This window comes from Hyperoodon ampullatus, assembly GCF_949752795.1.
Source record: "Hyperoodon ampullatus genome assembly, chromosome: 8".
Taxonomy (NCBI): domain Eukaryota; kingdom Metazoa; phylum Chordata; class Mammalia; order Artiodactyla; family Ziphiidae; genus Hyperoodon; species Hyperoodon ampullatus.
The window spans coordinates 13088711-13160799 of NC_136921.1; positions in this window are offsets into that span (position 1 = coordinate 13088711).

A 72089-nucleotide genomic window follows, 5' to 3' on the forward strand; every position below is an offset into this window, starting at 1 on the left:
TCAATATACACAAATCAATCGACGTGATACAGCATATTAGCAAATTGAAGGAGAAACACCATATGATCATCTCAATAGATGCAGAGAAAGCTTTTGACAAAATTCAACACCCATTTATGATAAAAACCCTGCAGAAAGTAGGCATAGAGGGAACTTTCCTCAACATAATAAAGGCCATATATGACAAACCCACAGCCAACATCGTCCTCAATGGTGAAAAACTGAAAGCATTTCCACTAAGATCAGGAACAAGACAAGGTTGCCAACTCTCACCACTCTTATTCAACATAGTTTTGGAAGTTTTAGCCACAGCAATCAGAGAAGAAAAGGAAATAAAAGGAATCCAAATCAGAAAAGAAGAAGTAAAGCTGTCATTGTTTGCAGATGACATGATACTATACATTGAGAATCCTAAAGATGCTACCAGAAAACTACTAGAGCTAAACAAAGAATCTGGTAAAGTAGCAGGATACAAAATTATTGCACAGAAATCTCTGGCATTCCTATATACTAATGATGAAAAATCTGAAAGTGAAATCAAGAAAACACTCCCATTTACCATTGCAACAAAAAGAATAAAATATCTAGGAATAAATGTACCTAAGGAGACAAAAGACCTGTATGAAGAAAATTATAAGACACTGATGAAAGAAATTAAAGATGATACAAATAGATGGAGAGATGTACCATGTTCCTGGATTGGAAGAATCAATATTGTGAAAATGACTCTACTACCCAAAGCAATCTACAGATTCAATGGAATCCCTATCAAACTACCACTGGCATTTTTCACAGAACTGGAATAACAAATTTCAAAATTTGTTTGGAAAACCAAAAGACTGCGAATAGCCAAAGCAATCTTGAGAACGAAGAACGGAGCTGCAGGAATCAGCCTCCCTGACTTCAAACTATACTACAATGCTCCAGTAATCAAGACAGTGTGGTACTGGCACAAAAACAGAAAGATAGATCAATGGAACAGGATAGAAAGCCCTGAGATAAACCCATGCACATATGGTCAACTTATCTGTGATAAAGGAGGCAGGAATGTACAGTGGAGAAAGGACAGCCTCTTCAATAAGTGGTGCTGGGAAAACTGGAAAGCGACATGTAAAAGTATGAGATTGGATCACTTCCTAACACCATACACAAAAATAATCTCAAAATGGATTAAAGACCTAAATATAAGGCCAGAAACCTTCGAACTCTTAGAGGAAATCATAGGCAGGACATTCTATGACATAAATCACAGCAAGATCCTTTTGGACCCACGTCCTAGAGAAATGGAAATAAAAACAAAAATAAACAAATGGGACCTAATGAAACTTAAAGGCTTTTACAGAGCAAAGGACACCATAAACAAGACCAAAAGCCAACACTCAGAATGGTAGAAAATATTTGCAAATGAAGCAACTGACAAAGGATTAATCTCCAAAATTTATAAACAGCTCATGCAGCTCAATAGCAAAAATACAAACAACCCAATCCAAAAATGGGCAGAAGATCTAAATAGACATTTCTCCAAAGAAGATATACAGACTGCCCACAAACACATGAAAGAATGCCCAACATCATTAATCATTAGAGAAATACAAATCAAAACTACAATGAGATACCATCTCACACCAGTCAGAATGGCCATCATCAAAAAATCTAGAAATAATAAATGCTGGAGAGGGTGTGGAGAAAAGGGAACACTACTGCACTGCTGGTGGGAATATGAATTGGTACAGCCTCTATGGAGAACAGTATGGAGGTTCCTTAAAAAAACTACAAATAGAACTACCATATGACCCAGCAATCCCACTACTATGCATATACCCTGAGAAAACCATAATTCAAAAAGAGACATGTACCAAAATGTTCATTGCAGCTCTATTCACAATAGCCCAAAGATGGAAACAACCTAAGTGTCCATCATCGGATGAATGGATAAAGAAGATGTGGCACATATATACAGTGGAATATTACTCAGCCATAAAAAGAAACGAAATTGAGCTATTTGTAATGAGGTGGATAGACCTAGAATCTGTCATACAGAGTGAAGTAAGTCAGAAAGAGAAAGACAAATACCGTGTGCTAACACATATATATGGAATTTAAGAAAAAAAATGTCACGAAGAACCTAGGGGTAAAACAGGAATAAAGACACAGACTTACTTGAGAATGGACTTGAGGATATGGGGAGGGGGAAGTGTAAGCTGTGACAAAGCGAGAGAGAGGCATGGACATATCTACACTACCAAACGTAAGGTAGATAGGTAGTGGGAAGCAGCCACATAGTACAGGGAGGTCAGCTCGGTGCTTTGTGACTGCCTAGAGGGGTGGGATAGAGAGGGTGGGAGGGAGGGAGATGCAAGAGGGAGGGGTTGTGGGAACAGGTGTATGTGTATGACTGATTCACTTTGTTATAAAGCAGAAGCTAATAAAAAAATTATAATGGTAATGATAAAAAAAAAATTAAATTAAATTAAAAAAAAGAACATTTTGACATCATCCCAGATATCCTGAATAACAATCTTGGAAACTGGGCTCTGGAATTTATATTTTGGAGTACTTGCCAGAGTGATTCTGTAGCTCACTGTGTAGCAGTGTGAACTAGATTCTCGCATTTATCCTGAGAATGTAGACTTTTTGGTTTCTCTCTGCCATAATGGTCTCCTAAGTTATTTTCTATATCTTTCTTGCTCCTTATATTAATTTATTCTCATTTTTATCAGATTTAGTCATACCACCGCTACCTGAAAAATCAACATATGAATATCCACACTCTTTCTCATGAATTGTGTGACCATGATTTGACCTCAACCTACCTTTACTGAGCCATCATCCATTCTGACCTCCTTTTCCTCTGATTTCTCAGCCCCAACTTACAGCTTAAGACCTTCATTCTATTTTCCTGTTGGAGAAACTGTCATATTTTTTCTCACTGACTAAAATACCCTTTTCTTTATATGGCTTCTTGCTCTTTAAAATCAATTCTGCAGTGGTCTGAATTTCTGAATTTCTAAAAAGCTGTCAGGTCATGCCAGTGTTGCTGGTCTCTGGACCATGCTTTCTGAGTATAATGATACTAGGGTGTTTCACAACTTGTTCATGTGAGTATGATGTCACCCTAGATGGTGCCAAGATGCAGGGTATAAAATTATACTGTGAGGCAGGGCCAGCATCTTTGAAAAATGTGAAACAATGACAAGGACATCATTAGTTGGTATGAAGGAAGAAAAGTAGAAGATAAAATATCCAGTTATTATGAGTTTCAAAGGAATACAGAAGAAAAGTTTTGGCAGTGAGGATGGAGTAGAATGTTAATCCATCTGAATTAACACGTTCTGGCTGGATGAAGGAAAATAAGTGGTTGTTGGTAGAGAATAAAAGCCACATCTAAGAGTTGGGTTAGGTTTTAGTTAAACCAAGGAAAAAGGCAAAATTTTCTGTGGGGAGTCTCGAGGATATTGAGAAGTTTGTGGAGGGAAGGTAGCAGCAATGGTAGCTGAGTTGTGGAAGGAGAAGCATACAACAGAATGTTGATGAAGGTATGGAAGAAGATAGAGAATTTAGAGGTCTACCTCTCAGGAAGTCACCTGGCAAGGCCAGTAGTGGATGCTGTGGTGTGTCTCCCAGATGCACTCCACCCCTCAGGACCTAGGCTCTTATCACTTCACCTGCTGGGGATTTTGGAGGCTGACTTCTCTCAGTTGAGTGCTCTTTCCCTCAGTTGACGAGAGCTCCTTGCCCTAGGTCATGCTTCTTCCCTGGGAGCAGTGGCTGGTTGATACACATGTATGTGTGTGTGGGGGTGGTGGTGGAGGGAACTGAATTACAAGCACCATATTCCTCCCCCAAATTTTCCTAAAACTGATTTATTCCCTTTACTAAGAAAGATAATTTAATACTACTAATATCTGATAAACTTCTGTTCCTCATATCAAGTGATCTATCTCAGATGAATAGGCTCCACTGCGAGGTAAATGTTAAGAAACCTCAAATTAATTGTAGACAATAAGAAAATCAATGTAAGCCCCAAAATAAATATGGCCTTTTTTACAATAGTTTCACTGTATGGGTTCTTAAAATTTTTTTTTAAATTTACTTAAACAACTATCTTTTACAAATATATTGCACATATTTAATAAAATATATGTAACATACATGTTGTATATTGTATACACATGTGTATTTATTACATATATATCTATCTCCCAGTCTAAAAGTTGCCACACATATACATATGGATGGTTCATATCTGATTTTACATTGGATATTTTTGCAATGTTTTTTGGGCAATAGCATATATTTTTTTTTACTGTAGGCATTCTTCAGACATATTGCAGGTTCAATTCCAGACCACCACAATAAAGCAAATATCACAATTAAGTGAGTCACATTATTTTTTGGTTTCCCAGTGAATGTAAATGTCTACACTATTCTGTAATCTATTAAGTGTGTAATACAACCATATCTATAAAAAATAATGTATAAACCTTAATTAAATATACTTTATTGCTTAAAAATGCTAACCATCATCTGAGCCTTCAGCAAGTCACAATCTTTATGCTAGTGGAGGGTCTTGCCTCAATGTTGATGGATGCTGACTAATAAAGGTGGTGATTGATGAAGGTTGGGGGGCCATGGCAATTTCTTAAAATAAGGGGACAAAGAAGTTTGCTGCATTGATTGACTCTTCCTTTTATGAATGATTTCTCTGTAACATGCAGTGCTATTTGTAACATTTTGTCCACAGTAGAACTTTTCAAAATTGGAGTCAGTCCTTTCATACTCTGCCTCTACTTTGTCAACTAAATTTATGCAATATTCTAAATCTTCTGTTGTCATTTCAACAATCTTCACAGCATCTTCACCAGGAGTAGCTTACATCTCAAGAAACCACTTTCTTTGCTCATCCATAAGAAGCAACTCCTCATCCATCAAAGAGAAGGTAAGATGTACCATCCATCAGATGTGCTACTGTTCACTGAGTGCTTACTATGGTTCAGGTCCCACGCTTTATTTTATCTAGTCACAGTGGAACATATTTTTACTATTACTAGCTTCATTTTACACAGAAGGAATCTCAGGTTTAGTGAGACTGTGGAACCTCTGTATTGAAGACATTGGGCAAGCCAAGATTTGAGCTCAACAACCTGATTCCAGAGATGGCATGCTTAACCACTAACCATGCTGCCATCATGAGCTATGAGGGAACGGGTTAGGGACAAGGTCAGTGATGAGGGCTTGAATGCTGCAAACCAAGAAGTGATTAGTTCTGAGTATGGGCAGTTTGAAAGCCAGGCTGAGAAATTTAGTTTTACTGTGGTGATACAGATGGTACCACTGAAGATTTGAGACCAGAAGACCAGCATGGTAGAGACAGTATTTAAAGAATATTGTTTGAGCAAAAATGTAGAAGACAGGCAGGGTCCTGATACTAGCTAACATCTATTGCAGGGAGAGGATGAAGCCTCCCCATTACAGTGAGTGTAAAAAGATTTCAGGGTACATATAGGTTTTCTTTGCAAGGGAAAAAAAAAGAAGAACGTGCACTCCTTAAAGATTCAAACAAGAGGGCAAAGTAACAAATAGAATGGGGACTAATAGAAATACTTAATATTTATTGAACATTTGTCAAATGCCAGATACTACTGGCAAGTGATTTATATTCATTAGTCTTTGTGATAACCCTGGGTAGTAGGTTCAATTTTTATAATATTTACTTCCAGATGAGGCTACATAGTTTAAAGAGATTAAGTAAATTAATACCTAGTAGACAGAATAGCCAGGATTAAACCTAGATTATTCTGCTTCCTGAGTTTGCACTCTTGACCTGGAGGGTACAGCCTCTGAAGGCCTTTGCCTGAAGTCAACATCAGAGAGAGGATTCTGGCCCCGACTTTGCCCCAACCAAAAATCCTTGTGATATTGTCAAAGTTTTTAATGTCTCCCAGTCCCATATTTCTCCTTTCAGGAAAAGAAGGACGTTTATTTGCTTCCTTTTTTGTATGTCTGTTTCGTTTTAGAATGGGTGAGCCCAGAGTTGTATGTGTTGCTATAGAAAGTGAGAGGCTGCAGAAACAGGGATGAGACAGAATGTTTAACCTGTTTATTTTTACAATCATTGTAATTTTTAATCTAGCTTGTTTTTCATTGATAGTTTAACAATACTAGCTCAGTCAGAGAAGTGAACTTGGTTTTATTCTTTTTGTTTTCTCATTTTTAAATTTTTGGCTGCATTGGGTTTTCATTGCTGTGTGCGGACTTTCTCTAGTTGTGGCAAGCGGGGGCTACTCTTCGTTGTGGTGCACGGGCTTCTTATTGTGGTGTTTTCTCTTGTTGTGGAGCACAGGCTCTAGGCATGAATGCTCAGTAGTTGTGGCGTGTGTGCTGAGTAGTTGTGTCGCATGGGCTTAGCTGCTTCACAGCATGTGGGATCTTCCCGGACCAGGGATCAAACCCATGTTCCCTGCACTGGCAGGCAGATTCTTAACCACTGTGCCGACAGGGAAGTCCTAAGTATTATTCTTTTTTTTTTTTTAACATCTTTATTGGAGCCTGATTGTTTTACAAAGGTGTGTTAGTTTCTGTTTTATATCAATGTGAGTCAGCTATACATATACATATATCCCCATATTTTAAACTTAGTTTAAAGTAGACAAATGAACTTTACAGGATTATTTACAGGATTATTGGATTATTGTTGAGGATTATTGTTGAGTAAAGACGTACCTTTTCTGAATGTAAAAATAGTAATGAATAAAATGTTAATGTAACTGATTCAGTAGAAAACAAAAAAAGAGAGTTTGTACTGGTTTTACTTTAACTAAGGGTGCATATCTGAAAGTTAAAATAAGCATATAGATAGGATGAAAATTTGTGTATGTTAATCCTATATTCCCAAACCTGAAAAATCTGATGGTAATGTTAAATAGTGTTCATTTACTTACATTATATTTGATAAATTTGGAGGAATTCTGTAGTTCCTCTTCCTTAGTTTATACATCCAAATCTATATCTATATATGTATTTCTTAATAAGGGGTATGTATTATATCTGAGTTTATTAAAAAATGAAAAAACAAAAATATGTCCATATTTAGCTTCCAATAATTGTGATAGAGTATAGGTATGCATTTAAAAATGTGAATTACTAAAAATAATTCTGAGAGTCATTAGAGAAGACCTTCAAAATTAATTATTCCTTATTTAATCAACTGTACATAAAAAATTATAAAATCTATTTTATAAAGATTTTAAGATCTTCCACTTTACTGTTTCAATTATTTCAGTGTGTTCAGACAACACATTGTAGAAAAGTCAAAACCAAGTCATGAGGACATTTACTGACCAATGTAGTTACTATTGGGGATATATAAAAAGCATCCGGATCCAGGAAAAGTAAAAGAGAGAAAATGGGCAGATATTTTACAATAAGAAAGATGATAAGAGAAACAAACATAAAGAAGAACCAGCAAAACAGAGACAGATAATCACAAGTCAAGTGGCTTCAACTGAATAAATTCCTACCTTAGCAAATTGTAAAAATAATAAATATCATTTAAAATGTTAAGCAATGGTTAGAACAAAGGATCATAAGAGAAGCAGACATAACAAAAAGCAAACAAATGTAGGGGAGAGGTGTTGCAACGTGTAATCAAATGAACCATTAATGTATAAATGAAGAACAGCAATGAAGCGGATGAAGGGGATCCTCATGATGGTTGAGGCATTATTTTTGATGGGGCATGTTCTATCTGATATAGAGGCATTTGGACAGAAATAGAAATGAAGGGAGGAAGTAAGGCATGTTGATTTCTGGGAAAGAACATGTGGTGTGGGAGCCACAAGTTCAACGTTCCCGAGTCAGGTGTTTCCTTATGCCTGAAGTTTTCACGGAGCAAGTCCAGAAACCCATGGGTCTGGTGTAGAGTAAGTGAGAAGAGTTGTAGGGGATGAGATGGGAGAGAGGGTCGAGGGTACACACTGGGTGGTGACAGTAGGACTTTTCATTTTATTCTCATGAAATGGAAGACAACTGGAGGGCTTTCAGGAGAGAAGATGCACTATGTGAAGTAGGTTTTAACAGAATTATTTTAGTTCTAATGTGGAGAATAAAACTTGGGGATGGGGGCAAAAGCAGGGAGAGTGATCAGGAAATTAATGAAATTAACCAGACAGAGATGATGGTGATATGACTGGGATAGTAGTGGCAGAGGTGGTGAGAAGAGGTTAGATTAGGATATACATTTGAAGGTAGAAGAGCCATGTTTGGCCATTGGTCGTCTGTCTCCGGGACCAGATGGTTCAGCCCATGACAGCATGAATTTCTGTTTTGCTCACTGCTGAATCAAAAGCATCAAAAGCCTGACATACAGTAGATGTTCAATAAATACCTTAAATATAAAAATTGAATCCATGAGGGATATGAGTAATAAATAGAATTATTCTTATTAATTCATTTAGTCAGAATAATAGCTCTGTTACTTGTGTAATCTGTAAATGGAAGCTAGCCTACCTTATTTATACCTTACCTTAACATTAAAATAACTTCACCAACTTTTTTACTTGAGAATTTCTATAAAAGTTAAAAAGATTAGTTGAAAATGTCAACAGTATAAAATAAACTATACAGTATTCTGAATGGTATATATGTATATATATATATATATATATATATATATATATATATATATATACATATATACATACACACATATGCTTTTTTTGCTCACTCACAATTGATATACGGGTATAATTTTCTGATAAATCCATATTAATGATTATAGCTTCTTGCTAATAGCTATCAGGACAGTTTTCTATTCTTATTTGTTCTGGATATCTTGTCCTTTGGTTTCCCTGTTACTGATTCTTTTCCTATTTTTGCATACTTGGGTGCAAGTCCCTGACTGATTTATATTGTAATGATGCAAAGAATATCTGTCTATATATCTACAATTACTTAAATGTCAATCCTTTGAATAGAGATATTTTTCTGTTCCAACTGCGAGGTCTCATTAACGGTTATGTTTTGTTTTAAACATTTCTTGACATTTTAAAGAAAATTTATCATCTTTACAACATGTCAAGGTAAGAATTTATTCAATTGAAAGCCCCCAGCTTATGAATATCTGTTGCTAAATATCTGTGAATATATCTTGGTTCACCTTTTGAGTCACAGATAAGAGGAATTTTAAGGCAATGCCACATTTCCGATGAAGAAAAAACCCTGAGAATTACCTAGAAGTCTTGTTTCCTGTTCCTCTGAAGCCTCTGATTTATAGTTTGTCTTGGTTTCCAATTATCTACAGCTTTCTTATCAACTGTGGCACTGCTAATAGCTATTTGCTTATAGCTGTGCTCAGCTTTCATTTGGCACTTTGCTTCATACCTGCCTGTATGAAAGTTGGAGGTATATCCTTGAAAGACAATTATTTTTTTAACTAGAGGCATAATGATTCAGGGAAGATTAATGAAAACATTCTACTTTTCTCTAAATGAAGATTAAATCACATTAGTGTTGGCGAACTTTTTCCATAAAGAACTGGATAAAATTATTTAGGCTTTGAGGGCCATGCAGTGGTTATCAAAACTACTAAACTCTGCCATTCTAGCAAACAAGCAGACAGACAATACAGAAGTGCATGGTATGACTGTGTTCCAGTAAAGAGGACCGGATTTGGCCCATGAGCCATGGATTGCTGACCATGAATTACAGTATGGTAACAGGTTAATAATTTTGTTATAGGTATTTGCATTTATTTAAATCATGTTCTATACTGTGAAATATGTTTTTATAATCCATACTTCATTGTTTTAACAAAAATCTTTTCAATGCTTAACTTGATAAGAAAATTTTGATTTTTCTCTTTGATTTAATTAATCTCGCATGACATTTGGAAAACCTTTTGGATCTGAAGGTTATAAGAAAGTTACAAGTGCATACCTGGTTGCAGACAATATCCTAATAGCGATAGAACACTCAGGAGGAAATCATATATCCCTGGGCTACTGACCCTTGCAACTCCAGGCAGTAAAAGCCACCAGGCATCTTGAAAGACACCAGCAAGCTGAGCTTCTGTTTCAGTTAGGGGTTCTTTCATGTCAGAGTTTTGGAACATCTCAGGAAGGTCACACTAACACTGAAAACAGTCCCTACCATTCTTCTGGATTTTTGTTTGTGTTATATTTCTTCACATTTCCTAGGAGACCAGTTGCCCCATACATCTCTTCTTTCAAACTTAGCCTTCCTTCATATTCGGAAATATTTTATTTTAAAAATTATCAGCGGTGGATTTGAGTTACATTACATGTGTTATAGTTTCTCTAACGTTGAAAACATCCACACTTGTATTATTGATATAAAGTAGAAATCTTCTCTTGACTTCTCCCAAAGCAGAGTTAAGGCAAGTAAAATAAGAGAAAAAAAGTTTTAGAGGTTGTAGTATAGATGCGATAAGATACTTGCCTTGAACTCTCAAAACCTGAAGAGACTTGCGGACAAGGATGGTTAGCCAGGGAGAAGTTAAAGCATCATGTGCTTAGACAACACCTGCATCCAGCTTAAGTATCTTTCAACCTCTTTAGATTCATATTTTCTGGTACAATGACTGCTACTCATTTTGTAAGTGCTACTGCTAACTGAAACCACATCATGGTCAGATAGAAAACAAGCCAGTCAGGCATCCCTGCTGAAAAATGTACCCAGCAGGACAATTCCTTTTTTTCTCCTTAAAAATGAACTAATTCAAGAAAAGTGCTGCCTCCAGATCATTATTCATTAATGTATGCAACATCCTCTCTGCCCCACTCCTTCCTCGTTCTCCCTTCACCCTTCACTATAATTTTCTTGTGGAAAAATAAAAGAACGTCAATTCTCTCATAAACTGCATAATTGGGTTTAATATACAGACTTGCCATTTCTAGGCATGTACATTTTCTGCATTAATGGGAGTTATACATGCAGCATTTAGAGATCACCTGTGGATAAGCTTGTTAATTAACAGAGTTAGAGCCCTATTTCATTCCATTTAAACCAGAGTAATTGAAATCAGGGTAAGCACCACTGCAATACTTTCATCCCTTTTCAAGGTTATTTGAGCAATTATGTCCTTGGCTGAGCATATTAGTAAATGCCGAGATTACTTCCTGTACCAACTGACTTTTCTCAGTTCTGTGTCCTATGGCATAACTTTTTCATTATTACATTAGTTGAAAAAGCTGGAAATAATCTGTCATCCTGTAGTCTTTCAAAGAAAGTATTGAACCTAATCCAATCTACTAAATTTCCAGGAGAAAACCCCAGAAAATTAGGCTAAACTTTATCCCAAAATAGATCATATGTCATCTTGTTATGGACTAAAAGAAAATGTATATTCTATCAAATTCAATATTAGTTGGATATTAGTACATCTTCTGAGGTTTCTGAACATCTGTTATTCTATGATACATATTTATGGTACAAAGTTTTGGGGTTTTTTGTTTTCATATCTGAAAATGAACAGAAATATCCTCATTTTTATCAGATGGAAGGAGCTAAACCACTGCAACCTACAGCCAAAAAAAAAAGGAAGAAAGCCATCTGAAATTATTTTTTATTGTTATTTATTTATTTGTTTATTTTTTATTCTTTTTTGCGGTATGCGGGCCTCTCACTGTTGTGGTCTCTCCCGTTGCAGAGCACAGGCTCCGGAAGCACGGGCTCAGCGGCCATGGCTCACGGGCCCAGCCACTCCGCGGCATGTGGGATCTTCCCAGACTGGGGCACGAACCCGTGTTCCCTGCATCGGCAGGTGGACTCTCAACCACTGCACCACCAGGGAAGCCCTGAAATTATTTTTTAGAACACAGTTAAATTCTTATAATCGTCTACACTTTTCACTACTGCTGGGAAAAAAATCATTCCTATTGTTATTTTGCATCATTCTAAGATATCCAAGCTGTTATTATGATGATCCTGTACCACTGACTTAGTAATAAATATGTTCTTTTACCCAAAGTGACATTGCGTAGTAGCCCAAAGACTTTTCCCCCCAGTTATCCATTTTCCTGGGTAAAATTAAGACCGACATAACATTCCTTGTAATGGTAGATTAATATTAGGAACTTATAATGTGAGTGTGGTAATTTGCCTTCACACATTTAGTCCATTCCCATTTATGCTTGGCACAATTCCTACAACTACTATTTACTGATGTTTTCCATTTGCATATTTATATAGACCTCTTCTCTGAAGGCTGGTGTCACTAGCAGTATATTTATCTAGTGAATGATTTTGCCACCTGAACATATTCACAATCTCACAAGTTCATCATAAAATATGTATATGCCTTGTGTTGTCAAGTGTGTTTGAGGGATAAGAAGATGTTAAAAGCCAGTACCTAGCTTTTTAAGATGGCAGTGTGAATGTGCACATTTTCTATTCAGTGTTGTATAAATTGTCTTTTTGTGAGGAGCATATAAAAGCTACTAAAAATATAATCAACATCAGATGTTCATATATCCTGGCAAAAGGTATCTGAAGAAAATGCTGACATTTACATACATATTGGAACATTTTCCAATAGCTTAGTAAATCTTATCATTCCAACATGTATTTTCTATCTATATTTAAGTAAATTTTCCTTTGGGAAATTCTTCAACACTCTGTTTTCTAGTTAAAATTGTCTTTGTCAAAAGTTAAGAACATTCTTTTGAATCAGCTCAAGTCTATGAATGGCTTAACACATCAATGAGAGACAGAAAGAGAGAGGGAGGGAGAGAAAAGCCCTCAGTATTAATGATAATTTAACTTCACTGTGTTTCTCAGTATAAATAAATTAAAATTAACCATCAGAAATAAAACATCCTTGGTATCTTCTGACCTATTCTACACAGAATTGCTCAGCAATAAGCTACTTCAGCAATTGTAGCTCATCCTGCCTTGCAAATTTACCCAAACACATTTCTGTTTCAGAGTCTATCCTGATTTGGTAATATGCAATTAGAGAAAATGACCATTTTAATATAGAACAATTTTCTTGTAAATTATACAGTAAAAATATTTGAAACATATTAAAATCAAATGGATTTAGAATGATTATAGTTATGAATTACTGTAATTTGGTCTTACACAGCTAATTCCAAAGACTGAATAGCCATTTAGCAATTTCCATTCTCTAAATTTCTCATAATGGGATTTAAGGAAAAAAGTGAAATCATCATCTTTTCCTCAAGCCTCCTCCTTCTTCTCGTATATTCCATTTCAATAAATGAGCCAACACCCTTCCAGTCACCCCAATCAGGGAAACCAAGGAATCACCCCAGCCTTTTTACTCATTATTTCAACACCCATGGCAAAGGAATCCTATCCCTTGTAGATGTCTAGATAAATCAGTCCAGTGCCACCCATATCCTCTGCCCTCTGATCTTCACTGAGAGCCTCACTACTCAATGATCTCTGAGCTTCCTTAGTTAGGCATGCAGCCCACTAATCACACATCTCTCAATTCATGCTCGACTCAGCTGCCACATGATCTTTCTAAAATGAAAATCCAACAGTGCCACATTTATGCTTAAAATCCTTCCCTGGATAAAATTAAAATGTTACTTAGTGTAAATACAAATTTCTTGGTTGGTTATAAAAGGTTCTTCCTGCAAGTGCAGTCCCAGGCCATCTCCAGCCTCATATCGCAGCACCAGGTCAGTTGCATCTTATTCTCCAACCACACCAAATCCATGCTGCTCCAAACATATCTGATTCTCAAAGCAGTCTGGTCTTGCAAATTCCTTTCCTCTGTCGGTGAAGAAGAGGAAGGAATAGTGTTCTTCACTGCTTCTTCCCTGCTCTGATCTCCCTTGTCCTTTATTGTTTAGGTTTATTGTAACCCCTTCCGCAAGGCCTTCTATTAAAGAAAAAAAATATTCTAACGTGGTAAAATGGTAAGGCTTTATTCAAGACTATTGCAGGAGAGGTATTGTAATAGGAGAGAGAGATTAGGCTCAACTCTGAATACAACAAGGACAAGTGAAGATTACAGCTAATGAGAAGGATAGGGAGGGTGGTCATTGGATAAACAATTACTAATAAAAGGGTGCTTCAAGGGCAGGGGGCCATTTGCTAAACTGACCTAATAGGATTCTTGCTAAAGACGGGTCAAGGACTTAGACATCAAAGGTGGGAGATGAGGAACTTGATCAGGTATCAAGCGTAGGGTTGTGGCTTAGCAAGGTTCTTTGCTAAGACTGGCCTAGGCAAGCCAACAACCAGATAGAGCCAAGGTCAAAGTTAATGGAGAAGAGGGCTCAGAGGAGCCTAACTAAAGTTTGGTCAAAAAGAGAGTCTTTGTCCTGCCGTAAGCCCCAGATAGGGTTAGCTCTCCATTCCCCCCCCCGCAATTTCCAGGGCTCCTACAACACACTTAGTATCTGCATAAGCCACTTGCCACAGGGTGTTGTATTATGAGTATTTGCCTTTCCTTTCCTCTAGTGTGAGAGTTCTCTGAAAGGAAGAGCTCTTACTCTCATCTCTGGGTAGTCTGGTACCTTGTACATTGCCTGTCACCTAGATGTTCAACAATGCTTGTTAACTAAGAGCTGTGAATTGAAGGGAAAATCTAAAGTTATCGTCTAGCTACATATCTTCTCTTTTCTTTTCTCCCTTTTCTTCAGAGACCTCTTTGTTCTTGATAAAGTATTTTGATACTTAGGATAGATTCTTTTGACATGGGTCTCAGTAAACTGGGAGAGATTCAATATTATTCATTCTCTACATTCTCTTTGTGTTCCTCTAAGTACTTGTCTTGTAGAGAGCTCTGTACAGGTCAAATCTCATTACAACAAATACAAATAAGATGAAATCTCTGAGTCCTATATATATTTAAGCTACTTTCAATGGTCTGTTTACTGTAAGTAATAGTTTATATAATTGCAACAATAGATTCTCAGTTTCTTGGAGAATTGTAGGAGTGAATAATGAATTATATCCTGAATAATACATTCACAACAGTTTTTCTGTTCTTTACTTTTCTTATCACTTTATACTACTATTAAAAATTAAGCACCAATTTAAGGCAAAACCTGTGACAAAATGCAGTTCTGTAGAAACTAAGAAATTATTCTATAAAAATTACCATCTTTTTCTGTGTGAAAATGAGTAAAGTGCCCTCTTCCCCCCTTTTATTAAGCATTTAATCTTAAAGTCTATGTGTTAAATCATTTACACATTTGCTTGAAAAATATATCTCAAGTTTGAGGTAGTAGTGAATTTAGCTTACATATTCTAACCTCATAGCTAGTTTATTTCTTGGAAAAATGCAAACAGGTATTGTGGTTGGCAGAGTTATTTTAATCACACAGGTATTTTGTGCTCATTATAAAAATAATTTTAAATTGCCATAAAGAAAGTCATCCATAATCTCATCAATCAGAAATAGTCCCTGTAGAAGAGTGAGAAATTGTTGTAAAATAACAATTCATTTTTTTGGTTATTTTATGAGAAAATAATTGTTTTATATTTTATTTATAGGCATTATAAGAGATTTTTTTAGGAAAGGAACTGTCTTTATTTAGAAAAATGCCATAATAGGCCACTTTGAATGAGAAAGGGGAGGCCCAGAAGGCATGATCTCAAGAAAAGAGACAAATAAACTAAACAGCTCTGTATAAATAATAATAGGAAGATAAATGAGATCAAGTCCAGTGAAAACAGAAGCTTGAAGCAATAAGCCACAGGACCATTAGATTCTAGAAATAAGCAGAAAACTCAGGGAGCACACTAGTCTTCCCAGAGTGTGTACAAAGTCACATAAGCCAAATTTATTTAAACATTCCAGGTGAGGTTAAATTCAATTAAGGGAGAAATTTAGCATGAGGCTCAAGAGAGTGGGAATAAGTTTGCCTGGAAGCCAGTAGATGTTTCAACACCATTTCTCTGTGTGTCTGTGTGTGTGAAGGTGTGTATCCACTAGGCAAGGCCCAACAACCACATAGGAACCCTTAAGAAATAAAACCAGAGGAGTTGAATATTGTTTCCACTGGTGATGGATGAACCCCAAAGCCAAACGGGAAACAATATGGCAAGCAGATGAAGTCATCACCAATCTTAGGCTAAAGGAACAAAGGGAAGAGAAAGAGTTTGCAGGGCCCAAGGGTGAGAGTCTGTGTCAGAAGTTAGAATCAAGCAGAGAAAAATGGGGTTGTGTTGGGCCTGTCTGATGAAAATTGGAGCCACTGAGGGGGCAATACAGCTTTCAGAAACCCTGCCCCAGGAAAACATCAGAAATTCTGCCTGGCAAAAACATTTTGCCCATACACATCTATAAACTAGATGAAAGAGGAAGAAAATACTTCTGACCTACAAGGTAATGTGAGGAAAGAATCTGAAAACAGAGATGCAAACCTGTTTGTATATATGTATGCATGTATGTTGTCAAATATACATATATACACATATGTAGGTACATATATACACACATATCACACAACCAAATGGAATCATCAGGCACATGTAACATATATCACACAACCAAATGGAATCATCATGCACACGTAACACATATCACACAACCAAATGGAATCATGCACACGTATTTAGTAATCTGATTTAATACTCAATATGACATAATAGTTTCTCATGGCAATAAACATAAATATTAATCCATATATCCTATTTCATGGCTGCCTAGTGGTCTGTTATTTAGCTGCAAAATTTATTTATATGGCCCCATATTGTCCTTTCACAATTGTTTTAAGTTGTTTATTTTATTTTTCTATTGAGAAAAATAGAAATAGAAAAACCTCAGTGCTTGGGTGTTAGAAATTGTGTATAATACACTTGCAAATGTGGCTTTTTTATTGAAAACATATTGCTGTATTGCTTTTATTCATCAAAACCTCTTAAAAAACAGGTTGTGTAATGTATATCATAACTTCAAATCAAATAATTAGCATCAGAGTTGGGATTTCATCACTTAGCATCCATCATAGGCATCCAGAACCCTGTTTTCTTTGAAGTTTTTTCCTGAAAATGATACATGTCCTCATGCTAAATCGGGACTAGTTAGTAACCAGAGCACAGCTAAGGTCACTCAAAGATTTCTTTGATGTAGACGTTCCTCAATTTAGAGGTAAAATAATCCTGACCTTCCTAAGTTTTACCTTTCTGACAGGTGGAAGAAGCTGCATAACTGACTTATTTAGGTTCACAGAATTGTTTGCACAAAAAGGAAATTTAGACACTAAATAGTGTGAACTGTAAGCCAGATGCAAGTAGAGCATATCGAAGTGTGATAAATATCATTGCACAATAGTTGAAACTGTTTCTCTTTGTTGTTTTTTTGTGTTTGTTTTTTGTTTTTTTGTTTTGCAATATGCAGGCCTCTCACTGTTGTAGCCTCTCGCATTGCAGAGCACAGGCTCCGGACGTGCAGGCTCAGCGGACATGGCTCACGGGACCAGCCGCTCCGTGGCATGAGGGATCTTCCCCTATCGGGGCACGAACCTGTGTCCCTTGCATCGGCAGGCGGTCTCTCAACCACTGCGCCACCAGGGAAGCCCTACTGTTGACTTTTGATGTTGTATATTCTATGGGTTTGGACAAATGTATAATGACACATACCTATCATTATAATTTCATATTAGAGTAATTTCACTGCCCTGAAAATCCTCTGTGCTTTTCCTATTCATCTCTCCCCCTAACCCCAACCCCAGGCAACCACTGCCCTTTTTTACTGTCTCCATAGTTTTGCCTTTTCCAGAATGTCATATAATTGGAATCACATAGTACTGTATTTTTAGATATGCTCTTAAGATTCCTCCATGTATTTTCAAGGTTTGGTAGCTCATTTCTTTTTAGAAACGAATAGTATTACATTGTCTGAATGTAACATAGTTTATATATCCATTCACCTACTGAAGGTCATCTTGGTTGCTTTAAATTTTGACAATTATGAATAAAGCTGTTATACACATCCATGTGCAAGTTTTTTTGTGGACATAAGTTTTCAACTTATTTGGGTAAATGCCAGGAGCGCGTTGCTGGATCATATGGTAAGAGTATGTTTAGTCTGTGAAAGTGGTCAAACAGTCTTCCAAAGTGGCTGCACTATTTTGCATTCCCATCAGCAATGGATGAAAGTTCTTATCGCTCTACATTCTCACTAGTATTTGGAGCTGTCAGTGTTCCAGATTTTGACCATTCTAGTAGGTATGCAGTGGTATCTCATTGTTTTGATTTGCATTTTCCTGATGACATGTGATATGAAGTATATTTTTGTGAAATGTCTGTTCAGGTCTTTGGCCCATTTTTTTATTTAGATTGCTTGTTTACTTATTGCTGAATTTAAAAAAATATTTGGATACTAATCCTTTATCTTAAGTGTCTTTAGTAAATATTTTCTCCCATCTGTGCCTTTTCTTCTCATTGTTTTGAGATTGTTTTTCACAGAACAGTTTTTAATTTAAATTAAGTCCAGCTTATCAGTTACTTCTTTCTTACATTATGCCTTTGGTATCTAAAGTCTAAAAACTCATTGCCATATCCAAGGTCATCTATGTTATTTCCTATGTTATCTTTTAAGAGTCTTATAGACTTGTGTTTTACATTTAGGTTTATGATCCAATTTGAGTTAATTTTGTAAAGGGTGTAAGGTATGTGTCTAGATTCATTTTGTTTTTGCATGTAGTTGTCTAGTTTAGCAGCACTATTTGTTGAAAAGACTATCTTTGTTCCATTGTATTGCCTTTGCTCCTTTGTCAAAGATGAGTTTATATTTAAGTGGATCTATTTCTGGGCTCTCTATTCTGTTCCACTGATATATTTATCTATTCTTTAGCCAATACCACACTGTCTGGATTATTATAGCTATGTAATATAATCTCCAGATTATTTATATATGTAAATTGGAGAGAGAGAGAGAGAACTGAATGGTACACTGTTAGCCAGTTTGGGCTTCTATAATAAAATATCATGATAGAGGGTGGCTTACAAAACAAACATTTATTTCCCACAGTTCTAGAGGCTGGGGAGTCCAAGATCAAGAAGTCAGAAGATCCCGTAAGCTCTCTTCTTGGTTGGCAGATGACTACTTCCTTACTGTAACTTCACATGGCCAAGAAAGAGATTATCTCTAGTGTAGTTTCTTATATGAGCACTAATCCCATTCATGAGGGCTTCACTCTTGTGACTTAATTACCTCCCAAAGGATCCACCTTCAAATACCATCATGTTGGGTATTAGGATCTGAACATATAAATTTGGAGGGGAGACAAAAACATTTAGTTCATAGCATACACATAAAAAATATTTCCAAGATATCATTTCCCAGGAACATGACATGGGTGCATTTTAAACCTAGGACCTAAGAAAAATGTCTAGGAAACGTTTTGCTTCTTTCTTCATTAAGTATGTATATATATATATATATATATATATATATATATTTAAAGAGCAAAGACTTAGGAGGTGAATTTTGCAGTTCCCTCATAGATCCTATAAATTAACAGAGACCTATCTTTATAATGACTTATTATTACATACCAGATCCTCTCTTCCAGAAATATATAGCCAGCTTCTCCTTACTTTAAGGTAGATAAATAGTTGCTTATGATAATCCAGGACAAAACTGTGGAAATACACACACCATAAATTTAACATTTATTAGGAGGTGGGAATAATGGAAGGGAACTAATATGATTAGGTTTTCTTTTTTGTGTAATATTTCATTTGCTTAAAAAGTGCTCATTTGTTAAGTAAATTAAAACAATCAAATGTAGAAAGTTTGAAGTAAGTGAAACAGCTCAGTTAAAAATATTGTAGACACAATTATGAGGAAAACTCATGTGAAGAAGTATCATATGAGTCTTCATAAGTAATGTGTATTTATTGATAGTTTGGTTTAGTTGGCTTTAGTGAACACTTTTAGGTAGACCTTTTAGAAAATGGGTACAAACAAAAAACACAGATATGCATGAACCTCTCTCAGAATATGTTTTAGAAACAAGAATTATATTTTTATAGAAATATAGATTTTTGTATACGGAGAGCTAAACATACACTTACATAACTTTTGGCTTAAAGCAAAAGTCAAAACCAAAATTAGAGATTATTTATAAATAAATGACAATGAAAATGTAATACTATGAAACAATGGAAAGTGGATAAGATGGTACAAAGTGGGACATTTATAGTTCTAAATACCTTTGCTTAAAAAGAAAAGAGAAAAGAGAAAATGAAGCAATGAAGCCAAAGAATAAACAACAAAGTAAAATTCAAGTTGGTAGAATAAAATAATTAGTAAAGATGGAAGCAGAAATTAATCAATACAAATATGAACATAAGAACTTATTAATGAATCCTTATGGGATTAATAGATACAAACTAACACAAGAGTGTAAATCAACTAAACTTACATAAAATTTTTTTAATCTTATTAATAAATCCAAAGGTAGTTCTTTGAAAACTTCAGTGAATTAGACAAATCTTTGAATCAATAATCAAACAATAAAGGAAAAAAAAAGGATAAACAATATTATGAATGAGAAAGGAGTCTTAGCTAAAGCTATTGATGAGATACATAAAAGTTACAAGAAATCAATTCTACAGATTTATATAGATCTATTTGGACATCTGAGGTTAAACTGATAATTCTAAGAAAATACAAATTATCAAAGGTGATTCAAGAAGACATTTAAAAGAAAAGAAGAAATTAAAAAGCTAGTTTAAATTAACCCTGATCAAAGAAGCACCAGATACAACTAAAGACAACTAAAAAAAACCCACACTGAATACAGAGAAAGTTTTAGAAAAGTTTGGATGAGAAGAAGAGGAGATAGATAGAATGGCTGCTGTGGAGCAAGGAGAGGTTTCTGGAATGAGTGCAGTCCGTGTGTGTGTGTGTGTGTGTGTGTGTGTGTGTGTGTTTTGCGGTACACGGGCCTCTCACTGTTGTGGCCTCACCCGTTGTGGAGCACAGGCTCTGGACGCGCAGGCTTAGCGGACATGGCTCACAGGCCTAGCCGCTCTGCGGCATGTGAGATCTTCCCGGACCAGGGCACAAACCCGTGTCCCCTGCATCGGCAGGCGGACTCTCAACCACTGCACCACCAGGGAAGCCCCGTGTGTGTGTTTAATTGAAGAAATGTGAGCTTTTCTTAGGCTAATGAGAAGGCAGTCATGGAAAGGTAAATGCGCATGTGAAGGGCAGTGACAATTAGTAGTATAAGTTGTCTGAAAAGGTAAGGATAGTGATCCAAAGCATGGCTATTGGGTTGGCCTCAAGTGGGAGCCAGTTCCATTCTTCATTGTAATAAAAGGGAAGAAAGAAAAGATTCATACAAATTATAGGTAAACTTGTATGCATTCTGGTGGGAAGATGAGAACATTTCTTCTGGATGCCTCCGTTTTCTCTTTGGAGAGAAAGCAAGAGGAGGTAAGGGCTTTGGAAGTCTGACAGCAATAAAGAAGATTTGAAAAAGTCACTGTGGAGTATTGGAGACTGATTGCAATGAGAAAATATAGTGTTTTCTAGGCAGTATTGAGGTCCTATATGAGGTTAGTAACCATAAATTAAGCAATTATTTTGAGACATTCTCCACCAGAATTCAGCAGTTTGGGTGCAAACGTAGAAACATAGTTAAAATTCATACAGAGCTATGATTTCATCCTATGAATAACAAGAAATGAAACAAGGGAGTTTAGAATGCTGGCAAGTAGCAAACCAAAATTCTGGAACCATTCATGGAATCTCAGTTGGATGAGGAGCAAAGCAAAGAAAGAAAAAGATTGAGGGATTGGAAGAACTGGAAGTTCCAATGAAGTCAAAGCACAGGGTTGTAGTGGTTTGTTGGCCGAGCCAGTATGTTCTCTCCTTGCAGGCAAATCTGCACTAGAAGCCAAACTATAATAGATGACTGCTCTGTAATCAGAGAGTCAGAATCATAGAAGATAATCGAATGACTCAAAAAGGACTATCTTCCCAAAAGGGCAGTGTGCGGAGTTTGAGCGCCAGTTCACCATTTCCTTAGGTAGTATTTGAATGGGCTCTTCTATTTTCTGCCTTTGGGGCTTTCTTTTTCCTATGTGCTAGGTTATCTTCTCCCTAAGTGTGTTCCTCATCATAATAGTTTTCTTAGATGTTCTGTGGAAAAGGATTTTAGTGAAATAAATGTGGGGGGAAAGCACATACTGTATCATTCTCTGACAATACATTTCTGGATTTTTCTTCAAGCATAATGTAGCAGTGATTGTGTGGTGGGTTAAAGGCAAGAGTTTGCCCTCTAAGGGGCTTGCTCTTGATTGGCTTTAACAAGATCATGGTAAAGCACTACTAAAAAATTGTCAATTTATTTTTGATGAATTACTCACTTGACAAAATTATTTTTGAACCGATTTCCATCATATTGGTCTGTTTCTGATAGAGGTGTGAAGCAGGTCTCTGATTCTCCAAAGAACCAGATGGAAGGTGAAAAAATCTGTTTCTCAGACATAATTCTCCTCACAGTTTTAGCCAAAATTTTAGAAAAGTCTACTCTAAGACATGTTCTCACATCAAGCTTTATAAATGAGTCATGCACTTTCGGCTTATATAGATAGTTGTCTGATTCACTTGGTAAGCTGGTTCCTAGCTCTTTGGGACTCCTTCCATAGCTCAGTACTCTGATATGGAGAACGGGCATATGGTCAGCATAACAAATCTCAGTAGAACTATTTTATCATATAACCTTACCCATAAATGATTTTTCAGTCACACATTTGCAGGCAACTCCTTCAATTTCTTCCACAGATGGCTAATGATCTATTATATCAATGGCAAAAGATATGTTCATTAATTTGAAGGTCTCTGAGAAAGAATATTTCACTTATGAACTAAAAAGGAAGAAAATATAGAATTTGAATAGTAGACTCAGATCTCATTTTATTCTGCTTCCAAGAAAATAACTTTTTTTAAAAAAGCTTACCAGTATTACCTTTCTACATGTATTCTACTCAGGAGCCCATCCTTTAGATAAGGGGAAAGATACTCAAACTGTAGCCTTAATTTTAAGCAAAATACTTACTTGTCAATATTAAAATAAAAGAAAGAAAACGATTAGCATTTATAATAATATTTACCTTAAATAAAATTAAGGGCCAAATAAAATGCAATGTAACAAATAATGTAAAAGCCAATATAATATATATATGTGTGTATACATGTGTATATGTATATATACACACATATACATACATACATACATAGAGACATGTCTATGTACAGAATTTTTTTTTTAATTTTGTTAAAACTGAAGTTCTAACCAGAAGACTTACATTTGAAAGCTAGAAACATGTTTTTTTCCAAATAATTATTTCTACAGGCACCATTTCAGCTCCTACTCTTCCTAAAATTCACACATTTAGTAATACACATGGGAAATGTAGAAATGACCCCACAAAAGCAGTTTGTTGATGCAAAGCACAATAACCTCCAAAGTTATTTACTTAGCCAAGGAGCCTTTGTTCTCAGAGACTTCAACCATCTGTTTTCTGGAAGTCAGACTAAGTAACTTTGGACATGGTAGAAGAAACCAGCAAATGGAAAACAAAGCAGAACAGATTTCTAAAACAGTTTATTAGGCATCCAGGGAGCCTCTACAAGGCATTTAAGTCCCAGAAATCACGGTGACAGTGTAGCCAAGAAGATCAGTGATGCTCTTTGGAATATGTCATAAAGGGTCCTAGCTATCCAAAACGTATTTTACTAAAGGAGGAGAAAAAAGAAACGGTGAAGATTTTGCTCTTCCGTGAATTGGGAAATTTTATTTTCCCTTTAGGGAGAAGAAATAATGTTAACTGTTTTGTTTTCTTTTGAATCAGCAAATCTAATGTAGCACTGCACAATCATCTCATTCCCAAAGAGCCATTCCCTGATTATTAATGAAGAAGCATACTGTATGAAATCATAAAAGCTATAATCACTTTTAGCCCATTTTGCCTCTCTTCCTTTCACATTCCTGCCAGGTATGCATGCGTTTATGTGGACCTCTGTCTATGAAGCCTCATCTGTGTTTGTCTTCCATGGAAGCAGCAGGTCTGCTAATATGACATGTGAGGAAAACAATCAACATAAATAAGTTGATAAATCCCCAATGATAATTTAATGTAATAGCATCCCTGTATAATATTTATATTTTTATATAGTGCCTTGACTCAAAGAAGTGATAAATTTGAGGTTTTCAAGCACCATCTCAGGGACACTAAGGAGAACATTTGTACTCTTCCCTCTACTCTCTCTTTTTTTTTTTTTTTGCGGTACGTAGGCCTCTCACTGCTGTGGCCTCTCCCGTTGCGGAGCACAGGCTTTGGACACGCAGGCTCAGCGGCCATGGCTCACGGGCCCAGCCGCTCCACGGCATGTGGAATCTTCCCGGATCCGGGCGAGAACCCACGTCCCCTGCATCGGCAGGCGGACTCTCAACCACTGCGCCACCAGGGAAGCCCTTCCCTCTCTTTTCTGCACTTTATGCATTCTTTCCTCTTCCGTGCAGGCCTGTATCTACTGCTCCTCGGCAAGAGCTTGCCCTCTTATGTCTCTGTTATCAGCACCACTTGACAGCAGGGATCCCCTTTTATACTTCTTCGGAAGAGTTTATGATCCCTTGAACATTTGTTGACAAGGAGCTGGGCGGAATGGGAGCAGTTTGGAGCAAGAGTGGTATGCTGACAAGAGTGGTATGCACAGCAATGTCTCTGTAAATCTGCCTACCCAGGTTGTTTGTTGTTTTGTTGTTGATTTCTTTCTTCTCAATAGTCATGCAGGATCAGTGTAGTAAATGATTAAGTGTCCAGGATCCAGACCCAGGCTGTTTGAATTTGAAAACCAATTTTTTGCCTTTTATCAACTGTATGATCCTGAGCAAGTTACTGAAACTCTGTTACTTACTTTCATCATCTGTAAAATATGGATAATAATAGTACCTTCCTCATAGTTTCATTGGGAAGGTTAAATGAATTAAATGAGGTAACATATGTGAAATGCTTATAACAGGGCCAGACACAATATGTATAACGCAATGTCGGGTCTAATTATTTTGTCACTTATTTATTACTGTCTTTGTGATCTATGGTGCTTTCAAACTATTTCCTGGTCCTGGTGCTTTAAAAATGTATCTTCTTGATGAAACTTAAGTATTAGATTTCAAAATCAGATTTGAATCCTGGATAAATTCGGTACTTATTTGTCTGGTTTTTTTTTTCACTTATTTTACCCAAGTTGAAGATACCAAAATTGGAACTTAACTTTATCTAGTATATGGAAGGCATTTGTGTCCAAACCCTTTTCTCAAGCTCTGTGCCTATGTCTAAGGATGATGATGGTCATACACAGCAGAGTTAGTATTACTGTTGGTTTTGTTGCTTTGTTCATTACTTGGTAGAGGTCTGACACTAGGTCCCAGTTGAAAGTGAAAGCTGGGCCTACTTCAGTGACAGTGTGACAGCTCTAAGTCTGTCATTGTTCACATCTAGAAGTAGAAATATAATGTTATATTTGCAGGAAGAATTCTTACTCAGGCTGCAATGGCTTGCATATGTGATGAGACCAGAAATACGCATGATACATTGCTACCATTTTGAAACACATAGAAATCATAGTTTTTAGAGAAGGAAAGAACAAACAACATGATCTAGTCCACTGACCCATTTTCTAGACTAGAAAAGCCCAGAAACCAAGTCACTTGTGAAAGTTTATGCAGTTTAGTGAGAGAAGCAGGTCCAGAATGGCACTGGCTGGCTGCCCAGTCAATGTCGATTCTATTATTCCACATTTCACATCAAAACCAAAGAGTCTCATGTTGTAAATATTTGTAAATAATTTTCATTAATTATAGTGTGTTAGCAATTTAAGAAATCTATGATATGAAAATCAATCATCAAATAGTCCAAATATAAATGTTTGTTAATTACTTAGGACTTAGTTTATGATGTTGTGCCTTTGAATTAGCAATATAGCACTTATATAAAAGCACTAGCATATATGAATTCAATGATAAAATTTAGCCAAGTGTCTTTTGTATATCAAGTTCTCAGTGTGTACTTATGAAGGAATAATAAAAATTTCAACATTATCTAAGTGCCCTAACATCAAATAATATAAGATAAAATTAGTATAACTCAATAAAATTAAATTTAGATCCTTTTTCCTGTTGATATTCTCTATTATAATTGTTCCAAGTTTTAAAGAGTTATTCAAAGTATATTTCAGAGAGCATAAAATGGCATATCACAGTAGTTTCAAATACACTAAATATTTTACTCTTCTTTGAAATATTTCCTGAATATATATTCAGTGATAGTATTCTAATTCATAATTTTTCATGTCTGCGATCTTCTAAATCTTGCTGTTTTTAAAAAATTATTATTAACAGGCTTCATGTCTACCACTTTTACACTCTTGCTTTCAACTAATGACTTGTTTATGATTTCAGATTCTTGGCCTCTGCCTATCAGATACCACTCCCTTCAAGATGCTTATCAAATCTTACTTTCTCTAACTTTTTCCTGCAGATGACTTGATTATTAATTATGTATTAATGTATCCATATCTTTTAGCTCTACCTAGATTGCTGGTCTTTTGATGACAGAAGTCTTGTTTTGTATTTCATTGCCTTGCTCAATGAATGGCCAAAAAGATGCAGCCTAGTTATTGTGAAAGTTGCAAATATTGTCATGTCATTAGGGTTATTTTATAACTCACATGCTATGGCTTGAAAACTTTAATATAATTCCCACCATTTTAACATATTGACTTAAAGTATATTTGAATGTCTTTGTTTCCTGGTATGTGGGTGCCAGCTTCTGTCAACAGGGTCTCTCTGTGAGGTCCAAAAATCAAGGACATTGTTTACAAGGGCATCAACTTCTCTGGAGGTGATATTGCCTGTTAAGAAATATAATCCTGACCAATGGCTAGGCTTTGTTTACTTTGTACAAAGAAACCACAGCCCAAAGCTTCTGCAGTTCACAGGCTGAGGAGGTACCTAATGTAAGTTATTTGCTTTCACATTGCATCACACTCACCCTTGCTTTGAGGTTACCCTGAAAATTCTTTAGTTATAACCCAATGCTAAAACAGGAGGGGGCATATTTCACTGTAAGAGGGCTTTAAAAGTCAACAAATTAATTTGCTTTCCCCTTCCAGCTCTGCAATTCACCCCCAACTTCAGCTCTGAGCTGTCATTAAGTACATGCTTTATAATAAAAGTAATCTTTTCCTGGTGCTTCCCCAGCTGCAAATTCTGACCCAGATTCCCATTATGAATCATGACTGTCACATGTGCATGAAATGGGCTCCATCTCTCTCTGCCCTCCCCCAGCTGCTGGAGGTTCTCACTTCTGGATTTAGCTCCAACCTTATTGCAGAACTGGAGAGTGGATTTAACTTGTGTGAGCTCTTCTTTGAAATCCTTGTTCTTTTTGTTTACAGAAGGGGACCTCATCCAAGCACCCAGTAATGACAGCTGGGGAAAATGCCACACTCATTTAATGTTGTTGAATAAAACTAAATCTGGCCACCAAAGTTAGTTGGGTGCAGAATTAATAAAACATTTTTAAAGTGAAAATATCTCTGATAAGAAATAAGAGCTAAGAAGAAGCAGCTGAGAAGTGTGGAGAAGACCTATATTCATGAATTGTGCCTAGTCCTTTTTCCAATCTGTATCTCTCTTTTGAAGAGCTTCCAGCTCATTCTCAATGTGTTTCTGCTTCTCTCCATCTCCAGTAGAATTATACTCTAGTCCAAGTAGCCATTAAGTCAGCATCTTCTCTCACTATCAAAGCCTTCTAACTGACCTCCATGCTCCCATTCTTGTCATTCTCTTATCCATTATTCATAGTCAGAGTGCTCTTTGTAACATACAAATCAAATTTTACCATTCTATTCCTAAGACTGTCTACCAGCTTCTAATCATAGCCTGTGGGATCTGACAATTTGTAGAAGGACTACTAACCCTTCATCAAAAGTTGGTTTTCCATTTTCCCTGGCACATGGCTATGCTATGTTTCCTAGTCTCTCTTGCAGTTTCAGGGTGGAGAGCTAGGGGAACCATATGACTGAGCATTAGCCAATGGAATATCAGCAGAAGTGATGCATGTGGCTCCCTGGATAGAAATGTGAAAACCTCCAATGTACTATCTTCCATGTTCTTTTCCTTCTACGTGATCATCCAGAGCAAGCTTAGAAGGCAAGCATTGAATATGGCAGCATTGGCATCAGCCTACGTCTCCAAATGACTTAATGGGGCACTTTCTCTGTACTTGAGCTCCATTGGATTAGAATGTAAATGTGAAGCCAGTAAAATTTGTGCATTTACTTGTCACAGCCATAGCACTTTCCTAAGTAATACAACTCTCCGTGTAATATAGTCAACCAGTCACTCACTCTCTAGCACACCATCATCTTCTATTTCTCTGCATAACACTTGTCACTTTGATGTTTCCTCTTTATTTGAAATATTAAAATATCTATTTGTTTAATTTTTGCTCCATTTCCTGACTAAAATGTGAGGTCCATGATAAAAAGGTCTTGTCTGATTGTTTTCAGATATGTAAGAACACAGAAAACAAGGACAATGCTTGACATATACTAGTCTTTAGTGAATTTTTACTGAATGAATTAATCCCATAGAATTTCTATAGGAAATTTATTTTGATTCAGATAATAGCCCTAAATATTCAGAAAATCAGTTTCTCTGCTTTCTTTTTATAATTTAAATTAAAACATGGATTTTTATAATTGAAAGCTCTCATCAGGAGATCTTTATACATGAGGCCACACTTTAAACTTTACCTTTTATTGCCATGAAGTAAACACTAAAAGCTTTTTGATGTACACAAAAGATTCAAAAGAAGATAGACCCATCATTTAAATAAATAACCAAGAGACTTAGTTCCAATTAAAATCAAGTGTCAAGTCTGAAATGCTCTGTTCTTTTGTTCCTCCTTGGATATTAGCTAATACCAGTCCAAAGCTAATCCATCTTCTAGTGTCAGAGACTCTTCTATCCTCACTTCTCTCAGTATTTGTTCTCTCCATCTTCTTTTCTCTCTTTTATCAGACATCAGTCTCTTGGCAGAGATTTATTCTTGTAGCAAAAAGCTTGCTCATCCATCTTAGAAGTAACCAGTCTCTCAGCCTTCTTGTTCCCTGGAGATATCTTCTATTTCTGCTGTTTCACCACCTCTACTCAGAAGCCTGACCTTCCCATGCTGACTCCAACTGCTAATTGCCTTCTTCTCCATCATTTTTTTTTATTCTATTCTAACTCTACTAAAACTTAGCTTTCAGAGATTGTCAAACACTTAAAGGAAAATGGCTCTTATAGAGTCATCATGATACTCACCTTCTTTTCAGTTCTTGGCCCTGGTGAGACTTCTTTACATCTTGTAATTTTCCCATAGTTTCTAAAACATTTCCATCTCCTGTTTTTAATCATACTATCCTTACTGTTCTTTCTTTCTTTTTTTTGCTTATCTTTGTTATGTGTAATAGTTTATATCTCTTAATCCTACCTCTATCTTGCCCCCCCCTTCTCTCCACACTGGTAACCACTAGTTTATTCTCTATATCTGTGAGTCTGTTCCTGCTTTGTTATATACATTCATTTGTTTTATTATTTAGATTCCACACGTAAGTGATAACATGATTTTTCCTCTGTCTGACTTATTTCACTAAGCACATTACTCTCCAAGTCCACCCACACTGTCACAAATGGTAGAATTTCCTTCTTTTTTAGGGCTGAGTAATAGTCCAGTGTGTGTGTGTGTGTGTGTGTGTGTGTGTGTGTGTGTGTGTGTGTGTGTATACACCACATCTTCTTTATCCATTCACCTTTTGGTGGATGCTTAGGTTGCTTCCATATGTTAGCTATCATAAATAATGCTGCTATGAATATTGGGGTGCATGTATCTTTTAGAATTAGTGTTTTTGTTTTCTTTAGATATATGCAGGAGTGAAATTGATGTATCATATGGTACTTCTAATTTTAGTTTTTTGAGGAACCTCCAAAATGCTTTCCATAGTGGCTACACTAATTTACATTTTCAAAAACAATATACTAGAGTTCCTTTTCTCCTCATTCTTGCCAACATCTATTAATTGTGGAATTTTTGATGATAGCCATTCTGACAAGTGTGAAGTGACACCTCATTGTGGTTTTGATTTGCATTTCTCTTATAATTAGCAGTGCTGAGCATCTTTTTATGTGCCTGTTAGCCACCTGTGAGTCTTCTTTGGAAAAATATCTATTCAAGTCTTCTGCCCATTTTTTTAAATTGGCTTGTTTTCTTGATATTGAGTTGTATGAGCTGTTTGTATATTTTGGATATTCACTCCTTATCCGTCATATCATTTGCAGATATTTTCTCCCATTCAATAGGTTGTCTTTTTGTTTTGTTTATGGTTTATTTTGCTATTCAAAAGCTTTTAAATTTAATTAGATTCCATTTGTTTATTTTTGCTTTTACCAACTGTTCACTTTAAAGTCCCCTTTATTGGTTCTTTTCTCTGAATCTCTGTCTCAGCAGACCTCAGCCTTTAACTTCAAGGCAATCACCTGGAAGCCTTGTTGAAACCCAAACACTGGGTCCCACCTTCAGAGTTTTGGACCCAGCACATCTGGGGTAAGACCTGTGATTTTGCTTTTCTACCAAGTTCCCAGGTCATGATGAAGCTCCTTGTTTGAGATCACACTTTAAGAATCTGACCTAGGGCTTCCCTGGTGGCGCAGTGGTTGAGAGTCCGCCTGCCGATGCAAGGGACACGGGTTCATGCCCCAGTCTGGGAAGATCCCACATGCCGCAGAGTGGCTGGGCCCGTGAGCCATAGCCGCTGAGCCTGCACGTCCGGAGCCGTGTTGGCAGGCCACAACAGTGAGAGGCCCATGTACCACAAAAAAAAAAAAAAAAAAAAAAAGGAATCTGCCCTAAATGTTAGCTTTCCCCCAGAATTCTCCATTTTCACTCTTTCCTTGGCAGTCTTAATTTACTGTTAGGGCTCAGTACCTATGAATCCATTTCTGTTTACTTATGTTGTTTTCATTTATTTTATATTTTATATTTGACATATAAGCAAAATCATATGGCATTTGTCTTTCTCTGACTTATTTCAGTTAGCATAATACCCTCCAGAGCCATCCATGTTGTCCTAAATGGCAAGATTTCATTCTTCTTTATGGCTGAATAGCATTCTATTTGTGTATATTATATATACATCTTTTGTATATATAAAACGTCTTTACATATTCATCTATGGATAGGCATTTAGGCTGCTTCAATATCTTGGCTATTAAGAATAATGCTGCAATGAACATAAGGGTGCATATATCTTTTCAAATTAGTGTTTTTGTGTTCTTTGTAAAATACCCAAATCTGGAATTGCTGGTTCATACAGTAGTTTTATTTTTAATTTTTGGAGGAACCACCATACTGTTTTCCATAGTGGCTGCATCAGTTTACATTCCCACTAACAGTGCACGAGGGTTCCCTTTTCTCCCTGAAACATATTTTTTAAATTGAAATATAATTCAAATTCCATAAAATTTACCATTTTAAGGTATACACTTCAGTGTGTTTTAGTAGAATCACAGAAACTTGCAATCATCATGACCATGTAATTCTGAAACATTTTTAAAGACTATTTTTAGAGAAATTTTAAGTTCACAGCAAAGTTGAAAGGAAGTTACAGAGATATCTACATACCCATTGCCCTCACACATGCACAGACTCCCCCATTATCAACATTCTCCACCAGAATGGTATATTTGCTACAACTGATGAAACTACATTGGTGCATTATTATCACCCAATGTTCATTATTTACATTAGGGTTTCATTCTTGGTGTTATACATTCTATGGTTTTGGACAAATATATAATGACAGGTATCTACCATTATAGTATCATACAGAGTATTTTCATCATCCTAAAGATCCTCTGTACTCCTAATTTCAGAACATTTTTTTCACTCCAAAGAGAACTCTATTATCAGTCATTCTCCTTTCTTCCTCACCCCTGATTTGTGTTCAGATGTCCCTGAAAACCACTGATATACTTTCTGTCTCTAGGCTTTGTCTATTCTGAACATTTCATATAAATGGAATGATATAAAATGTAGCCTACGTGTCTTGGTTTTGTAATCAGCATAATGTTTTCAAGATTCACACGTCATAGCATGTATCAGTACTTCATTCATTTTTATGACAGAATAATAATGATATTTCATCTTATGCATGTATCACATTTGTTTATCCATTTATCAGTTAACAGACTTTTGGTTGCTTCTACTTTTTGACTGTTATAAATAATGTTGTTGTAGATACCACGTACAAGTTTTTGTATGACATATGTTTCTAGTTCTTTTGGTTATATGCCTATGAGTAGAACTGCTGAGTCATATGATAGCTCTATCTTTAACTTTTTTGAGGAATTACCACATTCTTTTCCACAGTGGCTGCATCATTTTATGTTTTCACCAGAAATGTATGAGCGTTCCAATAGCTTTACATCTTCACCAACACTTGCTGCTTTTATTTTATTGTTTTAATTATAAACATCTTAATGGGTGTGAAGTGGTATCTCATTGTTGTTTGGGATTTCATTTCACTAATGAGTAATAATGTTGAGTATTTTTTCTGGTGTTTATTTGTCATTTCTATATCTATTTTGTAGAAATGTCTGTTTATGTTTTTACTCATTTTTCTCTTTGGGCTATTTGTCTTTTTATTTTGGATTTTTTTTTTCATTGAATTATGGTGGGTTTTTTTGGTTTGTTTGTTTGTTTGTTTTTGGTTTTTGGCAGTACGCAGGTCTCTCACTGTTGTGGCCTCTCCCGTTGTGGAGCACAGTCTCCGGACGCGCAGGCTCAGTGGCCATGGCTCACGGGCTCAGCTGCTCTGTGGCGTGTGGGATCTTCCTGGACCAGGACATGAACCCGTGTCCCCCGCATCGGCAGGCAGACTCTCAACCACTGCGTCACCAGGGAAGCCCCTGCAACCAATATTTTTGACATAAATGTTGAAAATTATCTAACACTGCTTACTAGTTTATGAACTATAATATAAATTTGGTTCATTACTTGGAAATATTTTGAAAATAGCAAAAGGGCATTACTGTAGGAAGTCTTTAACTACAAGTGATTTAGACCCCAAAACTAGCATTATTACAATGATTAAAAAACTCTATGATTTTAATTACAGTATGCACTTTTAAAAAATTTAAACCAAACTCACACTGCCAACAACGCCTCACAGTAGAATAGAAACTATTGTTAATACTTCATTGAGGGACAAAACAAATTTAGAAATAACTGTGGAATGATGGAGAACATAAGCCTAAATTACATGCAACATGCAACTATTTTACTTATCTCCATTTAATCTTTTCATTTTGTTATTTTATTAGTAGATTCTATCCTTCAACAGTTTTTAATTTTTCCCTGAAGCAGATTATTCTGAACAGCTAGCCACAAAACAAATTGCTTGCTCTGAATGGGTATAATGTAAGCTGAGCTGCTGATGGAGAGTTAGTTTCGATGAGCTTGGATATGTGGACACAAACTGGAATTAATAGGCCTGAAAGCAAAGGCTATATAATATCATAATCTCTGCTTCAACTCTATTGTCCTGGGATTCCATAAGACTTCATGGTCTTTGGACAACGCATTGTGTACATTTCTTCTCTATCTATCTACTGGAAAAACAACATATTCTTATCTTATGATAAAGGAAAAAAAATGGCAGTGTTCAAAAAGAAAGAAGAGATTTGCAATTTTCAAACAAGTCTTTCAAAAATTAAAACATATCCCTCACATGAATTCTGAGTCACTTTGGTGCTAAACTGTCCATTACACTGTGATACTTTTCCTCCCAAGCCCACCAAAGGCTGAATTATCCTCTCCTTGTCAGCCATAGATCTGTGAAAATACTTCTGTTACAGATTTTTCTTAACATTGTATTATAGTGGCATACATGTCTATCTCCTCAGTTAACTCTTAAGTCCCTAAAGAGTAGGAATGAGTGCCTAAAGAGTGAGCAGAAGCCCTAGTATTGGATGGATAAGTGTTCAGGCAGGGATGGGCAATGGACTTGGAGCCAGGTGGACAGATATGAAGTATGCTTCATAGTTAGGGTAAGTAAGATGTGTTAATCAATGAATGGATGTGACAGTTACAAGAGATGTGTTAAAGTTGACTCCTAGATCTTGGGCTTGAACAACTGGGAGGAAAACAGTAACAAACACTGAGATGAGGTTGGAGAGACGAGGAGCAAAACCAGAGAAATAGAGCAATTGTTCATTTTAGAGCAGGTTAAGTCAGATGGAGAGGAAATGTGAAACATTCAAATTTAGATGTCTGGAGTTCAGAAGAGAGGATTGCATTTGGAAGTCATCAGAATACGGATGTTATTAAAAACTATGGTGACGGGTAAGTTTAAAATGAGAACAGAGGAAGGCTCATTTTCAAAATCTGGGGCACTCCCACATTTAGAAATTAGGAAGGGGAAAGGGCCAATAAGGTGAAACACACCCCAAAGGAGGACAACATTACAGAAGCCAAATAAGAGAGATTTTTAAGACGTCATTTTATTTATTTATTAATTCATAACATAGAACTAAGCTTTGGGTCCAATGCCAGACTGTCTGAGTTTATATCCCAATTCCACTTTTCACCTCTTTGCACCTTAGTACCTTCCTATTTTTGGCTTTTGTCAAGATTAAATTAATTAATACACCTAAATTATGTAGGTCAATATTCAATAAGTGTTTATTGTCATGTTTGTTGTTTTTCATTCATTGAACAAAATTGATTGCAGTAGAAGTTTGGAAAGTAAGAATTGAGGCCTTTAGGTGCTGGGAGTTATTGAATAAATGAGGAGAAAAGAGACTGTAGCAGACGAAAGGGACTGGTTAATGCAACAACCAATGCCAACTATTCTTTTTTATTATTATTTTCTGCCACAGAGACTGGGAAGCTGGGTTTTTTAGTTTCCAAAACTATACTGCAATCAGAGATATTGAGATATCCACAAGACAAATTGTGACATTGTTGAATTTAGGTGTTACCTAACATAATGGCTGGTTCATTACCATGTCATAAAGGAAAACATTCTGGACAACAATCCCTACCTTTATGCATACTGATACTAAGTAATCTTTTTATGGCCATATTCTTACATGGGAGCAGACAACCAATGACTACCAGACCTGTAAAGAATGCCAGCAATATGAAAAAGAAATACAAAATGTGACAAAGTAAACAATGTGATATATCACAGAACAGAAACTAAATTATAAAAATTTTTCACTAGTGTTGTCAAATTCAAGGAAATGTTTTATTGGTAACACAAGAAGTGTGAGCTATGAAAAATGAGCATAAAACATGAACATGTATCTTGAAATTGAAATATAATTTTCATTAAAAATTAAAGGAGTAGAAAATGTCAAAAATACCTCCCAGACTACAAGACAAAAAGATAAAGTATCAGAATGTAAGCCTCTAAAGATATACAAAATCTCAAAATTTTGTCTTCCTTGCTGGCTTCTTTGGAAAACTAATTAAAGGTATACTCTAAAAGCATTCAAGAGAAATTAAGAATGAGGAAGACATGGAATCCATGAAAGAGCACTTTAGGAGAGTGGTGAACTGCTCTCAGTATGAAATGAGAATGGCAAACTTGGAGAGTCAATATAGAATTCAGTATAAAAGTATGAGGGTAGAAAACTCTAGGAGGAAGAATGTGGGGGGAATAGGGGAGTTGAATGCAGAGATGAAATTACAGAACCTTTAGAAGAAATTTGATAAAAATTATAGATCCATTCTAACTTGACTATAGTAATACTCTGTTTTGAGGAGCACCGCATTGTGACATTGGATCTGCAGTAAACATGCTGAATAATCATAATAATCATTGAACTATTCTCTACTTTTAGAATTGATTTGTAGATAAATCACATAATGCCTAATTGTATACTGAACGTAATATTATCAGTCTTGTAATGTAAAAGTAAAGATGGAGCTGCAGCAAATGAGAGGTAGAAGATGAGAAGAGGTAAAAGGAAACCTGGGAACATTAAAAGCTTCCTCTTAGGACAGAAAAACTGAATAAGTCTTACTGAACAAGACAGGGCAAATTAATTTTACTCTTCAGTAACAGAAGTGACAAGTAGAAAAAGTGATGATAACATTTATACCTATATTAGAAAGGGAAGGGGAGGCTAGTGGTTTAAATTGCCAAAACTTAATCTAACATATTATAAAGTAACAAAATATGTACTCATTTTAACATAAAAGAAATAGAGTCATAATTTTGTTTTCCATAGTTATAGAAAAGAACTAAATGATAAAAATCCATTAAAAGTGTTTACCAGTCTGTACTCCCACACCCCAGCAGGGCTAGGATGGATAAAATGTTTTTTATTATATGCCCTACTATAATTTGATATTTAATTATGAGCTTGTATTAGCATAATTTTTAAAAAATCTAAAATACTATTTTCCAGACTGATAGGTAAAAACAAGAGGAAGGAAGGATTTTTGGATTATTCCTAGATTTCTGACTTGGAAACAGAAGAGAACCCTGTTTGGACATAAAGAAGAAGATAATTTTGTGGAATACTGAGGTGGAGATATCAAGATGAACTTTAGATGTTCAGGTTTCAAGTACAAGAGAGAAATTTGGGCTGATATACATACTGTGGAGTCATCAGCATGTAGATGGAAATTGAAGCCATGTAATGAATGAGGCCATCCAAGGAGAGGTTGTTGGATGATAGCAAAAGGCTGGAGACTGGAGGACTCGATTTATGGGGGGAAAAAAGAAAAGAGTGATTCAGTAAGTTAAAGAGAGGAGAAAAATAACAAAAACCAATGGAAGTGGGGTATGTCAAATTCTCCCTTTGCAGCTTTTCTTTTTCTTTTCTTCCACTACTATTTATATAATTGTGTATGATCACTCAGCCTCTTAGGTTCTTTCTGGTTCTGCCAAGTTAAAAACTCATATTCTAGAGCTGCAAATGCGAGGAAGACCATCATGTAAGGACATCAGAAGAAAAACTAGCATTTGTCAGCCATTCTATTCAAGAAATGATCATAGCAAAAAAGCTAACATTTGTTACATACTTGTTACATGCCATGTTTGATTCTAAAAGTAATAAACTATTTAATTCTTACAAGAATGTATGAGAACAGTATTTTTTTTAACGCTTTTAGATTTGGAAAAACCAAGGCACAGGAAACATGATATTATAATATTAAAATCAAGTAAAATCTTTCTTTTGATGCTGACACATTATTCCAATTGTATTTTTCTCAGATTCAGAGTTCTTTGAAATATTTATTTAGTTCAATGACTTACATTCCTACAATCCTTGAGAAAAATACTCTTTACTGTAACCCTGGTCCTGGTCATGACACCAAAATCCAAAATCCAAATCCAAGTTCCCAAGTTATGCTAACAATGTCCTCGCTTTCTATAGCTCCCATTTCCCCACTTCCACCAGTTGCCTTCTGCAAACTCCTTACAACAGCTAAGGAACATTTCTAGGCTTGAAATATATATATTTTCTAAATGTTCTTTGGTTTCCTAAAAAATTATTTTCAAAATAAATTTCTGATTTTATTGTTTAGACTGAGTTTTGTTTTGTTTTTTAACATCTTTATTGGAGTATCACTGCTTTACAATGGTGTGTTAGTTTCTGCTTTATAACAAAATGAATCAGGTATACATATATGTATATCGCCATATCTCTTCCCTCTTGCGTCTCCCTCCTTCCCACCCTCCCTATCCCACCCCTCTAGGTGGTCACAGAGCACTGAGCTGATCTCCCTGTGCTATGTGGCTGCTTCCCACTAGCTAGCTATTTTACATTTGGTAGTGTATATATGTCCATGCCACTCTCTCACTTTGTCCCAGCTTACCCTAAGCTGAGTTTTACTTCTCTCGAATTGTGGAATATTTTTATAAGCTTTGTATTTGTCTCTCCATATTCATTCTTAAAGGAAGTTGGGTCTGTCCAGGTCATGTGTTAGTCCAAATTACTGCAGATATTTTCTATTAGTTCTTCATATACCCATCTAGTAATTCTTGAGTCATATTTTTTTTTTATTTTTATTTATTAGTTTCTGCTTTATAACAAAGTGAGTCAGTCATACATACACATCTGTTCCCACATCCCTTCCCTATTGCGTCTCCCTCCCTCCCACCCTCCCCATCCCACCCCTCCAGGTGGTCACAAAGCACCGAGCTGATCTCCCTGTGCTCTGCGGCTGCTTCCCACTATCTATCTACCTTACGTTTGGTAGTGTATATATGTCCATGCCTCTCTTTCGCTTTGTCACAGCTTACCCTTCACCCTCCCCATATCCTCAAGTCCATTCTCAAGTAGGTCTGTGTCTTTATTCCCGTTTTACCCCTAGGTTCTTCATGACATTTTTTTTTTTTTTTAAATTCCATATATGTGTTAGCATACGGTATTTGTCTTTCTCTTTCTGACTTACTTCACTCTGTGTGACAGACTCTAGGTCTATCCACCTCATTACAAATAGCTCAGTTTCGTTCCTTTTTATGGCTGAGTAATATTCCATTGTATATATGTGCCACATCTTCTTTATCCATTCATCCGATGATGGACACTTAGGTTGTTTCCAGCTCCGAGCTATTGTGAATAGAGCTGCAATGAACATTTTGGTACATGTCTCTTTTTGAATTATGGTTTTCTCACGGTATATGCCTAGTAGTGGGATTGCTGGGTCATATGGTAGTTCTATTTTTAGTTTTTTAAGGAACCTCCATACTGTTCTCCATAGTGGCTGTACCAATTCACATTCCCACCAGCAGTGCAAGAGTGTTCCCTTTTCTCCACACCCTCTCCAGCATTTATTGTTTCTAGATTTCTTGATGATGGCCATTCTGACTGGTGTGAGATGATATCTCATTGTAGTTTTGATTTGCATTTCTCTAATGATTAATGATGTTGAGCATTCTTTCATGTGTTTGTTGGCAGTCTGTATATCTTCTTTGGAGAAATGCCTATTTAAGTCTTCTGCCCATTTTTGGATTGGGTTGTTTGTTTTTTTGCTATTGAGCTGCATGAGCTGTTTATAAATTTTGGAGATTAATCCTTTGTCAGTTGCTTCATTTGCAAATATTTTCTCCCATTCTGAGGGTTGTCTTTTGGTCTTGTTTATGGTTTCCTTTGCTGTGCAAAAGCTTTGAAGTTTCATTAGGTCCCATTTGTTTATCTTTGTTTTTAATTCCATTTCTCTAGGAGGTGGGTCCAAAAGGATCTTGCTGTGATTTATGTCATAGAGTGTTTTACCTATGTTTTCCTCTAAGAGTTTGATAGTTTCTGGCCTTACATTTAGGTCTTTAATCCATTTTGAGCTTATTTTTGTGTATGGTGTTAGGGAATGATCTAATCTCATACTTTTACATGTCCCTGTCCAGTTTTCCCAGCACCACTTATTGAAGAGGCTGTCCTTTCTCCACTGTACATTCCTGCCTCCTTTATCAAAGATAAGTTGGCCATATGTGCGTGGGTTTATCTCTGGGCTTTCTATCCTGATCCACTGATCTATCTTTCTGTTTCTATGCCAGTACCACACTGTCTTAATTACTGTAGCTTTGTAGTATAGTCTGAAGTCAGGGAGCCTGATTCCTCCAGCTCCGTTTTTCGTTCTCAAGATTGCTTTGGCTATTCGGGGTCTTTTGTTTTTCCAAACAAATTTTGAAATTTTTTGCTCTAGTTCTGTGAAAAATGCCAGTGGTAGTTTGATAGGGATTGCATTGAATCTGTAGATTGCTTTGGGTAGTAGAGTCATTTTCACAATATTGATTCTTCCAATCCAGGAGCATGGTATATCTCTCCATCTATTTGTATCCTCTTTAATTTCTTTCATCAGTGTCTTATAATTTTCTGCATAAAGGTCTTTTGTCTCCTTAGGTAGGTTTATTCCTAGATATTTTATTCTTTTTGTTGCAATGGTAAATGGGAGTGTTTTCTTGATTTCATTTTCAGATTTTTCATCATTAGTGTACAGGAATGCCAGAGATTTCTGTGCATTAATTTTGTATCCTGCTACTTTACCAAATTCATTGATTAGCTCTAGTAGTTTTTTGGTAGCATCTTTAGGATTCTCTATGTATAGTATCATGTCATCTGCAAACAGTGACAGCTTTACTTCTTCTTTTCCAATTTGGATTCCTTTTATTTCCTTTTCTTCTCTGATTGCTGTGGCTAAAACTTCCAAAACTAGGTTGAATAAGAGTGGTGAGAGTGGGCAGCCTTGTCTTGTTCCTGATCTTAGTGGAAATGGTTTCAGTTTTTCACCATTGAGGACAATGTTGGCTGTGGGTTTGTCATATATGGCCTTTATTATGTTGAGGAAAGTTCCCTCTATGCCTACTTTCTGCAGGGTTTTTATCATAAATGGGTGTTGAATTTTGTCAAAAGCTTTCTCTGCATCTATTGAGATGATCATATGGTTTTTCTCCTTCAACTTGTTAATATGGTGTATCACATTGATTGATTTGCGTATATTGAAGAATCCTTGCATTCCTGGAATAAACCCCACTTGATCATGGTGTATGATCCTTTTAATGTGCTGTTGGATTCTGTTTGCTAGTATTTTGTTGAGGATTTTTGCATCTATGTTCATCAGTGATATTGGCCTGTAGTTTTCTTTCTTTGTGACATCCTTGCCTGGTTTTGGTATCAAGGTGATGGTGGCCTCGTAGAATGAGTTTGGGAGTGTTCCTTCCTCTGATATTGTTTGGAAGAGTTTGAGAAGGATGGGTGTTAGCTCTTCTCTAAATGTTTGATAGAATTCGCCTGTGAAGCCATCTGGTCCTGGGCTTTTGTTTGATGGAAGATTTTTAATCACAGTTTCAATTTCAGTGCTTGTGATTGGTCTATTCATATTTTCTATTTCTTCCTGAGTCAGTCTTGGTAGGTTGTGCATTTCTAGGAATTTGTCCATTTCTTCCAGGTTGTCCATTTTATTGGCATAGAGTTGCTTATAGTAATCTCTCATGATCTTTTGTATTTCTGCAGTGTCAGTTGTTACTTCTCCTTTTTCATTTCTAATTCTATTGATTTGAGTCTTCTCCCTTCTTTTCTTGATGAGTCTGGCTAATGGTTTGTCAATTTTGTTTATCTTCTCAAAGAACCAGCTTTTAGTTTGGTTGATCTTTGCTATTGCTTCCTTCATTTCTTTTTCATTTATTTCTGATCTGATCTTTATGATTTCTTTCATTCTGCTAACTTTGGGGGGTTTTTGTTCTTCTTTCTCTAATTGCTTTAGGTGCAGGGTCAGGTTGTTTACTTGAAATGTTTCCTGTTTCTTAAGGTGGGATTGTATTGCTATAAACTTCCCCCTTAGAACTGCTTTTGCTGCGTCCCATAGGTTTTGGGTCGTTGTGTCTCCATTGTCATTTGTTTCTAGGTATTTTTTAATTTCCTCTTTGATTTCTTCAGTGATCACTTCGTTATTGAGTAGTGTATTGTTTAGCCTCCATGTGTTTGTATTTTTTACAGATCTTTTCCTGTAATTGATGTCTAGTCTCATAGCATTGTGGTCGGAAAAGATACTTGATACAATTTCAATTTTCTTAAATTTACCAAGGCTTGACTTGTGACCCAAGATATGATCTATCCTGGAGAATGTTCCATGAGCACTTGAGAAAAATGTGTATTCGGTTGTTTTTGGATGGAATGTCCTATAAATATCAACTAAGTCCATCTTGTTTAATGTATCATTTAAAGCTTGTGTTTCCTTATTTATTTTCATTTTGGATGATCTGTCCATTGGTGAAAGTGGGGTGTTAAAGTCCCCTACTATGATTGTGTTACTGTCGATTTCCCCTTTTATGGCTGTTAGTATTTGCCTTATGTATTGAGGTGCTCCTATGTTGGGTGCATAAATATTTACAATTGTTATATCTTCTTCTTGGATCGATCCCTTTATTGTTATGTAGTGTCCTTCTTTGTCTCTTCTAATAGTCTTTATTTTAAAGTCTATTTTGTCTGATATAAGAATTGCTACTCCAGCTTTCTTTTGATTTCCATTTGCATGGAATATCTTTTTCCATCCCCTTACTTTCAATCTGTATGTGTCTCTAGGTCTGAAGTGGGTCTCTTGTAGACAGCATATATATGGGTCTTGTTTTTGTATCCATTCAGCCACTCTGTGTCTTTTGGTGGGAGCATTTAGTCCATTTACATTTAAGGTAATTATTGATATGTATGTTTCTATTCCCATTTCCTTAATTGCTTTGGGTTCGTTACTGTAGGTATATTCCTTCTGTTGTGTTTCTTGCCTAGAGAAGTTCCTTTAGCATTTGTTGTAAAGCTGGTTTGGTGGTGCTGAACTCTCTCAGCTTTTGCTTGTCTGTAAACGTTTTAATTTCTCCATCAAATCTGAATGAGATCCTTGCTGTGTAGAGTAATCTTGGTTGCAGGTTTCTCTCCTTCATCACTTTAATTATGTCCTGCCACTCCCTTCTGGCTTGTAGAGTTTCTGCTGAGAGATCAGCTGTTAACCTGATGGGGATTCCCTTGTGTGTTATTTGTTGTTTTTCCCTTGCTGCTTTTAATATGATTTCTTTGTGTTTAATTTTTGACAGTTTGATTAATATGTGTCTTGGCGTATTTCTCCTTGGATTTATTCTGTATGGGACTCTCTGTGCCTCCTGGACTTGATTAACTATTTCCTTTCCCCTATAAGGGAAGTTTTCAACTATAATCTCTTCAAATATTTTCTCAGTCCCTTTCTTTTTCTCTTCTTCTTCTGGAACCCCTATAATTCGAATGTTGGTGCGTTTAATGTTGTCCCAGAGGTCTCTGAGACTGTCCTCTATTCTTTTCATTCTTTTTTCTTTATTTTGCTCTGCATCAGTTATTTCCACTATTTTATCTTCCACCTCACTTATCCGTTCTTCTGCCTCAGTTATTCTGCTATTGATCCCATCTAGAGTATTTTTCATTTCATTTATTGTGTTTTTAATCGATGCTTGATTCATCTTTAGTTCTTCTAGGTCCTTGTTAACTGTTTCTTGCATTTTGTCTATCTTATTTCCAAGATTTTGGATCATCTTTACTATCATTATTCTGAATTCTTTTTCAGGTAGACTGCCTATTACCTCTTCATTTGTTAGGTCTGGTAGGTTTTTATCTTGCTCCTTCACCTGCTGTGTGTTTTTCTGCTTTCTCATTTTGCTTATGTTACTGTGTTTGGGGTCTCCTTTTTGCAGGCTGCAGATTCGTAGTTCCCGTTGTTTTTGGTATCTGTCCCCCGTGGCTAAGGTTGTTTCAGTAGGTTGTGTAGGCTTCCTGGTGGGGGGGACTAATGCCTGTGTTCTGGTGGTTGAGGCTCGATCTTGTCTTTCTGGTGGACAGGTCCACGTCTGGTGGTGTGTTTTGGGGTGCCTGTGGCCTTATTATGTTTTTAGGTAGTCTCTGCCAATGGGTGGGGTTGTGTTCCTGCCTTGCTAGTTGCTTGGCATAGGGTGACCAGCACTGTAGTTTGCTGGTCGTTGACTGAAGCTGGGTGCTGGTGTTCAGATGGGGATCCCTCGGAGATTTTCGCTGCTTGATATTATGTGGAGCTGGGAGGTCTCTTGTGGACCCGTGTCCTGAGGTTGGCTCCCCCACTTCAGAGGCACAGCACTGACTCCTGGCTGCAGCACCACGAGCCTTTCATCCACCCGGCTCAGAATAACAGTGAGAAAAAGTAGAAAGAAAGAATTAGTAGAAGAAAGAAAGAGAGAGGGAAAGATAGGAAGAAGGGAGGAAAGGAAGGAAGAAAGAAAGAAAGGAGGGAGGGAGGGAGGGAGGATGGAAAGAAGGAAAGAAAGGAGGGAGGAATGAAAGCAAAAGGAAGAGTGAATGGAAGAAGGGAGGGAGGGAGGGAGGAAGGGAAGAAAGAAAGAAAGACAGGAGGGAGGGAGGGAGGAAGGAAAGAAAAAGAAAGTGGAAAGAAGAAGGGTGGGAGGGAGGGAGGGAGGAAAGAAAAAGAAAGAAGGAAAGGAGGAGCGGAGGGATGGAGGGAGGAAGGGAAGGTAGGAAAAAAAGAAAGAGCAGGTAAAGTAAAATAGAATAAAGTATGAAATATAGTAGCGTTATTAAAATTAAAAAGTAATTATTGAAAAAAAAAACATGGACCGATAGAACCCTGGGACATATGGTGGAAGCAAAGCTATACAGAGAGAATCTTACACAGAAGATTACACATACACATTCACAAAAAGAGAGCAGGGGGAAAAATCAAAAATCTTGCTCTCCAAGTCCACCTCCTCGATTTGGGATAATTCGTTGTAAAAAGAGGAAAAGGGCGAGAAGTCTGAAATCTTGCTAAGTCCACCTCCTTAATTTGGGATAATTCGTTGTAAAAAGGGGGGAAAGTCTTAAATCTTGTCCTCAAAGTCCACTTCCTCAATTTGGGATGATTCGCTGTCCATTCATACACTCCACAGACGCAGGGCACATCAAATGGACCGTGGAGCTTTAATCCACTGCCTCCGAGGCTACACAGAGAGATTTCCCTGTCTCTGCTCTCACAACTCCCGGGTCTCAGCCTTGGACCTGGCCCCGCCTCTGCGCGTAGGTCGCCGGAGGGCGTCCGTTCTTCGCTCAGACAGGACGGGTTTAAAGGAGCTGCTGATTCGGGGGCTCTGGCTCACTCAGGCAGAGGGGAGGGAGGGGAATGCCCTCTCCTCGCGCACCAGGCAACAAAAGGGAAAAAAGTCTCTTGCCTCTCCGGTAGCTCCAGACCCTTTCCCCGGACTCCCTCCGGGCTAGCACTAACCCCTTCAGGCTCTCTTCCTGCCGCCAGCCCCAGTCCTCTCCCTGCGCTCCGACTGAAAGCCGATACCCGAGCCTCAGCTCCCAGCCCCGCCCGCCCCGTGGGCCGAGCAGACAAGCCTCTCGGGCTGGTGTGTGCCTAAGGGCACCGATCCTCTGTGCCAAAATCTCTCCGCTTTGCCCTCCGCACCCCTGTTGCTGTGCTCTCCTCCGCTACTCCGAAGCTTTCCCCTTCCGCCACCTGCAGTCTCCGCCCGCGAAGGGGCTTGTAGTGTGTAGAAACCTTCCCTCCTTCACGGCTCCCTCCCACTGGTGCAGGTCCCGTCCATATCCTATTGTCTCTGTTTATTCTTTTTTTCTTTTGACCTACCCAGGTATGTGGGGAGTTTCTTGCCTTTTGGGGGGTCTGAGGTCTTCTGTCAGCGTTCAGTAGGTGTTCTGTTGGAGTTGTTCCACGTGTAGATGAATTTCTGATGTATCTGTGGGGAGGAAGGTGATCTCCGCGTCTTACTCTTCCGCCATCTTCCTCTTCCGCCCATTTAGGGCAGTTCCTGGGGCCACATGCTGTGGAGTTACTATATGTCAACAATTCCCCCAAATGTTATTCGTCTCAAGTTCAATTGCATATCACCTCAGCACCTGAGGGCGGAGCCCGCTATCGCTTCGGGTGCGGCGCCGGCACAGTCCGACGGTCCCAGTGTAGCGGCGAAAGCGTCCTACTTGCGACCAATCCTGGTGTTGAAGCCGGTGCTATGTCTGGTGCCGCGCTCCCCTCCCTCCTCACGCTCGCGGCTGCTCAAAAAACCCGGTGCGACGGAGTTCAGGCTGCCGGCGCCTCAGCGTCGAGGAGGGTGAGACGCGTCTTGAGTCATATTTTTTGATATTTAGTTTAAAAAGTGATTGACAGACAAAGCTCCTGGACGAGTTTCTAATCGTTTTAAGTCTTTTATGTAGGGTGTATCTATGGATCTAAGCAAACAGATTTTTGATAGCCCTGCTGGGGTAAAAGTTAGTTAAGGATAATCTGAAATGTGCTATATTAATTTTCTTGCCAGAAAGAGTAAATTTTAAAAGTACAGGAATTGTTGTGCTGGTAAATGTTTAATAATCAGCTCTCCTGAGAGGTAGAAAAGAAGCCCTGATTTCCATGCTGTAATTACTGTGGTCAGTTTCAAGCCACTACCTGACATCTCTGAACATGGCTCTTTGGACCCAGCTCCAGTCTTAACATTGAAGCCTCCATGTTCTTCTATTACTAGCCTCGAACTTCTCATGTACTGTAACCCCCACCTGCATTGTCTTGAATAACGTCAATCCCCAAAATGTTATTGGTTAATCATATGAGGGTGAACCAACATTGTCTGTGGCAGAAAAATGTCCTTCTGAGTTTGCATCCTTCCCTCTGGTTGGAGAAGAGTCACTGAATCAGAAGTAGAGATACAGATAGTAGCACAGTAGAGCTAGGAGAAAGGAAGGTCTCAATTCCTCTTTCCAGCAATGATCCTGTGAATCTCTGTCTTTGTCCTAATTTCCTTTGAAAAGAATTATTTCTGCTATATGGTACATTTTTTTACCTATATTTTTAGTCCCTATATTTGTTGAGACTGTGCATTTGTGCTTTTATTTCCATCCATGTGTCAGTGTTTAATGTGGAGCGGCTAAATCACATTTTACTAATTTTCTGCCAAAACATTTCCTACCTATAAACTTGTATGCATTTCTTTTCTTATCATTATATGCTTCCATGAATACTTTTTTAAAAAATGAATGGATTCATAAAAAAGTGGTGATAATTTAAGAGTCTACATCTCTAATTCTTAGTGTTTTAATGAAGCTTTAGACAAATGTTGCAGTATGGATTTAATATAAAGTTCACCACATACATTCATGAACAGTTTCACTAAAGCTGTTAGTGGTGAAGTACTAGTGTATTATGTTCCTCTGTGTAAGGTCTGTTTATCATTCACACTTCCCTATCCTGCTTCCATACTTAATACAGAATTCCAAACATGGCTGGCAGTCATCACATTCAACACATTTGACTTGTAATAAGAGCATAGATAGAGAACAGAGAACTGAAGACTAAACTTTAGAAAATACAAAGAAAAGGAGGGAGAAATGGATTTATCAAAATAGAATTCTCTATAAAGTGCTACTTTAAAACTGATTTTTCATAAATTTCCATATTGCCTATGTTGCAATTGTGGGTCATTCATTTCTACTTCCTTGGATGTATATATACATCTGAATATCTATTTATCTATCTATCTGTCTATCTATCTATCATCTATCTATATTATAATATTGATATTTCTACTTGCTGTGACACACTCAATATTTTATGGCTACATAATTATTCAAATGGAATATGCTAAATATATTTTTCAGAGCCCAGAATTAGAGCATATACTCTGCCAGACATACTTTTAGGCAAAAAATCAAATCTCCCTATTCAATCACTCCTGGCATTTTCCACCAGACTCTACAACTGCTAAAACCTGGCCCCAGATGACTTCTTTAAAACGCTATTCTTCATCCTCCTAAATAGTGCTTCCAGTCACTAATCTACCAGAACCATACCTTTCTTAATAAAATGGTTTAACAAAATGTTATGGGCTTCTAATGGTGAGTTGGGGTATTTTCAAGGCATTTGGTTTGGGAAAGTTGATAATGTAGTTTCCCTATTCCACTGATTATTTTTTTTCCCATTAGTTCATTATGTAGTTTGACAAACATATACTGAATGAGTATTATGTGTTATGTAGTGTTCTGGTGATGTAGCAAAGAAACATTAAAGTTGGTCCTTGTCATCATGGTGCTTACATTTTTCAGTGCAATAATAATCAGGTATTCTTATGTCAAATCATTCTATTTTATTTCATCATTGGTCTTAGCATTACCTGATATTTCCCAATTTACTTCTTATATATTGTCTCTCTCTTTCCAGTAAATATATATTTCATGAAAATAGAGACATCATTTTCCATATTTCTGGTGTTTGGAACACAGTAGGGACTCTAAAAATATTTGTTGAAAGAATGAAATTAAATAAAAAATGGAATAATTACAGATTTATATTAGTGCCTGAAGGAAGTTTAAATAAGTTGTATTGATTCCTTTAGCTATATAAAAACTCTTGAAATCGGGTAAATCTACTCTCATTTTAATTTTTCCTTTTCAAAATTACTTTTACTTGTATAGTTCCTTTGCCCTCCATATAAATTTTAGGATAATATTGTCTAGATCTATAAAAATCTTGTGAGGGTTTTAATAGAAATTTCACTAATTCTGTATAACAATTTGGGAAGAATTGACATCTTTACTATGTTGAGTCTTCCAATACTTGAAAATGATATGACTCTCCACTAATTTATATCTTTTTATATTTTCACAGTGTTTTGCAGTTTTTAGTATAGAAGTCCTGTATATGTTTCATTAGACTTACTTTATTGTATTTTTAAGCAATTATAAGTGGTATGGTATTTTCAATTTCAGTGTCAACTGCTATAGAAATAAAATTGATTTTTGTACATTTCTCTTGTATTCTTGCAATGTTGCTGAAGCCACTTAGCTCCAGGAGTGCTTTTTGTTTGTTTGTCTTGTAAAATTATTGGAATTTTTTAATGTAGATAATTATGTCATTTAACAATCAGGAGAGTTTTATTTCTTCTTTTGTGTTCTGTGTGATTTTTATTTTCTTTTCCTGCCTTAATATGCTAGATAGAACTTCTAGCACTATATCAAATAAAAGTAACACAGTGGACATCCTTGCCTTTTTCTCAATCTCAAGGGGAAACATTCAGTATTTCACCATTAATTATGTTGATAGCTGTAGGTTTTTATGGGTGCTCTTTATAAAATTTAGGAAGTTTTCCTCTATTCCTGTCTTTTGGAGTGTTTTTAATTATTTATGGGTTTTTGAAATTTTTCAAATGCGTTTTCTGCTTCAATCGATATGATCATGTGATTTTTCTTCTCAGCCTGTTAATATGGTGTTTTATACTGGTTGCTTTATGTGTATTGAACAAGTCTTGGAATAAAATATCTATTGAGATAGTGTCATTAACAAAATTGTTCTGTTATTGTATTGGATTATATTCCAGTCAGAAAAAAACTCAATATTATCATAATATATTATCTTTTTTCTCTATTGCTGGATTTATTTTGTTAATATTTCATCATGGCATATAACATCTGTGTTTTTGTGTGGGACTGTCTTGTAATTTTCCTTTTAAAAATTCGTTGGATATCAGATATCGCTATCAAGGTTATGCTGATCTTATAAAATGTGTTGGAAACTATTCCATATATTTCTAGTCTGGAAAATTCTGTGCATGTTTGTTGTTATTTCTTCCTGATGTATTTGGCAGAATTCACTGGTTAATTATTGTCAGTCTTGGTAATTTGTGTTTTTCAGGATATTGCTATTGTATCTTGATTTTCATTGCTTTAAATTTGATCATGATAACTTTGCCTATCTTTTTAATGTTTTAGTATTAATAGAGAAGTTACTGTTTTCAGACCTGGCTATTTAAGGTATTTCTCTATATCGCTCTCTCTCCCTCTTTGTTTATCAATATTATAGGGGATTTATTAATTGTATTAGTCTTTTTGAAGTGCAAACTTTCGGTTTTGTTGATTCACTGTATCATATATTTGTCCACTTTTTCATTCTTTATTATTTTCCTTTCTACTTTATTTGAATTTATTGATGTTAATACAATTTTTTGAAAAGGATTTTTAAATAATTGTTTTCTACCTTTTAAAAAAACCTAGTAAACTAATTTAAGGCTAAAATTTCTCTGTAAGCACAGCTGTGATTCATCTTACAAGTTGAGAAGTATAATTGTTTTATTCATATTGAATGTAATATATTTTCTAATTTTCATGAAATTCATTTTATGACACATTTCTTTATTTAGAAATGTGTTCCTTAGTTTCCAAACTCATGGGGATTTTCAGATAATTTTTTTGTTTTAATTGATTTCTAGATAAATTCCACTCTGATTTGGGAATTAACTATGCATCATTTGAATCCTATAATGTGTTGAGATGGCTTTATTGCTAGTAAATGATGAATTTTCCTAAGTACTTCATGGTTATTTGTAAAAAAAAAAAACATTTATTTTGCAATTATTAGGTGGAGTATTTTTATATGTTAAGCCAAACCTAGAACTCCACTATTCTAATCTTCTATATGATTGCTACCTTATTAATCTTCTTATTCTATCAAGTACTAAAAGATGTATATTAAAGTCTCCTGATTTTTAAAAGTTGGATGATTTTTTCTTTTAGTTTTATTAATTTTTTATTTAAGTATTTAAATCTAGATAGTATGTGAGCTTACATTTAAAATTCTGTTTTTGTTGGATCACCCTTTTTTAAATGTAATACTCCTTTTATTTCTATTAATGATTCTTGTCTTAAAGTATTTTTTACATTCATTCAGTAGCTTCTTTTTGATTATTTACATGGTATCCATACATGGTATCCATCCTTTTAATTTCACCATTTTAATGTTTATGTTGAACTGTGCCTTTTATAAACAACATATAGACTAGTTTAACAAATTTGTTTTATTATAGAACAGCTTACAAATTACCTATATCAAGAATAAATGCTGAAATATTACTGTAGATTTTACAGACACTTAAAAGGTGATAAGAGAGTATGACAAACTAATTTATGTCAATAAATTAGATAGCTTAAATGCCACACACAAGTGACTTGAAAAATACAAATTACCAAAGCACACTCAAGAAGAAATAGATAACCTGAATAGCATCACATTTCTAACAGAATTTGAATTATAATTAATAACACTCCAAGATTAAATGGTTTCATTGCCTTCTTCTATCAAATATTTTAGGAAAAATTAATTCCAGTTTATACAAACATAGAAGAGAAGGCAGAAAAATTTTGAAATGAACTTTTATTAGGCCAGCATCATACTGACACCAAACCTAAGGAAGTGCTGTAAGATTTCCTTTTTAGATTTCTTCTTCGATTCAGTTTATTTAAATATATGCACTTTAATTTCAAAAATTTGATGAGTTCGTAGACATTTTATCATTTCCATTTTATTTTTGGTTTCTTTTTAATTAATAAATTTAATTTTGGAACAGTTTTAAATTCAGAGCAAAACTGAGCAGCAAATACAGAGGTCCCATATACCCTTTGTCTCCAACATGCTCAACCTCTCCCACTATTAACATCTCACACCAGAGTGATGTATTTGTTACAATCAATAAACTTACATTGACACTTCATTATCACCTACAGTCCATAGTTACATCAGGGTTCACTCAAGACATTTGACAAAGGTATACTAATATGTATTCACTGTTATAGTGTTGTACAAAATAATTTTATTACCCAAAAAATTCTCTGTGTTCTGCCTATTCAACCCACTCTCCCCTCTAACCTACGGCAACCTCTAATCTTTTTACTGTATTTATTATTTTGCATTTTCCAGAATGTCATATAATTCGAGTAATATAGTATGTAGCCTTTTCAGATTTTGTTCTTTCACTTAGTAGTATGTATCTAAGCTTCCTGCATGTCTTTTCATGGCTTGATAGCTCGTTTCTTTTAGTGCTGAATAATATTCCATTGTCTGAATGTATCACAGTTTATTTATTCACTCAACTATCAAAAGGCATCTTGATCGCTTCAATAATGAATAATAAATTGGTTTTAACAATATTAAATAAATCTGCTATAAATATTCAGGTGCAAGTTTTTGAGTGAACATAAAATTTTCAAATTAGTTGAGTATATACAAAGGAGCACCACTGCCGGATCACATGGTAAAGATATGTTTAGTTTTGTAAGAATCTGCCAAACTGTCTTCCAAAGTGGCAGTATCATTTTGCATTTCCATCATCAATGAATGGTATTCCTGTTAATTAACATCTTTGCCAGCATTTGGTGTTGTCGGCGATCCAGATTTTTGCCATTCTAGTAGATGTACAGAGTTATCTCATTGTTTTAATTTGTAATTCTATCATGACTAATGATGGTAAACCTCTTCTCATAAGTCTTCTTGCCATCTGTATATCTCCTTTGATGAGAAGTCTGTTGTCTTTCCCCATTTTTAAATTGGGTTGTTCATTTCATTATTGATGAATTTAAAAATTTATTTGTATATTTTGAATAACAATCCTTTATCAGATCTGTTTGAGCAAATATTTTCCCTCAGTCTGCTGCTTGTCTTTCCATTCTCCTGATAATTGTCTTTTACTGAGCAGAAATTTTTAATTTTAATGAAATCCATCTTATTAATTATTTCTTTCATGGATCATGCCTTTGATGTTATACCTAAAAAAGTCATTACCATAGCTAAGGTTATCTAGGTTTTCAGCTATGCTATTTTCTAGGTGTTTTGTTGTTTTGCATTTTACATTTAGGTCTATGATCCCTTTTGAGTTAATTTTTCTGAAGGGTGTAAATTTTGTGTATAGATTCATTTTTTTTGCATGTGAAGTCCAGTCACTCAAGCACCATTTGTTGAAAAGACTATCTTTGCTCCATTATATGCTCTTTGCTACCTTGTCAAAGATTAGTTGACTATATTTATGTGGATCTATTTCTTAGCTCTCTATTCTTTTCCATTTATCTATTTGCCTATTATTTGCCAATACTACACTGTCTTGACTAATGTAGCATTATACTTGTCAGTGCTCTAACTTTGTATTTTCCTTCAATATTCAGTTGGTTATTTGGGGTCTTTTGCTTCTGTACATGAACATTAGAATCAGATTGTTGATACACACAATTTTGATTGGGGTCACACTGAATCTATAGATCAAGTTGGGAAAAACTATCATGTTGACAATATTGAGTCTTCTTATCCATGAACATGGTACATCTTTGCATTTCTATAGTTCTTTTATATTCAAGAAACTTTAATAATATTCTTCATGTAGATTTTGCACACATTTTGTAGGATTTATATCTAAGTATCTCATCTTGGGGGTGCTAATGTAAATGGTAATATGTTTTGAATTTCGAATTTCACTTTTTCTTTCCTGATATATAGGTAAGTAATTAACAGTTTTATATTAATCTTGTATCCTGCATCCTTTCTATAATTGCTTATTTTTTGATTATTTTGGATGTTCTACATAGAAGATCATGTCATCTGACAACAGAAAGAGTTTTATTTCTTTTTCCAAGACTATATACATTTAGTTTCCTTTTCTTGTCTTACTTTATTAGCCACAACTTCCAGTAAAATATTGAAAAGGAGTAGTGAGAGGGGTCATCTTCCTTTTTCATCACCTTACTGGGAAATTTTTGAGCCTCTCACCATTAAGTATGATGCTAGCTCTAGGCTTTATAGATTTTTTTAAAATCAAATTGAGGAAATTTTCCTTCTTTTCCTAGTTTGCTGAGAGTTTTTATTATGAATGGGTTTTGGATTTTGTCAAATGCTTTCTCTTCATCTACTGATATAATCATGTGATGCTACTTTTGAGCCAGCCTTACATACCTGGGACAGATCCCATTTGGTCTTCATGTATAATTTATTTTATATATTGTTGGATTCAATTTGCTAACGTTATTCAGGATATTTTCATCTATGTTCATGAGCAATACTAGTCTGTAGTTTTCTTGTAATGTCTTTGTCTGGTTACGATATTAGCATAATGCTAGCCTCAAAGAACAAGTTATGAAGTATTTCCTAAGCTTCTATTCTCTGAAAGAGACTTTAGAGAATTGATATAATTTCTTCCTTAAATGTTTAGTAGAATTCACGAGTCAAACCATATGGGCCTGGTGCTTTCTATTTTGGAAGGTAACTAGTTACTTTTTTAATATCTCTAATAGATATATTTAGATTATTTATTTCTTCTTGTGTGAGTCAATAGGTCTTCTCTTTCAAGGAATTGGTCCATTTTATTTAAGCTATGTTTTTTAACATCTTTATTGTAGTATAATTGCTTTACAATGGTGTGTTAGTTTCTGCTTTATAACAAAGTGAATCAGCTATTAAATTGGTGGGCACAGAGCTTTTCATAACATTCCTTTATTATCCTTTAATATTCATGGAATCTGTAGTGGTGTACCTTTTTTCATTTATGATATTAGTCATTTGTGTCCTCTCTATTTTTTCTTAGTTAGCTTAACTAGAGGGTTTTTTTATTTTATTGATCTTTTCAAAAAACGATTTTTGTTTTGTTAATTTTCTCTATTGATTTTCTGTTTACAGTTGCACTGATTTCTGTTCTAATTCTTAAATTTTTTCCTCTGCTTATTTTGGATATAATTTCCTTATATTTTTGTAATTTCCTAAGGTGGAAGCTTAGATTATTGATTTCAGATTTCTCTTTTCTAATATGCATTCAATATTATAAATTTCCTCCTAGGTACTGTTTTGGCTGCATCCCACAAACTTGATAAATTATTTTTTTTTCATTTTCATTTAGTTCAAAATATTTTAAAATTTCTCTTGAGATCTCTTCTTTGACCCATTTGTCATTCAAAAGTGTCTTGTTTAATTTTCAAGTATATTGAGATTTTTTTTCAAGTATCTTTCTGTTATTAATTTCTAGTTTAATGCCTTGTGACCTGACAACAGACTTTGTATGATTGTTATTCCTTTAAATTTGTTAAGGTGTGTTTTGTAGTCTAGAAAGTGAACTATCAATGATTGTTTCATATGAGCTTGAGAATAAAATTATATATTCTGCTGTTGCTGGATGAAATGTTCTATAGTTGTCAATTATAACCACTTGATTGATGGTACTGTTAAGTTCAGTTATGTCATTTCTGTTTTTCTGCTTCACGGATTTGTCCATTTCTGAAAGGGATATTAAATTCTTCAACTAAAATTGTGGATTCATATATATATTTTTGCAGTTCTATCAGGTTTTGCCTCACATATTTTGATGCTCTGATGTTGGGCTGACACATATAAAGGATTATTATGTCTCCATGGAGTATTGGCCACATTATCATCATGTAATTCCCCTCTTTATCTCTAATAACTTTCCTTGGTCTGAAGTCTGCTCTGTTTGAAATTAATATAGCTCCTGCTTTCTTTTGATTAGTGTTTCTATTGTATAGCTTTCTCCATCCCTTTACTTTTAATCTATATGAGTCTTTATATCTAAAGTGGGTTTCTTGTGGACAACAAATTGGGGTCTTGTTTTTTGATCCACTCTGAATATATCTGTCTTTTTATTAGTGTATTTAGACCATTGGTGTTAAGGTGATTATTGATTAAATATAGTTCCTATATATACCTTATTTGATAGTTTTTCATCTGTTGCCAAAGTTCTTTTTTCCTATTTTTTATTCCACCTTTTTTTGCCTTTTATTGTTTTAATTGAGCATTTTACATGATTCAGTTTTCTCTCCTTTCTTAGCGTATCAGCTATACATTATTATTATTTTACCTTTTTTAGTGGTTGTCCTACAGTGTGCAATACACATTTACAACTAATCCAAGTCCACTTTCAAATAACACTGTACCACTTCATGGGTAGAGCAAGTCCTTTTCTCCATTGCTGTCATCCATTTCACTTATATATATAAGCTTGCATAATCAAATATATTTTTGTTATTATTTTGAATAAACTGTTATCTTTTAGATGAATTAAGAAAAATTAAAAAAAATATTTTCCCTTCACTTGTTCATTCTTTGATGCTCCTTTTTTTTTTTTTTTTTTTTACAAAAAACTAGTTTTTTGACCTATATCATTTTTCTTCTTTCTGACAATCTTCTCTTAACAGTTCTTTCAAGGCAATATTTTCTGGTGCAGTTACTTTGTGTTTATCTTTCTTGAGCTCTTTGAATCTACATGTCTTTTATAAAATATATGATTATTAGGCTGCCATTTCTTCAAATATTGTGTGTTCCCCTTTCTCTGTGTCCTCTCTTTCTAGGACTGCAATTATACATATGTTAGAATATTTTTGTATTGACCCACAGGCTCCTGAAGTCATGTTAATTGTTTTTTTTCTTTATATTGGATTATTTCTACTGATATTTCTACAAATTCACTGATTATTTCCTCCATCATCTTTATTCTGTGTTTATATAAATCTAATCAATTTAAAAATATTAGCCTTTGTTTGTTTGCTCTGTTTTGTTTTGTTCTGTTTAATGATCTATACACTGTGTGGCCAATAGATTGTTTGTCAAAAAAAAAAAAAAGAAAAAAGAAAAAAAAGGCTGTACAGAACTTTCAGGAAATCTCTATTAAGACAAGATAAATGTATATTTATTGGTTTAATATGGCAGTAAACAGCATGGTCTCTTCAATTAGACAGGTTTTCCTTCTGATTTTTGATTCCAACAGAACTGTTCTCTTCTTCTCTGGTCACCACACTTGGCAGTCAATACTCACCCACACCTTATTTCCCTTCCTACTTTACTTTCTTCATAACATTTATTACCTCACCAGCTAACGTATGACATTTTATTATTTCCTTACCCAAAACCAACCAAAATGGTTGACATGGATTTTGATCTGTTTTGTTTATTGCTTTTTCTATTGTTTCTACAAGAATTCTGGCACACAGAGATTTTATGTGTTGAATCCAGAATTCCACCTCCCTTACTTACTAGCTATGTCTTCTTGGGCAACTTACTAACCTTCTCCAAACCTCAGTTTCTACAGTTTAAGAATGAAGATATTAATGATAACTATATTATCTTGTTTTATTGAAAAATGACATGAACTCAATCATCTAACGAATTTTACACCCTGCATAGTGCCCAGTCCAAATTGTATGTTTGTGTGTGTGTGTGCACATATATATATGTATATATATATATATATATATATATATATATATATATATATATATATATATATATTCATTTGTTAGCAGTTGGTTCATAACAACACTGTTTGTAATAGCCTGAAATAGAAACCAACTCAAATGTCCATCTACAGTAGAACAAATAAATATGTTTTTGTAAATTAACATATTCATTCATTTTAATACCATTACATAAATGAGAATGAATGAGTGCAACATCACACAACATGGATGAAAATAAAAACATTTAAATAAACATTAATTACACTTTACAAAATAGGCATATGTTGTTTATGATTTGAGAAATGAATAGAATGTTTATCTTTCAGAAGGACAGAAATGCCTTGGAGACTATTAAGGGTCTTTATGGGGTGCTGGCAATATTCTGTTTGTTGATCTGGGTTTTGGCTCTGCAGTTGAGTTCAATTTATAAAAATTCATTGAGCTCTACACTTATGATTTATGTACTTTTCTGTAAGTGTGTTGTATTTGAGTGAAAAATTTACTTGAAAAAACTAAGGTACAAACTGAAACGGCCTGATTGTTCTCTCACCTTAATGAACTCTCACATGGACATTAATCCCAAATGTTATTTGATTCTGCTTTTCTCAAGAATATCATGTAGACAGTTTACTTTCTTGTAGAACAAGTAATTTATCTTTCATTGTCACATTGCTATCAATTATTTTTCCATATATATTTTTAAATATATTTAAATAATAATTCATTCATTTTTCTACAGAATTTCAACATAGCTTGTAATAACAAAACAAAGCCAAAAGACAGATGGCAAACAATAAAATTACAAACAAGAAACAGGTGAGGAAGAAAAGTCACTGCCTTAGAAAAAGTTTCTCAAATACTTACATTCTATTTTAGATTGTTAGTAACAGGATTTATACATATAAATGAATATTCCATTAAATATTGACACAGTTAAATCACTCTCATTATATTGTGCTACACATTAAGAGTACCTCTATAACTAGAGTAACGCTCTAAATGAAGAGTAGCTTTCATTACTCTTTTATATGGCTAGTTATGCATTTTTATTTTTTAAACTCAGATCATAAGGTTCATTAGGGCAGAAATTGTGTGTGTGCGAGTGTGTGTTTAAATTATTTTAGTTTACTCAAAATTTAGCACTGTGTCATTCAATAAAAAAATAGTGGACTGATTCTCAGATACAGTAATTTTTATTTATTTCATTCTTTCTGTTAGATTTATGAGGCTTAATTTCAAGAATCAAGTAGGATGTCAATAAGTTGAAAAATAGAAAATGTCGGTGTTTGGAATTCATTTTCATGATTTCCTCTCTCTCTGAAAATACTGCTCTGGTCTGTGACCCTATTTACCTCTAATAGTCATCTGTCCTTATAGATTTATAGCTGGTTCTGCTACAAATGGACAGTAGTTGCACAGATGGACAATAGTGGAAGAGATAATAAGTAGAGAATTCATAGTTTAGTTAATTCTTAGCAGGGAAAGTAGAAGGAATGATAGATCAACTAATTATATTGACATCCCTAAAGATCTGATATTCTGGTCACAGGCTGGTTACCTGTGGCTTTCTGGGAAGACTGTGCTTTGTCTCTGGATATCTTCCATCCCTACCACTCTCCCTTTAGTCTGTGTTCACATGTTCTTATACATGAATAAGAGCTGGCCTCCATGACAAGAGTTTCTTCTCTCTGTAATCCATGGTACAGATGTCCACTCAAATAACTTTCTGTAAACATTTTTTTTCATCATGTCACTTCTAATTGTAAATTCCCCCAGCGATTTCTGATGCCTAGAAACTCACCTTATTCTCATTTGTTTTCATTCAAATATTTTTCATTAAATATTTTCTGATAGGTCCAATCATAAGCACTTTGGAAAGAGGGAATTAAGGCAGAATCTTCTCCCACTATCAAGTATCTAATAAGTCTAGTGGAAAAGCCTGAACTTTAGTGAACTTGATTTTATCTCCATCAGTCTAGTCAAATTTACTCCCAGACACCCATCTCAGTCTTATTTCAGCTTATCTTAATGCTTCTTAAATATTCAGTATTCTGTTTTTGATGTTTTACCCATGGTTTTCTGTCTCTTTAAATGCCCTCACACCTCACACCCTCCATTTGCCTCTTATGTATATCTCAATCTCATCTATTTTTTTAAGATTTTTTTTTTTGGATGTGGACCATTTCTCAAGTCTTTATTGAATTTGTTACAATATTGCTTCTGTTTTGTGTTTTGATTTTTTGGCCAAGAGGAATGTGGGATCTTAGCTCACCAACCAGGGATCGAACCCACACCCCCTGCACTGGAAGGTGAAGTCTTAACCACTGGACTGACAGGGAAGTCCCTATCCCAATCTTATCTTAATCTTTCAAAGTCCGTACTTTCCAAAAGTCCTTCCTGGAATATAGGATTACTCATGAGTATCTCCTGAGTATCATGGCGGTAATGGTGGCTATTAGCTATTAGTTATCTCTTGTTGCATAACAAATTTCATGAAAATATAATGACTTAAAACAATAGACACTTATTGTATCATATTTCTTTTTTATTTATTTAATTTTTTATTGGGGATATAGTTGTTTTACAATGTGCTAGTTTCTACTGTACAGCGAAGTGGAGTACCTTGTGCTACACAGCAGGTTCTCATTAGTTATCTATTTTATACATATTAGTGTATATATGTCAATCCCAATCTCCCAATTAATCCCACCCTCCTCTTTCCTCCCCTTGGTGTCCATATATTTGTTCTCTACATCTGCGTTTCCATTTATGCCTTGCAAACTTGTTCATCTGTACCTTTTTTCTAGATTCCACATATATATGCATTAATATACGACATTTGTTTTTCTCTTTCTGACTTAATTCGCTCTGTATGTATCATAGTTTCTGAAGATCAGGAATTCACACACTATGTTCAATCAATGTATCAGCCAAGGCTGTATTGTCATCTGAAGACTTGATTGGGGATGATCTGCTTCCAAGCTCACTCACATAGTTACTGCAGAATTTACTTTCTCATGGAGCCTCTGTTTGGTCAGAGGCTTCATCATTTCCTTTCCACTGGACCTCTCCACAGAGCATCCTAAAACCTGCTTGCTCATTTCTTCAGAGCAAGCAAGTATGAGGGCAAGAGAGAATAACAGCAAGAGAGAAAGCGCTAACAAGATAGAAATCATGGTCTTGCTTATCCCATCATATTTCATCACTTTTCTTGTATTCTCTTTATTAGAAGCAAGCAACTAGGTACAGCCAATAGTCAAGAGGAGGGGACTATACAAAGGCATAAATACGAAGATGTGGGATCGTTGGGATCCATGTAACAAGCTGCCTACCAAAATGACGATGATAATAATGACAATAACAATTATACTTATAGTTAATATTGATTGAGAAATAATTATTTGCCAACATTGGGTCTTATACTTTATATCTATTATTCATTTAATCTTTGAGCAATTTTATAAGATAGAGGCTATCATATTTCCCTTTTCATTGATGGAAAACTGAAAAAACAGAAGGTTATGTAACTTGTCAAATGTCCTACTTATAAGAGCATGTAAGAGCCTGTTTCTAATGACTATGGCATGTATACATAAGGACAAAAAAATTTATAATCCATCAATTCAGTAATTAATTAATTATATTCTGCCATCATATTATTTATTATTTCATGCAAGCTAGTTATGTTTTTCTGAAAGTAATGCAATCTTTTGGAAAGAAGCAAATTGCATATATTTATTCTATAGCTATTTATTGTAGGCACTGTCCTGTGCTAATCATGTCTTCTTTGGTTGCCAGTAACAAAAATCCAATTCAAAATTACTTAAGTAAAAAGGGAATTTCATGACTCATGTAACGTATTCTCACCCACACCCTGAATAACTCTTCTTTCTGCCGTGTTTGCTTCATTCTCAAAGAAGATCTCTCTCCACACTGTGACCTTTGGAAGTTCTAAGCTTTGTTTTTCCATTTCAGCAACTTTAGAGGAAATAGAGGTTAGTTAAATAACTGTCCTGGAACTGAGTCTTTTTTGCATGACTAGGGAACTGTGCCCCTCTTTGGAACGACTCACTGTCATTTGGCAGATTGGGTACTCTAATTGATCAGATATCCATAGGTATTATGCTCATCTCATGTGATGGAGATGAGCTGTGTTTTGCACTTACTCAAATCAAATGTTCTTAAGATGGAGTTTCCCCTAAGTATCAACAATATATCATTATTAAAAGTTGGAGAGAAGATTTTTCCAGGCATGCAAAATATAAATGTCTATTAAGGAGTCCATTTGATCTTTGGCAAAAAAGTAATTCCTCAAACTGAAATAAAATCTGTCTCCCAAGTACAGTTACATATTCCTAAACCCGTGTAGAGTTCCTGAGATCCTACCCTACCAATATTTAAAGACTATTTAATTCTTACTAATGCCTACTATACTGTTAGCTAAAGGGTCATATTTTCTTCAACCATTCATCAAGTAGAAGATTCCAGCTGCCATACCATTCGACCTGCTCTTTTCTGAATGTTCTCTCATGTATTTTTATCCCAATGAAAACTGTTTCTACAGTATCAGGAATTTAATATTCCATGGGAAATGAGACAGATGAGGAATATAGTGGAATTGTACCTCTCTGAGTCTAAGTACTTTACTTTTCTTCTTAGAGATTTAAGGTCATTGCATAAGCAGATGTGACATTCCATGAGTTCTGCCAAGAAGGTAGTAAGAATGCAGAGGAATTTGGAAATATTGGTTTCATATTGGGGAACTGCCACTACTGTAGTTTTGTCAGAACAAGGGTGTGGCCATAAATCCAGACTATGTTGTCAAATAGACTAGAATCTACATGGCATATTTCTAGTTGATGTTGCTGGTAGAAGAAGGTAGTAGAGTCATAACAATTTCAGTCCTTTAATCTAGGCCATGATGTTGGTTCCTAAAGGATCTTCAAGTTTAGACCAGAATCCTGAACATAGACCAATAAAAACAGGGGGCTGGAATCTGCCTTATGGGCAGGAAGAATAGTTAACAATAATAAACAACTTGGAGGTTTCTATCACTGACAAATCTTAAGTCCACCAACTTTTTTTTTTTTTTTTTTTTTCCCCCAGTACGTGGGCCTCTCACCGCCGTGGCCTCTCCCATTGCGGAGCACAGGCTCCGGACGCGCAGGCCCAGCGGCCACGGTCCACAGGCCCAGCTGCTCCACGGCATGCGGGATCTTCCCGGACCGGGGCACGAACCCGTGTCCCCTGCATCGGCAGGCGGACTCTCAACCGCTGCGCCACCAGGGAAGCCCCACCACCAACTTTTATATAGACTATTGCAACACCCTTTCTACTAGTCTTCTTGCTTTACTTTTGTCCATTTCTCTTAGAGTCCATTCTCTACAAAGCAAACCAAGTTATCTTTTTAGATGTAAATAAGATCATGTTAATATCATACAAATGTTTAAAATTCTCTAGTGTTTACCTATGTAGTTAGAAATCCTTACCTTGGCCTATGAGGCCCTTCAGTGTCTGGTCCCCCATCTACTCTAATCTCATCCCATCTTTTATCCACTGCAGTATCTCTGGCTTCTTTTTGTCTTTTTTTTTTAATTTTTTAAAATTTTTTTGCGGTACGCCGGCCTCTCACTGTTGTGGCCTCTCCCGTTGCGGAGCACAGGCTCCGGATGCGCAGGCTCAGCGGCCATGGCTCACGGGCCCAGCTGCTCCGAGGCATGTGGGATCTTCCCGGACCAGGGCACGAACCCGTGTCCCCTGCATCGGCAGGTGGACTCTCAACCACTGCGCCACCAGGGAAGCCCTCTTTTTGTCTTTTGATCATGCCAAACTCATGTCCAAATAAGAAATTATTTTCTGCTCTACATTTTGCTTAAAATGTTCTTCCTTTGTAATTTTATATAGCTGACTGTTTATCATCATTGACATATCAACTAAAATGTTGCTGCATCAGAAAGGGCTTTCTGGACCACCTCATCTAAAGTACACTATCCCACTTACTACCCATCATTTTTGGTTCCATCACTTTATTCCATTTAGTTCTTCAGGAACATTTTCAAGACTAAAGAAGAAGAAGAATCATCTTTTTTTTTTTAAATTGTCTTCCTGCCCTTGGTTGTAAGAGTGTGAAAATATGGATGTTAACTGTTTTTTTTTTTGTTTTTTTTTTAATGGTTGCATACTGGCTCCAGAACAGTATCTGGACATAACAGAGGTTTAACATATATTTGGTAAATGGATAAACAATAATTTCAAGAATAAAATAGTAAATTCTAATCAAAAACTGTTTAGTTAATTGATAATAATTCTGTGTAGTTCAGTGATTAGTCACCTTGAACTATTTTTCTATGCCTCAGTTTCCATACCTGTAAAACAGAGGTAATTATTGTACTGGCCTCATAGAGCTGTTACAAGGATTAAATAACTTAATATATGTCTAAATATTAAAATTGTACATACAATAAGGTATTATGTGACCTCTCTAAGAAAGATCTTAGAACCTATAAAGATGTTACAACCATGCACGAAAGCATACTGTACACAGAGGTCTCTCTCCTATTTTAAGTATCTTTTCCAAATCATTATTTGTAAGTGAGTTAACTGAGATGCTAATTTGAGCTCTAAATTTGTATATGCTGGATTAGTAATTTACAGCTTGTTTCTAAGTACTGTTTTTGGTCTGTGATATAATCCTGCAACTGAAAGATCACTTGAATAGACATTAATGGGAAAGATTAAGTCACATTTTAAACACTGAACCAAGTTAACCAAGATGAATAAGTCTAGCATTCTCTTTATTATAATTGTATGATATTATTGTCATTTAGGTCAAAAATGTCTCAGCAGTGTTCATATTACTGATTTCTTGGTATTAGTGTTGAACTTTCATATGAGTATTTGCATTCACTTGTATTAGGATGTGTTGATTGAATATAGTTGAGATCTTGCATTTGTTGTATCATTTGGAATGTGAGACAAGATAAATTTAAGGGCTGCACCTGCTAGGAAATTTTTAGTCACCACTGACTGCTAATTTGGTTCAATTTCACAGCTACATTTCTATTTGTGAATATGTAAATACTAAAATTCAACTAGGCTTTCGACAAGGTTTATATAAGATGAACCATGCATGACTTTTAATTTACTACCTGGATTATTGCATTTCCCTGATCTCAGTGTCCTAATCTTTAAAATAAAGGGGTATGACTTGATTTTTAGATCCTCCCCATCTGAGATTCTCTGGATTTATTAAGAGACGGGAAATTATTAGCTACAAGCATAATTGAGAAATTGGTGACAGTAATGTTATATAAGGAGCGCTTTCAAATTTTCTTTTTAATTTAATATTCTTGTATATTGAGAAATTATTACCATAGTAGGGTTAGTTAACTGCTCCATCATCTCCCACAATAATCATTTCTTTTGAGTTGAGAACATTTCAGAATTGCTCTATTAGTAACTTTCAAAGTATGTAATAGAGTATCATTAACTACAGTCACCATGCTGTACATTAGGTCCCTAGCACTTATTCATCTTTTAACTTTGTACCTTTGACTAATATCTCCCCATTTCTCCCACTCCCAGTGCCTGGAAACCACCATTCTACCCTCTGTTTCTATGAATTCTGCTTTTTTAGATTCCACATATAAGTGACATCATACAATATTCTTTTTTCTAAATCTGACTGACTTATTTCACTTAGCATAATGTGCTCAAGTTTCATCCATGTTGTCACAAACGGCAAGATTTCCTTCTTTCTTGTTGCTGAATATTTCATTATATATAATGATTATATATATAATCATTCTATATTATATATATATTATATGTGTCATATATTCTTTATCCATTCACCCATAGGTGAACACTTAGTTTGCATATCTTGGCTATTGTGAATAATGCTGCAATGAATATGAAAGTGCAGATATCTCTTCAAGATCATATTTCATTTTCTTTATATAACAAGAAGTGGGATTTCTGGATTATATGGTACTTCTATTTTTACGTTTCTGAGAACCTTCCATACTGTTTGCTATAGTGGATGAACCAATTTACAGTCCCGTCAACAGTGCACAAGTGTTCCCTTTTCTCCACATCTTCACCAACACTTATTATCTCCAGTCTTTTTTTTTTTTAATTGGAGTATAGTTGATTCACAATGTTGTGTAAGTTTCTGCTGTTCAGCAAAATGAGTCAGTTATACCTATACATATATCACCTTATTTTAGATTGTATTCCATTATAGGTCATTAGAGAATATTGAATAGAGTTCCTTGTGCTATACAGTAGGTTCTTATTAATCTATTTTATATATAGTAGTGTGTATATGTCAATCCCAATTTGTGCCTCCACCCCCAGCATGTCTTATCTTTTTGATGCTAGTCATTCTAACAGGTGTGGGGTGCTATCTCTTCATGATTTTGATTTGCATTTCCCTGATGAATAGTGATGTTGAGCACAATTTCATGCACTCTTTGGCCATTTGGCTTTGGAATAATGTCTAATTAGTTCCTATGACTATTTTTAAATCAAATATTTTTGTTATTAATTTGCATGAATTCTTTATAATTTTGGGTATTAAACCTTTTCAGATATATGGTTTGAAAAGATTGTCTCCCATTCTGTAAAATGCCTTTTTATTTTGTAGATTGTTTGTTTTTCTATGCAGAAGATACTTAGTTTGATGTAGTCCTACTTACTGATTTTTAATTTTGTTGCTTGTGCTTTTGATGTCATATACAAAAACATGTTGCCAAGACCAAGTTAAAAGAGGTATTTCCTTATATTTTTTAAGAGGTTTACAATTTCAGATCTTATGTTTAGTCTTTAATCCATTTGGAATGAATTTTTTTCAATGGTGTAAGATAAAGGTCCAATTTCATTTTTCTGAAAATGATTATCCAGTTTTTTCAACATCAATTATTGAAGAGACTATCATTTCTGCAATGAGTATTCTTAATTCTCTTGCCAAATACTAGTTAACCATATATATGAGGGTTTATTTTTGGGCTTCTAATTTGTTTCATTGGTCTATATGTCAGTGTTTATGCCAGCACCATACTGTTTTGATTACTATAGCTTTGTAATATAGTTTGAAGTGTGCTGCCTCCAGCTATTATTTTGGATATTCAGGGTCTTTGTGGTTCCATGCAAATTATAGGATTTTGTTTTCTGTAAAAAATGTCATTGGAACTTTGATAGGGATTGCATTGAATCTATATATGACCTTGTGTAGTATGGACATTTTAGCCATATTAATTCTTCTGATCCTTGAACAGGGGATTTCTTATCATTTATTTGGGTCTTCTTCAATTTATTTTATCATAGTCTATTCCTTTCAGTGTATAGATGTTTTACATCTTGAGTTAAATTTATTTCTATGTATTTTATTGGTTTTAACACTATTGTGAATGGGATTTTTAAAATTTCTTTTTCAGATATTTCATTGCTAGTGTATAGAAATGCAACTAATTTCTTTATGTTGATTTTTTATCCTGCAACTTTACTGAATTCATTGATTACTTCTAACAGTTTTTTTTTTTTTGGTGGAGTTTTTAGAATTGTCTATACTTAGCATTATATTAGTTGCAATCACAGACAATTTTGCTTCTCCTTTTGTTCCTTATTTACCCTAATTTCTCTAACGTTGAACAGGAGTGGTGAGAGTGGCACTCTTATCTTATAACTAATCTTACAGTAAAACTTTTCAAACTTTCACTGTTGAGTATGATATTATCTGTGGGCTTGTCATATTTCACCTGTATTATGTTCAGGTATCTTACTTCTATATCCAGTTTTTTGAGAGTTTTCATCATGATTGGATGTTTTATTTTGTCAAGTGCTTTTTCTGCATCTATTGAGATTATCACATGCTTTTTATCTTTCTTTCTATTAATGTGTGTATCATTTTTATTGATTTATATATGTTGAACCATCCTTGAATCCCAGGGATAAATCTCACTTGATCTTGGTGTATGATCCTTTTCATGTATTGTTGAACTCAGTATGCTAATAGGTGGTTGAGAAATTCTGCATCTATTTTCATCAGGGATATTGGCCTATAGTTTTCTCTTCCTGTAGTGTCCTCATCTGGCTTTGGTATGAGGGTAATGCTAGCCTAATAAAAAGAGTTTGGAAGTGTTCCTCCCTCTTAAAGTTTTTTGGAAGAGTTTTAAAAACTATTGGCATTAGTTCTCCTTTAAAAGTTCGGTAGAATTCACCAGTGAAACCAATCTGGTCCTGGGCTTTTCCATGTTGGGATGTCTTTGATTATTAATTCAATCTCTGCACATTATTGGTCTGCTCATGTTTTTTATTTCTTCATAATTCAATCTTGGTAAGTTGTATTTTTTAGGAATGTATTCATTTCTTCTAGATTATTCAACGTGTTAGTGTTCATAGCAGTCTCTTATGTGCCTTTATATTTCTGTGGTATTCATTGTAATATCTTCTTTTTCATTTCTGATTTTATTTAATTGAATCTTCTCTCTTTTTCCCTTCATCTAGCTAAAGGTTTGGCAATTTTGTTTACCTTTTTAAAACCCAGCACTTAGTTTTGTTGTTCTTTTCTTTTCTTTTTTTTTTGTGGGGGGTCTCTTATTTATTTCTGCTCTAATCTTTATTTCCTTCTTTCTGCTAACTTTGGCCTTTGGATTTCATTTCTTCTTCTTTTCCAAGTTACTGGAGGTGTAAAGTTTGATTGTTTATTTGAGATCTTTCTTTTTTCTCATTGTAGTCATTTATCACTACAAACTTCCCTTTTAGAACTGCTTTTGCTGCACCCCATATGTTTTGATATGTTGTGTTTCCATTTTCACTTTTTTCGTGATTTTTAAAAAATATTATTTTATTATTATTATTATTTTTACCCATTGTTTATTCCATATATTTGTGAATTTTCCACTGTTCCTCCTGTTATTGATTCCCAGTTTCATATTATTGTGGTCAGAAAACATATTTGATATGATCTCAGTCTTCTTTTATTTGCTAAGATTTGTTTTGTGACTTGTCATATGATCTATCCAGGAGAATGTTCCATGTGTACTGGAGAATAATGTGTATTCTTCCGCTGTTGGATGGAATGTTCTGTATGTGTCTGTTAGGTCTAGTTGGTATAAAGTATAGTACAAGCTTAATGTTTCTTAGTTGATTTACTGTCTTGCTGATCTATATATAGTTGAAAGTGGGGCACTGAAGTCCTCTGCAATTACCGTATTGTTGTGTTGTTGTTTATTTCTCCCTTCAGATCTGTCAGTATTTCCTTAATACATTTAGAAGCTCAGATGTTGGATGTGTATATATATATATATTTACTATTGCATCTTGTTGATGAATTTACCCTTTTATCATTATATAATGACTTTTGTCTCCTATTACAGATTTTGAATTAAAGTTTATTTATCTCTTGGATGTATAGCTACTCCTGCTCTCTTTTGGTTTACACTTGCATGAAATATATATTTCCATCCCCTCACCTTGAGCTTATATGTGTCCTTAAAGTTGAAGTGGGTCTCTTTTAGGCAGCACATAGTTGGGTCCTGTTGTTGTTATTGTTCATTTGTTTGTTTTTATCCATTCAGCCATTCTATGACTTTTCATTAGAAAATTCAAGCCATCTAAATGTAGAGTAAATATTGATAGGTAAGGACTTATAAATGTCATTTTATTAATTCTTGCTGTTTTATAGTTCCCTTGTCCTTTCTTCCTCTCTTGTTGCTTTCTTTTATGAAGTGTTCATTTTCCATAAGAATGTGCTTTGATTCCTACTCTTTATTTCTTTTCTTTTTCTTTTTTTTTTTTTTTTGCGGTACGCGGGCCTCTCACTGTTGTGGCCTCTCCCGTTGTGGAGCACAGGCTCTGGACGCGCAGGCTCAGCGGCTATGGCTCATGGGCCCAGCCACTCCGCGGCATGTGGGATCTTCCCCGACCGGGGCACGAACCTGTATCCCCTGCATCGGCAGGCAGACTCTCAACCACTGCGCCACCAGGGAAGCCCTCTTTTTTTAAAAATAATTAATTAATTAATTAATTAATTAATTAATTAATTTTTGGCTGTGTTGGGTCTTCATTTCTGTGCGAGGGCTTTCTCTAATTGTGGCAAGAGAGGGTCATTCTTCATCGCGGTGCATGGACCACTCACTATTGCGGCATCTCTTGTTGTGGAGCACAAGCTCCAGATGTGCAGGCTCATTAGTTGTGGGTCACGGGCCTAGTTGCTCCACAGCATGTTTGATCTTCCCAGACCAGGGCTCGAACCCGTGTCCCCTGCATTGGCAGGCAGATTCTCAACCACTGCACCACCAGGGAAACCCCCTACTCTTTATCTTTTGTGTATCTACCATAGGTTTTTGTTTTATGATTACCATGAGGCTTGCACAGAGTCTCTTAGATATAACAGTAACTGGTTTTTTAAATTTCTCTCTTTTTTATAATTCTCATTTTTTAATGTATTGTTTACCTGATTTCACTGAATTGTCTGTGCTTTCTTATGGCTCACTGAGATTCCTCAAAACAGCTATTTAGAATTATTTATCAGGTATATCACAGATCTCCATGTCTTTTGGATGATTAGTGTCCTCCCATACTGGTATTATATTTTTTTTTTCTAGATTTTCCATGTTGCTTCAAATTTTGCTTTGCTGTCTTCACATTTCAAATAGAAGTCACCTCTTTCAGACTTTACTAACTGACTTTGGGAGAGAAATACCTTCCATCAGCCTTACTAGAGATTCTGAGGCTTTCTCAGGCCTTCTACACATATTAGTGCCCCATGCGTCTTGCTCCCTCCTGTGGTAGAATTCTTAAGCTTGCATGTTTTCTCTTGATCCTGGCAACATACCAGGATGGGTCCTGACAGCCTCCCTTTTGCTTTTCCAAGTATAGAGTAATGTTCAAATGTGGTCTTTCCCTGACCTGCAGATTCAGATTGGCTTTCTGTGCATGCTCACTAGCTAATTGCCAAAGCTCACTCTCATCACCACTGGGAGCCACAGAGAGCCAGCTACAGGTGGGGGTGTGAAGGTATGGATGAGGTATGCAGAGCATTGGGAGTGCCCATGGGCCAGTTGACAGATCTGCATGCAAGGAATCCCAAGTGGCTCATGGATGGACTTCTTGATTGAATCTGCAATGCCATTAGTAGGATCCTTGTCTCGTTAATGCTCTCTGAGAATCCTATCTGCCACTCTCCCAGCTTCCTCTTGCTCCCCAGTCATGCAACACATTACTCAGTACTCTGAATGGTGTGAGAGATAAATGAGCATCTTTGGAAGCATCCCACACAACTGGGGGAGCTGGACACACTCACACATTCTCACTTTCCCTCTCAAGAGAAATCATGAACCAAGAGGGTCTCTTGGCACTGAGCTGTGCTACCCAGTGACAGGTACAATGTGGGTAAACCAAAGTTGTGCCTCTTACCCTCTCCCGTGTGTGCAAACTCATCTTTATTTCCTCCAACGTTGTGCCAGAACCTCTTTACTGAAAATTTGGACTTCCACAAAGGTTCTCATATCTGTGGTTGTTGTTTAAGATAATGTTCTCCTGGGGCTTCCAGACTGTGGCCAAGAGCGGTTAGAGCTGGTTTACCGTCCACTGCAGGGCCCATAGTCAAGACTGAGTTACTCAATGCGTGGGTGGGAGAGATCCTTTCTGGGTTCATTGCCAAAAGGTGGTGGATTCCACAACTCCCATAAAGGCACCTTTGTCCATGAATGGATGCTAGATTGCTGTTGTTGAGAGGGGAATATAAGCAAGGATGTCTTATTCAGCCATATTTTGATGTCACCTTATATTTTCAAGTCACTACTAATAGCTCAGTCAATCCATCATTAAATGATCTTAATAAGTAAGTCATACAAAAATGACTGAAATTCATATATACTAAAAAGAGTACTATGATATTCTTTTCAAAATGGGCAAAATATATAAAATTTATAACAAATTATAGTATCAAAAATTGACATGCCCATTAATTACTCTTTGTGGTACAGGCACTACATCTCTTTCAGAAAAAAAAAAATCAAGGACTTCAGAATTCCTTCAACTTCAGGAAAAAGAAAACAAGCTCCAAATGACATAAGAAAAAAAAGGGGAGTGTTATTCGTGTCATCATGCTCCTCATCATGTCTGTGTTGGATTATTGATCAGACTGACTTCTCCATGGGTCTCATTGCTTTGATTTGTGTTGTTTTACCTGTAGTATCACACACAGATCTATTGTGAGTACATGTCATTTGTTTTATATGTCTCATGGACATTCTTGAAGCATCACTTTGTCCAGGAGTGATGATATGACAGATATCATCAGATACACTTAGGTCATGAGCTTGCATTTGTATCTGGGTGATGGGAACATTCATTCATTCTTTCTCCCTTTAGGAATTTACTTAACAAATATTTATTGTACAACAGCAATGTGTCAGGTACTGTCCTGGGTGCTGAAATGTAGCAATGAACAAATCAATCTTTCTTGTCAAGTAACTCTTATGTCAGTGGGTAAAGAGAAAATAAACAAACAGAAATATAACATGTTGGGTGGTAAAAAGTGCTATGAAGAAAATTAGAGATGCTAATGGGATAGAGAGGATTTTGTCTATTTGTTTCTTTAAAGAGACTAATGCAGTACTCCCTAAAAAAAAGACAGTTGAGCAAATATATTAATTATGTGAGGAAGTAAGCTATGTGGTTATGGGGAGGTGAGTGTCCCAGAAAGAGGAAAAAATAAATGCAAAAACCCTGAGATGCGAATGTGCTTAGCATGTTTGAGGAACTATAAGAAGGGGCCAGTGTGGTTTGGAGTAGAGCAAGTGGATTAGATAGAACATGAGGTCAGAGAGGTACTGCAGCAAGGTTTTGTAAGTCTTATAGGTATTTTTATGGACTTTAAATTTCATTTTCAGTGAACTGAGACACCTTGGGCAGGATATATTAAAGATTAAGATTTTAGACTGAAAATTGAATAAAAGTGGTATCCCAAATGAGAATTTAAGTTCTAGAAGAGGAGGAATGAATGTTGGACGGGAAAATGAAACATAAAACTCACAACTTTTGATCCACTAATACAAGTAAACTTATTCTTAACCACATGTGACATGAAAAAAATATAGTGATTGCTGTCTAATTTAACAGAGACACTGAAATTTTGACACGCTCCCAAAGGATTAGTTACATTAGTTATGAAGTCTATACCTACTTTTCATATTTGTTGGAATTTAACTGGTTTTCTGGAATCTTCTGATATCTGTCACAGTTCAGTTGTTCTGAGTTTACAAGGCTACTGCCCAGAATTGTATAATTTTGAAAAAGTCTGAAGATCGGATTGTTCTAAATATAAATGTTTTCTGTTCATAGTTTTTTTCCATCTCCCTTAGGAAATATTTCCTCCATTTCATATAGTTTCCATATGGATTTCAATCAAGACACTGTACCATAATCTTCCATCTCTTTTACCACTACAACTACTGGGGTGTTTATTATTATTTAAAGTGGGCTGCACAGAGTACTATAGTTTCTTTTCTT